Source organism: Uloborus diversus, chromosome 5 (assembly GCF_026930045.1).
Source record: "Uloborus diversus isolate 005 chromosome 5, Udiv.v.3.1, whole genome shotgun sequence".
NCBI classification, from domain to species: Eukaryota; Metazoa; Arthropoda; class Arachnida; order Araneae; family Uloboridae; genus Uloborus; species Uloborus diversus.
The window spans coordinates 119020783-119092871 of NC_072735.1; the positions used below are offsets into that span (position 1 = coordinate 119020783).

Genomic DNA, 72089 nt, shown 5'->3' on the forward strand with positions numbered 1-72089 from the left:
TTTTTTAAAAATCGCTTCGAGGTGCACACCCTCATGCTACAAACTTTGCTAAATTTCATGAAAATTGGCCCAAATGGTCTAGGTGCTATGCGAGTCACAGAGATCCAGACAGAGAGACTTTCAGCTTTATTATTAGTACAGATTTAATTTAAAATACTAACACATTCCTTTCTTTAAAAGGAAAGATAACATGGTCAGTCTCTTCGGATGGCCCTGCCCCTGCTTTCCTACCCTCTGTGCGGCCTTGGTCAGGCCCGGATCTACATACTCGCAGACCCTGCAGTGTATGTGGGAAGGGGGGCATGCCACTTAAAGTGCTCCTCAGCCCTTATATAGTTACATAGAAATTTAGTAGGCAGTTAGCCGCCGTGCTGATTTTTGACAGGGGGCCTCAAAATTGATAGATTCGGGCCCGGCCCTTGTCATACTGTGTTCTTTCATTGTTCGTACTGCAGTACACGTAGGTGTAATTAGTTTTATAATTTTGTATTTGAATAAAATTTCTTTTTTGAAGCTACACCTATTTCAGGGTAAAAAGAAATTAGTTTACATTTTACTGATGAAAAAACAACTGACTTCCCTTAATAACAAAGAAGATATACTGCAATCACACCTGTTTAAACGAAATCAAAGAGACCTATTATGATCTAGATGAACTAAAATAAGTAAAATACAGTAAAAATGTGTTTAGTTGAAGTAAAAAGAACTTATCTCTGCACAATGTGTATCAGCATTTCAAAACTAGATGTATCTTACCAATGTGATTATTTGTAACTATTCTAGAAATTGGCTCCAACTTTTGAATTTAAACTTGTACATAACCCAAACTATTAACAAAAACTCTCATTTTGCTTCATAAGTAAACATATTTTTACTTATTACTTGTGCAAATGTATTCAACGTAGGGAAAAAAAAAACATGTTCAAATCAAACAGATATTACAATAGGCAGTTTAAATTCAAAATTCTCTAAGTATTATTCAATTGTCGTTGTGAGAAAATTATTTGAAAATCTTTGATCCTCATTAGATTCATTCTCATCGGATGATTATCATCGTAATTTTCCTTTAAACATCATGCGTGTTATTCAAAACAAATACAATGTGCATGTGAAACATATAGAGCATTTCTTAAACGGCAACATTTTTTATCCAGTTTGCTTTCTTTTCCAACTGGTAGAACTGAAAGTTGAAAAAAAAAATAGCACGGAATATATCCATTACGCGAGCGAACATGAATTCAACATCAAAACAAATATTGCATCACGATTTTAACCATCTCAAACCCAGGGAGCTCAAAACTAATTCTCTCATTGGTTGACATCAGTTAATCGCTCCAAGTACATGCGATTATCATCGACCAGTAGCTCCTACCCTGACTTCTCACTTGCGATTGTCCAAATTGTTTCACTTGAATTCGACTGCCAACAGCGATTGCAAATCTCGTCGATTGCGATTGTCTTTTTTGCGATTGTGTAGTGTTTCACTTCAATCCGGCCCTAGGAGTTAGAAAAGGTAAATGTAATGGAGCGAAGAGCCCGTTTCTGCAGCTCTAACGCATAACCTGTCAAGTGTATCTCAAAAGAATCCTCATAACAACTCAACACAGTTCACAGAATTTTCAGCTTCTACTGAAGATTTTAATTTTGTATTGTCATGGCTCGAGGCAGTAGCGCTGGGTTTGATCGGCATATTACTATATTTTCTCCAGAAGGTCGATTATATCAAGTTGGTAAGTGTAAAAAAATCAGATTTAATTTCTTTTTCTTTTTGTTTCATTTGTTGTCTTGCCGAAGTTCTGAGGAATAGAACCATAACAAATTTCCTTGCATTGATTTCCTTTCTTATACCTAATATCGATTGAATCAAGTTCATTAAATCAAATTTTTGTTGTGTTGTCTGAACTTACTTCACAAAAAGTATGAACTGTGAAAAACAACAAACATTTGAGCTTGCCATTTAGTGTATAGTCAATTAAGCACAATTTAGACTAAACCTAAGTTTTGTACAAAGGAGAGAGAGAGAGAGGAGCACAAGACAGCTCAATTTACCCGAACGTGAAAAAGAAAAAAATGTCAAAGTATGAAAAAAAATATTCTTCAATGGCAGCTTTAAAATTCACTTCCCAAGAAATTTAAGCGATTGGCCGGAAAATTTCCGAATTATGTCAAATAATGCCGGTTTGAAATTTATGCTGGATTTGTTTGGATGCTAACCAATAGTTTTATGGTTTATTTGAAAACTTAATTTTATTGAAGTAAATAACTTTTTATTGAAAATTAGATTTATGATCAAGTTTATCAGAAAAACTTCTTCTAGGCTAGGTTTAATAAAATTTCAAACATTTAGCTATGTTGCAATTTCAGACATTGATAAAAATTTAATGTGGCTCAACAACAGCGGTACCTATTATCCTAAGACTACATTACATAAAATCTATAAAAGACTATCAAATCCTTGTACTTGATGAGTCTACAGGAATAGATAAAATGAAGGAGTGGACATTAAACAGAACAGATTGTGAGATGCTGAAAATGATCTTAATACTAAAAAATTAAGATCATTTTTTCAATCTTAAAATTGCAACTGAATGCAAAGAACTGTTATTCATATAGCTGAACTTATGAATCTGATTTGAAGGATTGTTGGGTTATGAAGTGAAATATTTGAAAAAAACTGAAAAAAGTAAGATATTTATAGATAATGGACCTGAATATTATTAATGCAGTATACTCCTACATTATTATGACTGTGTTGATACTATGGATCCATTTAATGTTTCAATAAATGACAACCAAGCTCGAAATCATTTTTAAAATCCTGTTATTAAAATTTTGATTTAATCACACACACACCTTTTCATCAATTATTTTCATTCTTATTATTAATCTTTTGGAAAAGGTACGTCCGTTACCACTGTTGGTACATCCGTTACCAATACAAAATATTTTTTTTTTCATTATAATAATAAAAAAAATTCTTTAAATGTTTTGATTGTTTTTTGCATCATAACACCCCCCAGACCCCCTAAAATTCTATATCCTACTTAAAAGAGAGCCTTGCTTCACTCTCTTGATACCAGTCACCTCTCTTAAGGTCAATTCAAAAAAGCATGAAAACGACACACACACAAAAAAAAGTAAAGCATAGCCTTATGCATCACAGGAAAACAGACCAAAACATGGGGGGGGGGGGGGGGGGGGGGGACAATTTAAAATGCTACTAAAAAAAAATCCTGCCCCCCCCCCCCCAGGAACTCAGTCTTAAATCCGCCTATGTTACTACATGAAGCTGCAAATTTGGCAGATTGCTGTGGTCAATTTAATAACTGAACATTTTTCTTTTTTAATCTTGATAAATAACTCTTAAAACATAGCTGCCAACTTGTAAGATTTAACCTTACTTACATTGTAAGTTTTTGGAGGTATTGTAAGTTTGTAAGATCTTATGGCATAATTATAAAATAATTCGGTTTTAAATCTCTGGTATTTTTTTTTAATGAGTTTCCTGTTATGTTGCTTCAGAAGAATAGAGAAACTGATGATGAAGAGCCTAAGATAAGCTCCAATTTCTCTGTGTACAAATAGATAATTTGCCCGGTGTTGTGCTAAAAAGGGAGAGGATCGATAAAAAATAGGCTGCTTTGAAGAAATTAGTTGATGTCGATGGTTCGTTGAAGTATGAAAGGCTCTCCTTCTCTATGCTTTCCATTCTAGCCATACTTCACAGCAATGCAGAGTGCAATAGAATATATTCAGTAGTGTCAGAAAGGGGAGGACAGAGCTGTGCAGTTTTGACTGATAATAACCTGGATAACATTTTAATCATTAAGAACTAACAAACCCCCCCCCCTATTGTTTTGAATAAGTTATTGAAATAAAAATTTTTAATATTGCTAAGTCGGCAACATAAAAAAGCTTAAGTTCCAGTGAAAGTAATTTCGGCAAAAGTAGCTGACTGCATTAATTTACGAAAGAAAAAGTAAGATAATACAGTAAGTTATTAGTTTCTTCCAAAAGAATATTTTTAAAGATTAATATTAAATGATGCATCTTACAAAAAAATATTAGACAATATTTTAAAAGTGCACACTTGTATTCTTAAATTTTTAAATGCACAGGCCTGCCTTTTTGAAACTAAGCAGGGTTGCCACGCACCGGGAAAACCGGGAAAACCTGGAATTGTCAGGGAAAATGAAAATGGCCGAAAATCAGGGAAATGTCAGGGAAAATGAAAAATTGCATATTTCCGATCGTTCTTAGCGCCGCCTGCGGTCTATGACGTCAAAAAAAAAACTTTCTGCCTTGTTTTTTTCGCCGCCATTCCCTTCCCATTCGTCGTTTTGTCATTCCCCTCTTTCTTCTTCCCCCTGCAGTTCTTTTTATCAACAACTCTGCCATTGGCACGTGCGCCATAGCAGTCGGCGTGCACCATAGCAGTCAGCGGCGGACATGCGCAGAAGGTACTTCTTTTCTTCCTCGTTTGAGCGGGCTCTGTTTAAGCGCTGCTTGTTTACGTCAGCAGTTCTGAAGTTGTTTTGTCTGGGAGTGCCGACTGAAGTTTTTAATGAGCTGCAATAATCTTTTAATATTTTATATTATCTCTTTAAATTAATTAATGAAATCGTATTATTCTAAACAATTTTGTTCTGTAAATTTAGTTCATGAGACAATTTTAAACTTAGAAAGTTTCTTTTTTACAGAAGTATCGCTAATCTTTTAGTATTTTGGTAGTGATCTTTTAGGACTTCCAATGCGCTTCTTTCTTTCAAAATAAAAGTATTCCGATTAAAAAAAAAATCTGCACATCAGAGAAGTTTCTGATCAATGCTCAAACTTTAACTTTATGACAGAGTGCCCACAGGAGTGATTATGGCGCAAGTTGCGCCATCAATTTTTTTTTTTTTTTTTTGGGGGGGGGGGTTTAATTATTTATTTTACTTTATTTTTATTCAATTTATTTACTCATATTATTTTACTTTATTATTTTCATCTGTGTGTGTGTATTTTATTGGGGAGCGAGCACACTTTTTTTTCAAAACAATAATTAAAAATAAATAAATAGGTAAAAAAAATAAAAGAGGCTTAAAAATAAAAAAGCGCTAAGGCGTTCAGAAATATTGGGGGGGGGGGGGTTGTGCTATTGAACTTGGGGGGGGGGGAGCACCCCTGTTTTATGAGCAACAAACAGGGGAAATATGTGAAGCTAAAAGGTGCATGATTTTTTTACAGGCCAAAGTCTAAAAGCGCTTTGAGTTCAATGGATTGGAGGTGTAGAAAGCAATAATTGAAAAAGTTTAGGTTTCATAAGTTTTAGTTCAGATTATTTTAGCAATTAACTTTATTTTTGTGATACAGATGTCACAATTGCTAATTCTGCAGTTCTTTCACTTGATGTAAGGCAGTGGCTCCTCGCTATTGAAAATTAGATATGCTACATTTACGTTAATTGTTTATTACAGTGATTTGCTTCACTTGTGTTAGTACATTAGGGTACTTCAAAAATACACTTAAAAAAAAAAGGTTTCTCCTAGAAAACAGGATACCACTCAATGTTTTTAGACTTGTAGATAGTAAAATACTGGAGGAATTTTAACTTCCTATTCCAACTGAAAGAGGATGCTCGACCCCCTCCCTCAAACTTCATAAGTATCAGGCGGGGGTTAAAAAAATTCATTGAACTGAAAAAACAATGTTACATACTATAATCTACACGAGTTATATGCATATTCATTGCAATAAAATAATTACTTACATAAAAAAAAACAGCTGGGGAAATTAAATGTTTCTAAATTTGACTTTTTCTATGCTACAGCTAATTTTAAATGGAGGCGTCATTGAGCACCCTCTTAAAATTTGAGCAAGAAGCTGAAACTTTTACAGCACAATACTATTAGTAAGTCTAAAAAAAAATAAGGGGTGTCTTGGACTCGAGCCGAGAGAGAAAAAAAAAATTGAACCACCCTTAGTACATATTTTTGATTATTTCAGCTTGAGTAAATTAAATTTGGTAGCCATTGTTTGTAAAGTTTGAAAATGAGGTAAGTTTTATCAAAATTTGAGATGTATATATTAATGTTGCAAAATGAAGGTGGAGATTGATAATCTGGAATTTTTCTCAAAACCACCTGGAAAACCTGGAAATGTCAGGGAATTTCATTCTTGAACTTCCGTGGCAACCCTGAACTAACTGCTTGTTGTAATCCTATGTTTCTCTTTTGTGAATCCAGGGTTTTTTTTTTGGTACAGATGTGATATACCCCCCATTTGGCGACATTCGATTTTTTTGCACAAAATTAAAAATATTTTTCTCGCCAATGAGGCGATAATTTTTTATGCATGGCATCCCTGGCCAAACTAACCTGTGTTTAGCAACCCGAAGGCAATCTTACAGATCTGTTCAAACTTGTTTACTTGGGTTGTTTGGGTTTCACGCAGGAGAGATACGTGGTGTTGTTTCGTGCAATATACCTCACAGGAATGCTTATTTTGTGTTAGTTTAAATTCAGTAGTTGTGTTTTGAAGTAAAAACATTAGAAAATGCCAGTTTCTTCAAACTTGAAGGTTAATTAAAAGTTAACTCCAACGTGGTGTGTATCTGTAACGTGCCATTGTCATATGATGTATTGTTTTAGACTGAGTGTGAATATTTATACCATATAAAAAGGTAAGTTCTTTATTTTAGAATTCAAAAAAAACCTCTCACTTCCAAAATTCTTTGTTTTTACAAATCCTTGAGGGGTTCTTGCAGTTTTTAATTTTATTTTTACTGTATGTAAATTAATTTTACAGAAATAGTACGGTTATTTTGTTCTAAAAGTTAATTCTTATCGATGCCACGAATTATTTAGACATTCTATTAACGTGCCTCCTTTAGGTACTGAATTTTATGTTAACAATTGAAAGTTCTTTCGGTTGTACTCTTAAAAATGCTGAATTTTATTAATAAATCTGCACAATAATGGTGCATATTTCACACTTAAAACTGTGTCATTATTGTACACTGAACGGAAGTAGCCACCCTTGGGTGTCTCCATGAAAATATACATAACTGTGACCATACTCCGACTGTAATGTATATTAACAGTCGGAGGGATAACGACCTGGCGAGCCAGAGGTCTCATAGTACTTTCGTAATGAGACCGAGGCAGGGCCGGCGAGCCGAGGTCTCATTACGAAAGTACTATGAGACCGAGGGCTCGTATCCCGGAGAAATGATGAAAAAAAAATTAATGCATTAATTTCGACTTGTAATTAATACAATAATTTATTTCATTGTATTTTAATATGTTTACAAAAAAACCCCGGCCCTGTACATTTTTGAAGCATATATTCGTGATGTTCTTTGTTGTGCTTTTATGTTGTTTTTATATATATTGTGTTCTGAAGTGCTTTGATCATGTTTTTTTATCTGATTTTTTCCTGTTGGCGCTAAAAAAGCATCGCTAAGAACGATGTATGACATATGTCGTCATACATCGTTTTCTTGGCGACGCTTTCTTGGCGCCAACTGGAAAAAGTCGCCAAGGGTGGGGTATATCACATCAGTTCCTTTTTTTTGTGCTGATTAATTACAAGTAAAGATTTAAAAATGTAATGTTTTTAGTTTTAACAGTTTGTTGTGTGTTGGTTAAAAAAGTGTACAAATACACCCACGGCATGCATTGTAAGATTTTTAAAGTTTATATGCTGGCAGCTATGCTTAAAATAATGAATAAAATTAGAAGTTTTAAGACAGCATAAGTTAAGCTAACTTAATTATTATTTCTTTTGTTGAGAAAGAAATTGTATTTCTAAACATGTAACGTACATCAGACTTTATTCATTCATTGATTCATTTGTACATTCAGTGATTAATTTGTAGTTACTGCAAAATAATCAATTTCACTTTTTTTTATTGTTGAAAGCTATAATTATGATGAAATTCATTTACAAGATTTTACTCTTGGCTATTTAAAATTATACTAATTCTGTACCTCAGAGCCAGTCTTGCACCCGGTAGCAGAAACTGCGAGACACGAGACGTGCGTCGCAGATCTTTCAGCGTCCTGCAGATAATTTTACCAAAAAACAAAAAGAAAGAAAAAATTAATAAAGAAAAGGAAAAGAAATAAAACTTGGCAAAAAGATCGTTCGGAGTTCGTATTTTCACCGGAAAAGCGATGGATGCTTCAGCATTTCAGTTAGAAACATAGTCGCCATATTTGGTCATTCATAAGATCGAAGTAGCCTAAAAGTGCCTACATTTTCCAAAACAAAGGAGAATTGGATGTTTCATTTAACTACAAACTAATAAAAATGACTTAAAATGTGCAACAAACCTTTTTTTTTGGAGGGGGGGGGGATTTTAAAATAGTTTTCTTGAGAAATGAAAAATTTTATATTTAAAATTTCACCTTATCCTCATTGCTTTGGACGCAAAAGCGCTAAAAACTTTTCAACTTAAGTGCAGTCTTATGAGGATTTTTATTTTAAAATTATTTTTAGCAACAAATTCAGAAATGAAGATTTTAATTTTTGGCATAGTCGCCATGTTTGGTCATTCCCAAGATGTTGGTACGCAAGACTCTTTTAAGTGTCTACGTTTTCATAATTGGAATGGGATGTTTACTGCAATTCATGCTGATGAAAATAGTGCAAAATGTGCCATTTTTTCGGATAATTCTTAATTATTGTCTTGAAAAATGTAAAACTTTATCTTTACAATATTATCCTATATTCATTGTTTTAGAGGCTAATGTGCTAAAAGCTGATTATTTCAAGGATTTTGAGTCTCTCTCTATTACTACTTTACAAATTAAAAAATCTATTTATAATCATTGAATTTTTCGCGTAGACGCCATGTTTGGTCGTTTGCAAGATGGAAATAGATGAGACTATTACTTGTCTAAGTTCCCAAAAAAAGAAATGGATCAAGTTTTGATCAGTGTACTTCAATACAAACTATTGAAGGTACCATAAAATGTACAATAAATCATGTTTTTTAAATTATTTTCATGAAAAATGAATTATTATCTACACAATTGTGTTTGACCCTCATTGCTTTTGAAGCTCTGCTATAAACTAAAACATTCATCTAAAATGCAGTTTCCAGCCAACTTCTCATTCACTAATTTATTTATTTATTCATTTTTTGAAGAAAAAATCAAAAACCTATTTTAACTTGAATTTTCCACATTTAAATAAATATGAATTGAATAATTGTTTTTCATAGTGTGCAGAGTTCTATTTATTTTTATGAATGTAGTGAGCCTTCCCACCCCCTTTTTATATTTTAAAACTCGGCGACGGTGGGGGCCACTAAGTTTTTCGGGTCTAGTGATCACTGGCCATTTGGAACATATCTGAATCTTGACCATTCAAGGGACTTGTGTATTTTATGAAAACTTAATGAAACTAATGATAATGTTGCAGATTATTTTCAACTGCCCAAAATAGTGTCGCAGACTAGCTAGAAAGTTTCTGCTACTGTGGTCTTGCATAATAATATAGATGAACGCGCGAACGGTGTTCGCAGAAAATTTTAGGCTCTGCAGAATTTTTTTTTCAAACTGCTAACGTTGATTAAAAAGAAAAAAAAATTTTTTTAATTTATTTTTCTTTAAAGGAATTTTTAAGAAAATCCCAGAGTTTATTTCTGTTGAAGCCTTTTAAAGCACATGTGTAAAAAAAATAATGGTTTTGGCAGTTTTCTTCAGCAAACTGTATGTTATTGTAAAAAAAATTAAAAGATTGAAAGAACTTTTTTTTGTCATATTTGAATATAAATTTAATTTTTTATTCAAGGGTGAGTTAGGCAAAATAATTATTTGCAGAAAATTTCCAGTTAGGATTTGTGTTCGCAGAAAGCGTTTCATTTTATCTAAGTCTGCTCAGAGCCAGAAGGAATTAAATCCGAAACTTGCGATTTTCCATTAAAAAATGCATTGTATGTAAAAGCCCATTCCGCATCGAATCATGTAAATGTAATTCTTTAAAAAAAAAAAAAATCTTTTCAATATTTTACCAGGGTTAAAAGAGTGCGCCTCCACATCCTTTGCATGCGCCGGAAAAAGTTTTTTCTCTCCCTTGAAAATTACCATAATGTGACTTACATCCTTCTGGGTCTGAGATACAGAATTATTTCTTATAATTATTACATTTGTGCCAAGGTCTATTTGTTAAATTTATGGTACTTTTTTATTAGTTCAAGATTTTAAAACAGTATTTCTCCCATAAAAAACTCTACTTATTAAGAAATGAAATTACAAGATTTTACTTTTCATTATGCGGTTTATCATCAAGTAATTAGGTATAGGTGTGAATATTAAACATTAATAAATAATTAATTCATTAAATTTTCATGCCTTTCCAAATATGAAATCGTTTTTCTTACAAATATTGTTTTAACCAAATAAACCTGGTTTAAATCAAAACACCAGTTCAAAAAGAAAAAAAAAGTTTTTTACTAAACTTGCTGGAATGTAAGTAATTTTTTGAATTTACTGAGAAACATAAGTTTGTCTCCATCTCTTTATCAATGAACATTTCAAAAATGAAAATCCTTTTAGTAAATGACAGGAGTTTTTTAAAGCCAGCATTTTCACTCATAAATCTCTTGTACTGAGTTTCATCAAATTTTGCATGGGTTTGTCTTGAAAAGTGTGTCATTATGACAGATTCTGCACTAGTTCTGTATTTATTAATCTGTATAATTACTGAGTGCTGATAAACATTTTAAAATCAAGCTTAGTATTTTATCGTTTAAGAATATAATGTTATTTTATTTTCCAGAATATGCCTTTAAAGCAATCAATCAAGGTGGTCTGACATCTATTGGTTTAAAAGGAAAAGATGTTGCAGTTTTAGTTACACAAAAGAAAGTTCCTGTGAGTAAACTTCCATTTTTGTTTCTTATTATTTCCAACATTTTGCTGTGTTTGACATCTAAAATGCTTGAAGTAATAATCCATACTAATATTATAAAGAGAGAGTATTATATTTTTGTGTGTTTATATGTTCGACGTAATCTCCGAAACCACTGCATCTATTTGAAAAATTCATTCACTACACGAAAGGTGCTTTTTTTCTGAGTGATATAGGCTATAATTCGAAAAAATCCGATCAATAGTTCTTGTTTTATTCCAATTTAGGCCCAAATTTCACAAATTCCTGAATATGGGAGTGAAAAATTACTTGAACATATTAATATTATATGTCGTAGAAAAGGATAAAATTTTCCATTTTCTAAACAATTTGTTTCAATGCTCTAACTTAATTATGGCGAGAGTAATTTGCATTTTTAACTCCAATTTCTTTTGGCTTAGCTAAAATTTAGGCACTACTTTCTCCATTAAATCTATCAATGAAAAGTGAAGGAATTGTCCCACAGTTTTCTTTCTGACACCATTGGAAAAAGCGACATTTTTTACTCCCTCTCTTGACCTATGGTTGGAAAACTTAGCTTCTATCTTCAAAGGAAAAAAAGTTACAAGCATTTTTAAATCAAGTTGGAAAAATATAATTTTGATTCAGGTTGTCAACCATTTTATTTTCGCATTTACATGGTTAAGCTTTTTGAATCTGTTGTTTCTTTCCTTATTTTGCATTTAATTTCTTAAACTTATTTTATTTGGTGTTTTCATGGTTACGCTTCTAAAATCCATCTTTCGCATTTTAATTTCTTAAAAGTATTTTAATGTCTGTCATCATTGTTTGGAAGGGTAACTTTGCATGGTGTTTTTTTTTCTTTCTTTTATTTAAGCCTGGTTGTTGAATGTATGTCACTTGACACAATTTTTATTCTCAAGGTAGACAGGGCAAAACCCCGCAACAAAGCTTTTAATATATAAAGATTTGAAAGCAACTGGTAATGTGATTTTATACTTTTCTGTTTGTTTGGCGAAACATTTTTTATTGCCAAAGAAAAAAACATCTGCATCACTCGCATAAGGGCTGGGTTCCGGTAGCGTATTTTGCTACCGAAACCCAGCTTGGTCGCTTGGCACGTTAGGTGCTGAGCAGTTCAGTCTAGGATTATTGTTTTAAGGCAACCGTTTATGTAATTCATTGTTTTGGCGATTTGTTTTGAAAGAAAAGAAACTTTTGATTTGTTTTTATCCGAGTGAAATGTACGAGATTTTCTTCTTTTTCTCTGACAATGATTTTTAAATGTTCCCGGGATGTTTTTTTTTCGTTAGACAGATGGATTATGATAGCGTGGTTGCTGGGCGAGTTTGGCGATAAAATGTTTACTTTTTGGTTATTTTTCCAAAATCTGCCGCAAAATTTTACTGATTTTTCAGCAAGGTTTGTATGCTTCTTCAAAACTCCTCCAATACTTCTTCATTTACGAAATTTTTTTAAAGGGCTCTTTAGACTCTTTCATTTTGGTTCAAACTCCTTCTTAGTTCAAGACTACATGGTCTTCCCTATGACAGTAACTTGAAATACTTCAATTGAGAACTTAACTTCATCACAAAGGCGAAGTTATAAGGGCAATTTTAATGTAGTAATTTCTCATATTTTCTTTATCATAAAGATGTGATTTACAAATTGATCATAGAATTTTTAAAAGTTGAAGGTAAAAATATTATTAGATGACTAAGACAATTCATAAATGAAGTAAACCATGCTTAAATGGTGCTTGGCCATTTTTTTAAGTTTTATGATCATTGTTTTCCTTCCACCCCACTCTCAGTCTAAGTCAGTTTGTCTAAGTATTATTTAAATATTTAACAGGGTTCGTACGCCCTTGAAAAACCTTGAAAAGTGCTTGAAAAAAGAAAGTTCATTTTCAAGTGCTTGAAAACCTTGAAAAAGTTTTAAAACCTTGAAAAAGTTTCTTAGTGCTTAAATTCTCTCAAAAATCAACGAATTGTGTTTAGAAGTTTTAAAAAAGTATTTCACCAATGCAATTTTCTGAACATGTGTTCTATGCAACATCGCGAAAAATTGCTTCCGTGTTTGGGATTTCAATCCTTTTGCATCTTGTAAATATTTTGATGTTTTTTACAACCGAAAGATATTTTGACATATGGTACCTTAGATTAGTTTATTTTTTGTTTAATTTCATTAATTAGCAAAGAAATTAATTTGGAAACCATGACAACATTGACCTTACTCGGGTTTCGCGGAAAATTGCTCTTGTGTTTGAAATTTCAATCTTTTTGCATCCTGAAAATATTTAAATATTTTGGCTAATCAAATGTTAGTTTCGCATATGCTACCTTAGATTAGTATATTTTTTGTTTAATTTTAATAAAAAAACAAATAAATTTATTTCATGGGAAACATGCCACGTCGAACGAACTCAGACTTTGCGAAAAATTGCTTCTCGTGTTTGAAATTTCAATCTTTTTGCATCTTGCAAATATTTAAATATATTCACTAATCGGATGTTATTTTCATATTTGCTACCATAGATTAGCATATTTTATGTTTAATTTCAGTAAAATATAAGTTTATTTTATGGGAAACATGACAACATTAAACTTAATTCGCGAAAATTTGCTTCCCTTGTTTGAGATTTCAATCCTTTTGCATTTTGTAAATATTTTTATATTTTTGGCAATTAGTAGTTATTTTGACACTGCTACATCAGATTAGCTTATTTTATTTTTTATTTTAATAACTAAAGAGTTAAAGAATTTATTACCTTGGTCTTGTTTAATTATTTGCTAATTTATTTTTGCAATTTTGAATGATTATCTTTACCTAATTTTTGGTCATAGCAGATTTTTTTTTTTTTTTAAATTTAAATTTCAGCAGTTGAGCACCTAACAAATTAACTTAAAGTTTGTATTTTAAATATAAAGTTGATGTATATAATTTTATTTATAAGTACATCATTTTTTTATGTCTGCTAAAATAAATAAGGTGTATAACAGGGGTGGTTGTGTTATGATTATTCTCTTGAAATCCAGTAGTGTTCGTTTTTATGCTTTTACCTCCCTATATCTCCAATTTTCCCCTTTTCCTCAAATGTTCAAATTACTACTTTATTAAGGTTGTGGGTACTTGGAGCTTACCGAAAGAGGCTTTAATCAGCAAAGGGGTAGATAGCTTAAGGAGGGTCATTCATCTTCATTTGGATCTAATAAATTGACCAGTACAAGCCTAGCTAGGCCCAGTGCCTGTTGCTGGTTATCAACAGGCACTGGGCATGGTATTTCTATGCAAAATATTTTGACTTAATAAACTATTTTATGAATTGTATGCATAGCAAAAGTTGTTGTTGTACATATGTATATTCAAGTAATAGGGGTCTTAGTTTTAAAAAATGTTCCCCCCCCTCGCCCCATTTTGCTCTTTGAAACTTTCAGGTAATTTTTTATGAACTCACAAATCACCTGAATATTATTGCCTTTCTAAATTTACATTCTAATTTCAACAATAACCCATTTTTTCCCAAAATAAAACTACTTTTGTCATAATATATGTCAACTTCTTGTGAATCTTTTCAATTTCGAAATATGGCTCTATAAATCTGAACTTGCACATTTATTGTCTATTGCAAGTTAATCAATGAAAGCTGAATAGGCTCAAGTTTGCATTCACAGTATTTATCACTGCTTAAGCTGCTTTTGTATATTTTGAGGTGTAGAGACTGGACTGTGGACTTTCATAAGCTTTTCTTACTTCCTAATTTTTAAATTTACTCGAGGACAGTTGAAGTACCTTATTGTCTGAACAGCTAATAAATACATACAAATAATTGATTTGCATACTTATAAATGATTTGCAAACCTAATATTTTTAGAACTTAATAGTGAAAACTGAAATAACTTTCTGGGTAGTGTTTTTGTCCTAACCGCCCTTATATTGTAATAAACCACTGTATAGATATTGGAAATAAATGTTGAAACCCGGGGGGGCAGGGGGGGAGTGACTTCAAAAACTCCTCTCTGGCAATGCCATCGAACTTGGGTATTTTAGTTTCTTCCCTTAAAAGTTAAAAGCACTTATGAAAGGTTTTTTTTTAAAGTATTAATTTGCTGATTCTAGAACATATACAAACCTCTGACTGCTGCAACCTTTGAAAAACCTCAAAATTAAACCTTTTGGTATCTGCTTCTCTTTATGACCAAACTTTTCAAACATTTTCAGAAAAACTTTGAACGCAGTAGATCTTTCATCAAAGCGTCTCTCGTTGTAGAAAAAGCAATTTTGCTTTCCTATACTTTTTTGTATTATTGCCTTATTTCTATGTGTTTGTAGTAAATGAAATCTGCATACAATATTTTTAGTACAAATTTATGATATTGCCTTGAAAACAAAATTTTTTACCTTGAAAAGTACTTGAAAAGTGCTTGAATTTTTTTCTGCCTAAAGGGTATGAACCCTGTTTAAAAATACATAAGCAGCTGTACAATATTAAGTGATTGTGTAAAAAACAATAGTTTAGCAAATCGCAGTTATGATATTGTAAAATGAGTCATCCACAAGTGATGTCATGCCTTGAGGGGGAGACGGGTTCATGAAATTGTGACAAGGGGAAGAGAGAGGGCAACAAAAAGTAACATCACACAGTTATTATAACAATATGTTTGTAAAAAATAGGACATGTGACAAGAGGAGTAAGATATAGTGACACTTTTTGACAAAGAGGAATGGGGTCAAACATGTTGAAAAAAAGTGACATAAGACAGCTCGTTAGTACTCCTTTGAAATCTCATTTTACACTTTCAAAACTTCTTCATTTTAATTTTGAAAATGAGTATGAATCTTGTTCAAGCGTGATTGTTGAACATCTGTCACTTGACATAACTTTTATTTTTGAGATGGACTGTGCAAAGCCGGGTAACATAGCTAGTATTAACTATAAAATGTGGTACTTAAATTAAATTTGGTCATCCATTCCAATTTAAGTGGTTCAATTTTCAAACTTCACCATCTGACCATAATTTGTTAGATGATTTTGTTCTTGGCTGCGATAGAAATTAAATAACCAAAGTAAAAGTTTTATTTAATTAGTGTATTTGAAATTGCCTTTAAATATTCAGGTTTTGAATCCCTCTCCCTCCCAACAATTTAGTGGCAAAATTAAGAATTGAAAACTTATTAAATTTTTTTATCCCTTTTGAAATTACATTATGTTTCTATATATTACCTTATTTTTTGTTCACTGCTTCATAATTATACAATAGGACAAGTTATTGGATCCATCCTCTGTTTCCCATGTTTATCCAATTACTGAAAGGATTGGAGCTGTCATGACTGGACTCGTAGGTAAGGATCCTCTTTTAATATAAATATATATGTACAGTAATAATTTTAAAAGATGAATTTGTATCATTTCTTCCATAATTTAAGTATTTAGTCATAAAATTTGATGCATATATCAATTTAAGTAAATTCCAAAATCTATCCCTGTCTCAGATCAAAAAAATTAAAAAAAAAAAAAAGCATAGTTGCTACCTTTAACATTACTAAGTACAAATTACTCTGTATGAGTATGCCAATATTGCTAACTTCAAATCAACTTATTTAAATATCAAACTGCTATTAGGTAGTTGGTTTTTCTCTATTAATACATCAGTGCCTAAAGTTCTTTAACACTAGAATCATGGCAGTCTTTGTACACCATTTTGAACCTCGCAAAAAGAATCCGCATTGTTGCCTAAATAAGGTTATATATTTAAAAATCAGTTAAAAAGTTTATTTTAAAGGATTCTGAGATTTTCAGTATATGTAATGAAATATTGAAAACAGTTTTAAAATGACACTTGCCTACACTTTTAGGTATAAATAACTCTATAGCTTAGGTAAAAAAAAAAATCTTAAAAACTTTATATTATAGCACAGCATGATTATTTAGGAGGAGTAAAGGAAGGATTAAGCTTTTTATGAACATTTAGAGGAGCAGTTAAAAAAAAGTTCACTTGGGGTTAAACTAACTCTTTCCATAATTCTAGTGTTATTGCTCATGAACTAGCATGTATCATAGTTCTCCTATTTTCCTATCAGGGTTCGTAAGCTCGTTTAAAACTTCTCCAATACATTTAGGAATTTTTTTGAAATCCCCTTCAACTCCTCTGCATTTTTGTGCTAACTCCTTTAAAACTCCTCTACTTTTAGTTTAAGACCAGGCCAAGATCTATAAATTTTGCCTCCCCCCCCCTGCAATAAAATCTGTAGGACCCCAGAGGCCAGCAGTAAATATATGCAATGTTAATATGTCTTAGTGCTAGTTTTTTTTAATTTTCTTTTCAATTTCTTATACTGTTGGGCTCTTTAAGGACGTGGGCCCCACCTCACTGTGGGTGTGCAGACCCGGGTCTGTTTAAGACTACAGCATACTTGCCAACTCTACTGTTTTTAACGGGATACTCCCGTTTTTTGCTTCCATCTCCCGATTTCCCGTTTTTTACGATTTTCTCCCATTTTTGCAGTTTTTTCAGTCAATCACCAAAAGGTTTCACTTTTTTCTCAATATATGGCATCCTTTTCTAGTCCACCAATGTCAGGGAATAAGAATTTTTCCAATTAATAACTCATTTAGTAAAAATTAATTTTTTAGAAGCTTTCCCCATTGCATGTTCAACAAAGCAAGTGTTTTGCTGAAAATTGCAGCAGATTTCAATCTTTTTGCATCTTAAAAATATTTCAATTGTTTTGAAAGTTTGAAGTTGTTTTAACATGTACTATGCTATACCTACTTATTTTATACATATATATATATATATGTATACAGGGTTCGCGTTTACACGCTATAGCGGGTTTTTTGCGCAAATTCGCGGAAAGGGAACGCAACTTCCGCGAAAATTCGGGTCCTGGGGACCCAGAAAACCCAAAAGATAAGAAACAAAAAAAACAAAAAAAAATGTGGAAAATGCTGAAGATCCATTTAGTAATTGCTTTTAAGCTTCAATAACCAGGAGAATCAGCAGAAAGGAATTAAAATGACCCTATCTCTTTATCAGCTATTCAAACACACCCCTATTGTTGACCAGTCAATGGAGTTTTATTAGTGATAAGACTGGAACTTACAGTGATCTCCTGGGTTGAGCTCAGGGAGCAAAATATTGCAGGTTCATAAATAGTCCATTGTACTGTAAACTGAACAAGCTCTCCCTCAACTTTTATCTTTCCTGAAAACAGTGATCAAGACTAAAAGTAAGAGTGTGGTTTCAGTGTAATCTTCAGGATTAATAAAAGACAACTGTACAGTAAAAGCATATCTATTTGCACTCATGTAACCAGAATTATTTTTGGAAATCATGAATCCCCTATAACAGGATAGGAAAAAAAAAAGGTGAACATTTTCCCGATCGCGCTGAACACAAAATTCTGAACTTCACCACTCATTTTTCTTCTTAAATTGCTTATGAATACTTGAACTTTATACAAAAGCACTTTAAGCTTGTCCTGTTTCTAGTAATTCATCTCTTTCTGATGTTTTTTTTTTATTTGGACTTGCAAAAGTCAGGTATTAATCGACCGCGCCATTTTGAAAATGGCGTGATTTTAAAAATACCATGGAAGCCAAAACAGATATTTTGAGAGTCAAAATTAAGTCAAATGTACTGATTTAAGATTGCAAATGAGCAGTTTTCACACATGTGAGAGAATGGTTCGGTTTTTGCGATCGCGATTTTTGCGTTGGGTTCATTTGCTTGCGATTTTTTTCTTCTATTTCTGTGTAATTCTCAATGATAATTGATGATAGTTCATGCTGGATAGGGGGGAGGGGGCTTTTTGGTATTTTCATTTAGAAAAAAATCCAGGAAAATAAAGGTAAAGGGAGTGCTTTCTGCTTGATCAATCAGAGGCACTTGTTTAGTATTTTATGGTAAAATTCAATTTTTTTTAAAAGTAAATTTTGAGTGTGATTATCTCATTGTAACTGACCTAATAGTTTCTCACACAACTAAGTCTTGCAAGTGTATTATTTGAAAATTAATTTTACAATGATAATCAGAAAAAATAAAACCAATTTAGTTTATTTCATAACTTTTTTAAATCACTATGTGAATAGTTTTTTTCCCAAGTATTAACCTTTTTATATTATTCATTTATATGGTAAGATTTTCTGTTTTAAATTTAAGGGACTCATTTTTTCCACCAAAGGACCCAAATCTGTTTCATTAATGGGTCCCTGGGACTCAGGTTACGGATAGTTGAGCGCGAACACTGATATATATATATATATATATATATATATATATATATATATATATATAATTTTTTTTTTTTTCGGATTTTAGTAATTAAATTTTTGTAGCTATTTTTTGGTAGAGGCTCGGAGTGTACGAAACTTAAGCAAATTCTCCCATTCATTCGTTCTCTCAAATTTCTTTTTAAATTTAATATTCATGTTATTTAACCCATTCCATGACCAGCCCAAAACCCCTTAACGGGCATGCCACAGATAATGAAACGGGAGTTGCTTTTTGCTACGTTGTAAAAGCACTTTTCTCCCCATTTTGCTATTGGGATTTTAATGTTGTTTTTGCTGTTGAGCTTGCATTCGAAAATCGCACCACTTTATTAATTTTTAGGTACTAGATTAAGTATTGCAATAAAATACGAGGATGCTAATATGTGCTAAAATATTCATTAAATTTACATAGTAAATAGCTGGAAAATAATAAACAATAGAGGATAGGATGAAAAGCAATTATTTTTATAACACTAAATATTTTATTGATTTATTTTTCTTTTTGCTTTTATCTCAGTATATCATTTTTTTTTCTTTTCATACACTTAAGAAATCAAAACTGTTAAATGTAAGAAGATCTATCTTTCAAAAGGGCTCAACAAAACATTCTTCAAACAATTGACTGATCGATCCAACCTGTGAGCTTGGGAATTGAATGGACAAAAACGCTTTAACTGTGGGAATGATTTTCTAAGAGGATAAAAAGTATTCTTTGGTTCCTTTTGATATATTGTGACCCTTCAAAACGACCAATAAACACAGAGCCGGTCGGTTCTTTTATCGTAACTCTGACTTTTAAATCCCTTCTGAGTGTCCAGATGTCGGTTGCTCAAGCGTCGGAAGTATTTTAAAGATAAATGATTCCAAAAGATCAAAACCATAGGCAAATTTAAGACTGAGTTCCTGGGGGGGGGGGGGGGGGCAGGATTTTTTTTTGGGGGGGGGCAGCATTTTTAATTGCCCCCCACCTCTCCCATGTTTTTGTCTATTTACTGTGATGCATAAGACCATTCTTTACTTTTTATGTGTCGTTTTCATTACTGTGTGTAATCATGCTGTCCTTTTTAAATTGACCTTAAAAGAGAGGGGGCTGGTGTTAAGAGAGTGACCCAGTGCTCCTTTTTAAGTAGGATATAGAAAATCTCCAGTTTTAGGGAGCCGGGGGTTACTTCCCCCGGAGGAAATTTTCTAAAATGGATATAAAATTCTGCATTTTGAAGTCTTATAAGGGTTAATTGGAAATAATAGGCAAATATTTTTTTTTTAAGTTTTATGCTTTAAAAGTGCTTTGTGATGCAAGTCAATACTTTAAAAGGAATGGTGCACAGATTTAGAGAATAGGTATCAAGAGAGTAACATAGTACCCATTTGAACAATTCTTAATTTATACACTTGATAAGAAATAAAATTGAAGCACACTTTGCTTAGGAGTTTCAAAGACTTGTCTAATTATTTTCAAGGTTTGGTTAGTTAGATTGGGTTTTTGACTCAAGAGCCCTGGTAGGTTATACTGCACTAATTCTTTTCAGGGATTTTAGAACCTATCAATAATTCGCACTTACCAATCTCTGAAATTGAGTAGTAGATTATACAGTCGTACAGTATTGTTCAAATGTTGTAAGAAACAGCTATTTTAAGTTTAAAAGAAAAAATAAACTTTTAGTTTCCTATTCAAAAAAGAAAAAATCATGATTTTTTTTTTGTTATAAGATTTTGGAAGATAAGTTGTTACTATATAAACTCCTCCCAAAACTGGGGGGCATTGTCTCCTTTGCCTCCCCCCCCTATAAATCCACCTATGCTCTTCTAAACTATTAAAAAACAAAAAAATAATGATATTTTTTTTAATTTTGGAAGATGTGTTGTTAATACACAAAGTTCTCCCAAAACTGGGGGGGGGCATTGCCCCCTCTGCCCCCTCCATAAATCCGCCCATGATCAAAACTTGCGGCTAATCCCCTAGTTCCCTAAAGGATACTTTTGTGCATACAACTAAAAGCCCCCAGCTGCGAGAGGAATAACAGAGACAGCCTGGGAGAGGTCGAATCCCTAAGAAGGTGTCCCCCTTGGTGTCTTGTGGTCAACCCTTCCACATTATTTTCTTACAACAAAACAGTTTGAATCAGAAAGGAATTTCAAAGCAAGCTTTACTGCTTGTATTTGGGAACATGTCTTCAGAAGAAAAAAAAAAGAAAATCTTGCTTAAAATCTAGTCGGATTGTTTTTCTTTTTTTAAACATACTTGGATAAATTTTAGCTCGTTTCATAGGATTATTTACTAATTAAGGCAATTTGATTATTGAAAAGAAACCAAATATTTTATTTCTATTTTTAATATATCATAAAAGAAGGTGCAATTAAAACATTGGAGCTATTTTAAAACAAAAAATAAAATCTGAAAAAGAAAGGGAGGAAAGGAATGTTTTGTTTCGTATGACCAGGGTTCGTACGCTCTTTCAAAACTCCTCCAATACTCCTTCATTTATGAAAATTTTTTGAAGGGCCCTTCAAACTCCTTCATTTTGGTTTTAACTCCTTCAAAACTCCTTTTTTAGAGTTCAAGACTACATAATCTTCCTCTATAACAGAAACTTAAAATACTTCGATTGAGAACTAACTTCGTCACAAAGGCAATTTTAATGTAGTAATTTCGTGCATTTATTTTTTGGATTTACAAACTGCTCATAGTTAATTCATTTAAGTTGGAGGTGAAAATTTTATTAGAAGACTAAGGCATTTCATAAGTGAAGTAAAACATGCTTGAATGGTGCTTGGCTATTTTTTCAAGTTTTAAGATTATTGTTTTTTTCCCCACCACACTCTCAGCAGCAAAAGGCAAGTTGTCTAATTATTATTTGAATATTTAAAACTACATAAGTAAATGTACTACACTAAGTGATTGCGTTAAAAAAAAGCAATTGTTTAGTTAATTGCAGTTATGATATTGTAAAAAGGGTCATCCACAAGTGATGTCATGCTTTTGAGGAGGAGACGGGCCCATGAAATTGTGACAAGGGAAAGAGAGAGGGTGACAAAAAGTGACACAGTTATTGTAACAATATAACGTGACAAGAGAAGTTTGGAGTGAAGTGACACTTTGTGATAAAGGGTGCAGATGGTCAAATATATTGGAAAAAAGTGTGACATCATTTAATGACACTCCATTAGTACTCCTTCAAAATCTCATTTTACTCCTTCAAAACTCCTCTAAAACTCCTTCACTTTATTTCTGAAATTGAGTACGAACCCTGATAACTAAAGCGAAAAGAACTCAAGATATTATCATTTCATTTGTACTGTAGTATATATATATATTTTTTTTCATGGCCAACTATTTCGTATAGTCAATGTGGTCGTCATAATGTTTATTTGTGAAATTAAAAATATTCAAAACCGTATCACTAAAAATCCATTAAAGGGTGCCACGAATATAAAAAGTTATAATTTAAGTTTGAAAATATCATCATTTAAAAATAAATAAACAAAAAAAAAAAAAAAATAATAATAATAAAAAATAATAATAGTATACAAATAAATAAACAGCGTAGTAAACACATTATAATTTGAAAAAAAAAACATACTCGTACAAAATTAAGATATGTAAGAGAATTTTAAAAAATATTATTGCGTAAAATAAATTATAATATTTGAGGATTATGAAACATTTAGTTAAGGATGCTTGTGTAAGACGTGGATCTTTGATAACAAGAAAAAAATATTTCTGTTTCTTTGCTTTATTCAAGCATAGAAATATTGGTAAAATGAGTAAGGAAACATTTTCACACTTGTTCATTATGAGCTCAAATGCCAGAATGCTAAGAAACAAAGCTTCCACGAAAAGATAAAAATGTATTGCCTGAATATTTAAAGCATTATACGTATCCCATCCAAGAGTACTTGAAAGGTTAATATCTTAGTAAAATAAAATAAATTACAGCAACAGTTTCTTGAAATACTATAAATTATATCCCTTTCGACTAAGGAAAAGAGCTTGATTACCGCTCCCCTTAAAGCACCAGAATCCAACAGAGAAGCGCAATAACAGGGTTCTGCCCCTGGAAGGATCGCAGACACATATTCGGCCGAAGCAAAAACTGCTAGAAACGCTGTGACGACACAGGTTCGACGAAGGCAGTTAGGAACCATTTTCTTGCGACGAGCCTGAATCGGCCGGGGCAGTTTTAACATAAACTGCGCGGCCGATCCTGTATCGGCCGGGGCAAGGAATGGGTTAAAAGCATAATTTAATAATTCTGTTGCGAAGATATGTCGCCGGTGAATCATCTATATAGCTCTAGTGTTATCTCCTTTTTTTTTATTCCTCGAAGGTTGGCAAGTATGCATGTGCATTGTTGTGTGTGTGTGTGTAAACCTGTGAGTATGCACGTAGGCGTATGTGTATGAGCGTGCGTTTGTGTGCGGACATGGACACCACCGACCAGAAGAAGCAGATTCTTTGGGACAGTGCTCGACCAGAGGAGCAGCTCCTGCAGCGGACGGTGGGCAGGAGTGCTGCAAAGGGAGGTGGGGGGAAAATAAAATCAGCGTAACATCAAGGTCAAATGAGAACAATAAGCAATCGTGATTGCTCAAAAAAAAAGTCCAAGAACACGTAGAGTAGGCATAAAATTGAGCTTATACCTGCACACTTTTTGCATCCCTGATAGACGATGCAGTCAGAGTAAGAAAAGAAAATGTACAAAATTATGAAAACAAGAAACATTCATGTGAAATTCTCTGCTTTTATATATAAAAAAATTAATGCCAAATTTTCACCTTTCAAAAGTCTCATGTATGAATGTTGGAAAAATCAATAAACATTAATTTTTATGACAGTCTTCATTATTAAAATATGTTAAAAGGGTATTTTCATTAAGGTTTGTACTGAGTCTTTTAATTAAAATGACTTTTTTTTCTTTGACAAAAATTTTGTATTGTTAAATGCATTAAACCAGGAGAAATAATGTCTATAATGGAAAACATAATGATTTTCTTAAAACCTATTTGTCCTGTTTCTATTGTTGTCACTGATCATTAGGTAAATAAATCACATGATTTGTAACTTTTTAAAATGTGAGCAAAATATGCGTTGATCTTTTGCTTTTTAAAGTTGTATAATGTACATCAGATTCATTTGTACAGTAAACCCCTCCTAACGGACACCCCTCAAAGGCAACACCCCTCTTATGCGGACAATTTTTAATTCCTCAGTTCCAATGCAAATAACATTATTAAACCCCTATCCTGCGGACACCTCTCCATTGCGGACAAAATTTTTTGTCCTGTTAGTGTCCGTATTAGAAGGATTTTGCTGTAGATACTGCAGAATACTTTTCATGTTTAAGAATAATTTTATTTATTTTTTTTATTAACAGTTAATAGCTATGATTATGAGGAAATTAGTTTTCAAAAATTTATTTTTGGTTATTTGTAATTAATAATGTCGGAACTATCACAGTAAATTATTGCTTTGACTACTTATACCAAGACCCATTTACATGTTGTATTTTTTATAAGTGTTAGATTTTCAAACAATATTCTCCAATAGAAATCTTTAAGTATGAGGAAATGAAATTACAAGATTTTACTCTTAATTATTTAATTAATTATGAAGAAATTAGGTACAAATATAAATATTAAACATTCCTTAACAAACAATTAACTCATAAAATCTTCATGATTTTACCAAAATAAAATAGTTTTTTTTTTTTTTTACAAATAGTAATAAAAACCAAATAAACTCGGTTTAAACCAAAAAAACCTGGTTTAAAAAAAAACGATATTATACCAACCCTGATGAGTGGTATGATTCATTTAAGCCACATCTTGCATTGAAGAGCAAAAAAGTTATGCTATTAAATATTTGCCAAAATGCACTATAATATTTCTGGAGAATGAGAAATTATTGTGCATAATAATTTTGATGATTAAAATTTTTAAAAATAAGGTGAAAGAAATGGCAGTAAATTTTCTATGTATATTATCTCCTATAATATTGTTTACTTATTTGCTTTTAAAGAAAAGGAAAGGGTGTGGCTGAATTGTTTAAAAAAATACAGGTTGATCGCTTATGGGCCATTTCATAGCCTTTTGTCCAAACATGGATTCCGCAACATGACACTATTTTGTTATAACTATTTAATTTACTTTTTGATTAGCACATTGTTTATTTTGAGTTTGTGTGTTTGTAACACTAACTCAAAATAAAATTTTATGCTAATCGAACAGTAATTTAAATCAGTATGGCAAAAAAAAGTCATGTTGCAAACTCTTCATTTATGCAAAATACTGTGAAAGGACCCTTAAGCTATTATTCTCGGATCTAAAAACAAAGCACTAAAATAAATAAAAATTTCATTGTATTGAAATTGAAACAAAGTGTAAAAAGGAGTTTCTTTTAACGTTATTCGATAATTCAGTTAGATTTCCCGAGGTAATTATTATTCATTGTTATTTGTAGCTGATGGGCAATCTCAAGTTCAAAGAGCCAGATATGAAGCTGCTAACTGGCAATATCGTTATGGTTATACTATACCTGTGGATATGCTGTGCAAAAGAATTGCAGATATTTCACAAATCTACACTCAGAATGCTGAAATGAGGCCATTAGGATGTAGTAAGTTGTTTTATTCATGTGTCTTATCTTATAACAACATAGGAACGAAGAATATTTCATTCGAAGACTGGGTTGGTGCGCCCTTGAAAAAAAAAAAGTCTATTTTCAAGTGCTTGAAAACCTTATAAAAGTTTTTGTATCCTGAAAAAGTTTCTTAGTGCTTGAATTCTTCTAAAAATCAGTGGGTTGTGCTTAAAATTTTTCAAAAATGTTTCATCAATATAATTTTCTGAACAAGCAGTCAATTTGCTGCATTGTGAAAAATTACTTCCTGTGTTTGAGATTTCAATCCTTTTACATCTTGCAAATATGTTGATGTTTTTGGCAGTTGGAAGTTACTTTGATATATGTTACTTTCGATTAACTTATTTTGTGTTTAATTTTAATACCGTAATTTCGGGTAGATAAGCCGCGGCTTATACCTGTTGCAAAGTTGAAATTTAACAGCTGCGGCGTATCTGAAGAAATTTTCCTCCCATCCTTCTTTCTTAGTGTTTCTCATGTTCGACCAATCGAGCAGCAGTGTTAAAATTCATTAAAAACGCTAGTAGAGCTCTGAAATTGCACCATGAAACAGATTTCTCATTAAATTAATTTCCCACTCCCTTAAACCTGCGTTAGTTTGCCGATTTTACCTCTGTTCTCTGTTGTTGTTCTTTCCAGTGTTGCCAGATTCGTGATGGTACCATACGTTTCACAAGGCTGAAAAATGGAGAAGTCGCTAGCTTGTCTGATAGTCCCTATAGTCTGAGTAATGTTTTAAAATGTCTCAATGATAAATTTAAAAAAAAAAATCAATTGATAAAAGTTAAAAATTTTTTCGTGAACTGCTAAGTATAACACGATGATTTGAAAACTTCTCACCCAACCAAAATTAGATGTCGTCTGGAAACACTAGTTTTTGCGTAACCAAAGCGTTTTCCTATCTTTTTTTTTTTTTTTTTTTGCAGGAAGTTTTCTCCATTTCTATCTATCAACAAGTGTAGTCACTTGTTACAGTTTCGTTCTAACTATAATAAATGATCACATCAATGTATATATAGAGAGAGATATATATATAGAGGGGGTGGGGTGCCATGTTTTGATACGCTCTTCTGCGGCCTACACGATTAGGCGACTTATCCGATGAACTTTTGTTTTTAGTTGGTAAGTTATTGCACGTGCGGCTGATACGATAGGGAGGCTTAGCTACCCAAAACTACGGTAAGTAATGAGGTTTAGTGTTCTTGCTCATCATTTCAAATTTTGAGGCCTTGCTTCTCAGAAAAGATATTTGAATAAAAAAAGATTTATGTCTATGATGTCCATGGGAATCGGCCACTTGAGTCTGATATCGGGGGGCACGGAAGTGCCCCCGCCAAGTCGAGCGCGATGCAAACACTGTTGCACCATCCTTTACTGGAACCATTTCATCGAATTTTCAGGCCCCTATTTGAGAACCTTCTGATGAGACCAAAACGCAGAAATTTTTTATCATCCAGTAAGCTATAATCGCATATTTAAAATCCGAAATTTCAAGTCTGTAGCTCTTTAGTTCTGAAGTTAAACGAAAGCAAAGTGCAGCATTTATGCATTTATGACACTCACTCATGATCATCAAAATAGAACTAGTACTTCCCATAAATTCAGAGAGGTGAAATTTGGTACAGAGTTAGGGTTTAATGGCCACATAAAGGGAAAACTATAAAAACTAGGCTAATCGAAAATCTGGAGTGACCCTGATTACAAAACACAAGAGCCCAACCAAACTATTAGAGATCGACATACCGCCTTTAAAAAAAATATTCAACTTGGTGGGCCGCTTCATTTGATGTCAAAAATCGAAAGTCTGAAGTATCTAATGAAGAACCCTCAGCTGGTCTCAGCTGTATTAGAGATATTTTAATGCCCCCTTTTACTATTGGTACATAAAAAAATCGACTGTCATTGCAAAAGTCCAGTGTAGTGGGACACATCTTCTAATTTAATCTATCCTAACTTTAGTCTACTCGAACATTACACAAATTAAATGTTTCTACAAAAAGAAGTGAAATCCCACCAAAAACACTCTGTAAAAAACTAGTCAAGTCTCGATGGAGCTGCTTGTTTATCGCTAAAAAGTAATGAAATCTAGACAAAGTCATGACAAGTCTAAGGTTTCTTACTGCGATTTCTTTATCATTATAGTTAATGTTGTGTGACTTGGCCATTAAAAGGTACACAAGGGTACAAAACCAGGTGCTCCATGACACCATTGCATCAATCTTTTGCCTGAACCGCTACCCATTGACGATGGAAAATTGCCACTTTGAAAACGTGTAAACAAAATTGACTTGTACCGAGGCCTTCGAGATAGGAAGGCCATCCAACTTGCATATGACGTCATCGTTAGTCGATCCAAAATGATTTTCGGAGAGCGCGCTCCTATTATTTTGCTCTTATTGAAAAATTTGGTTATTGAATCATCTTCTATTATTTTGGTCGCATTAAAAGTTCTGATTTGCCATTTGAAAACAAAAAGGAACTAATCATGAAGCATTCAAAAATACACTGAATTTTATTCATAATATTTTACATTAAAACATTCAAATCTCAAAAAGTATTTAAACAAGTAAACAAGTTTTTATTTTACAATTATGTTAAAACGAAGTCGTGAATGAAAAACATTTCATCTTTCATTTGAAAACATATTAAAAAGTAATTACATTCTAAAGTATACCGTGAATTTTATTTGTAGTATATTGCACTAAAACAGTAAATCTTAAAAATTATTTAAATAAGTAAATGAGCTTCTATTTAATAACAATATTGAAACAAAAAATGTATTAATAAACTGAAAATAAAATGTTTAAAATAAAACTAAATTTTTGAAATGAAATAAACGGAAACATGACTGCAACGTGTTTCATAAGATATTAATCTATAATATAAGAGATACATCAAATTTACGTAACACTAGATTGTTGCTTGCATAAAATTTATGAGCAAATAAATGCTTTCAAAAAACATAATTGGACGCCCATTCCCCAAAAGAGATGAGCACCCCCTCCCCCCCCCCTTGCTAACTGCTAAAACTCTCCAGGAAGAGAAAAATACCGCTGAAAGCATCTTCCACCTACCTCTAAAAATTTCAATAGCATAGTTATGTTATGAGATCGTGACCCCCCCCCCCCCCCCCCCCCCGCCTCCTCCTCCTCCTCGGTGGGTACTCTTAAAAACAGAAGATCTTAAAGTGATCTTTTATTTTTTTGGGCCTTTAATATTTCATCATTTTTGACTTTGGTGAAATTGTTTAAAAGGGCGTTAGTTGATGACCAAATCACCTTTTTCAAAAATAACTCCATTGAATGGCCATTCTGACAACTTTCTTCATTACCTAATAAATTGTGCTCCATTAAGCAATCTTGTGTTAAAGTTACAGCAACGTTCCGTTGACTAAACTCTTTTAGGAATTCCGACTCGTAATCTTGGCATAACTTTTCAAGAACAATATAGTTATAAATAACCGAATTTACCACATGCTTTTTTGGAAATAATAACCCTCCTCGATCTAGATTTTTTGTAAACTGATATGCTTCAGCATCAGCATCAGCCAAAACTAGTTCTTTTTCCTGCAAATGTAAATATTTGCAATCATTACAATTATTATTTTGCTTTATTACCCTTGAGGCACAATAACCTGCTAAATATACTATTATAGGTAGAAGGGGCTCTATTTTTGAAACATCATCGGGCATAACTTGCACATCAAAATTTGCAGAAAGATTTTCCGGATCTCTGATATTTTTTTCTTTGCAATCCCTTTCTAAATCCAAATTTATTATTGATATTGTCCCAAAAGCTTTACTTGGGATTTTCAGTTGCATTATTGATTTCATTCTTAATTTTTTTTCACATTCAAACAGCCGTCTGGTAGAAATATGGTACTGACCCCCAGCCAGTTGCCTATAGCAACCAAATCTACTCTCTAAATCATCGGTTTGTAATTTTCCTGGAAGAATACATTTAAAACCCAAATTTGTGGTACAGTAATTTACAATTTCAATAATTTTCTTAGTGGTTAATTTAAAAGCAGCATGTGTTTCCTTGGTAAACATCCATGTGTCACAGTTCATGGATTCCCAAGCTTCAAGCCAACTTAAAAACTCTTTCAAATATTCCATACTTTTGCCATTTTGAGTTAATGGCAATTGATATTCATTTCTTAAATGAAATCCTATGCTAGTTGTTTTTGCATTTACTATCTGCCACCAAGTACTAATAATTTTGATGAACTCTGCCGTGTCTTGATGATGTAAAATGTTATGTAAAGGCCCCAGTTCAATTAAGCCATGCGAAACAAATTCATTAAAAATCTGCAGTACTAACTTGACATTTTGCTTCTCCATGCTAGTTGGAGCAAGTGCTTTCAAGCTTAGTCGAAATCCATATTTTAGAAGATTATTGCATTCAAGCTCGTGCAACCTTTTTAAAGCATCAAAAGATGCTGTTTTAAATTCAAAATCGTCAATAGACGATAAACCAAATTTTGGATAAAAAAAAAAACATTTTCCGCAATTTTTCTGGTTCAACCAGTTGTTTCTTGCACCTTTTAATAAGTGAACAGTATCGACTAAAAAAAGTAATGGTCTAGTGGGATCAACTGGATGTGGATATTTGTGTACAATTGAAGGGGGGTTTGAGAAGAATGAAACCGCTTTTCGATTGATAGCATTATTATCGGTACTTAAACATATGACAAAAAAACCTATATTTTCTAAACCAATAATGATTTTTTTAAGGATTTCATGAAGTGTTTCTCCGTCTATGCTGCTGACTGGAAGAACATGGACAACATCTTTATACTTCGATAAAAGACTTTTTATCATGAAAACATGTGCACTTGATGCAACATTTGCATCATAGGACATTCCCACAATATTACCACCTTTGTAATCAAAATATTCCTGGACATGAACTTCATCAAGCATTACTAAAACTGTTTTATCCTTTTCTTCTAAAAATTTAAACTTATTTTTAACATAGTGCAAAAAATTAGTATTTAATTGCTCAACTTGTGGAGTAACATTGTACTTTAAACAAATATTTCTAATTGTATTAGGATGCGGTAAAACAATATTTCCACTTTGTCGCAAAAATTTATATGCACTTGGAGATATTGTGTACAATAAAGAAGAAAATACAATCATGTCTGAGGAGAACCTATGTCCAAGTTTGTCATGATTAAGGTAGGACAGCTGATCAATAAGAAAGGAAATCATTTCGCCATTAACATCTGGAAGCCCAACAAATGTTTTCATTAAATCATTTATTATATTAATTTTTAATTTATTATTTTGGCAAGAAGGTGAATCTAAAACTTTTAATTCATTTAAAATATCAATAATGCAATTAACATTATTAAAGATTTGCGGGAAAGAATATGTTTTTAACGACTTTAGCTCCGTATCTTTGAGAAAAATTTTCACCATGCAGTTTTCGTGCATGACAACAGAGCATTTTACTACGGGAGTAGCCTGCAAAGAAATAATTAAAAATGCAACAGAATCTTCTTTTTCTAAAACAGTCCAATCATTGTCTGTAAACATATGCAATTTGTTTTTAAATTCAACAATGTCTGAGAACTGTCTCTCTAAATCATAGTCTTGTTTAGATTTTACGCTCTCCTCCATGGCAAGTTCAATATGTTCCATCTCTTTTCTTTTGGATCTGCTTTCCGAAAATTCTCTCGAAACGGAAGGTAGTGAAGAAAAGTACTGTGGTAAATTAGGAAGCAACGAAGGCACAGCAGTGGGAAATAACCTATGTTTGAAGAAATGAATAAACTGAGATTCAATTTTGAACGCAGTTTATATCACTTTCTATAACAATAATAATCTTAAATTTATTTATGAGTTGCATCACAAAAAACAGCTTAATAAGCGAAAATTCTTTTAAAATTGTATACACGTTTTGATTCGTAAGAAATAACAGCAATTTATTTTATTGCTTCATTTCTACGCACCCTTTATCAAAAAGAAAAAAAAATGCATTTGAAATTTTCATTTCAACATGTGTTTTTCACTTTAGGGGCTGTCCATAAATGATAGAACACTTTGAGGGGAGGGGGTTCATAAAATTGTGCCAGTTTGTGACAAAGAGGAGAGAAGGCATAACAAGGAATATGACATCACGCATTCTTATAGCAATATGCTCATGTAAAACAGCGTTACAGGTGGCAAACGATGAGGGGTAAATTTGTTTAAAACAAGTGTGACATCGTTCATGGACAGCCCCTTATGAAGATCTAGTTTATGTTACAGTTGCAGGCTTAAAAAGAAAAAATCCAAGGAATTCAAAAAAAAAAAAAAAAAATCTAAAAAAATCCAAGACGTTTTTGGCGCTTTTAAGCATAGCAAACAAGCATAAAGCATGTGCCAAAGAATTGTTGTGTATCGGCTACTCAAGAGGCCCCTTTTGTAAGTCCAGAAGTTATGAATGCATTTAACTAAACAGCAACTTATATTAACATATTATAAAATTTAAAGACAACATTTGTCTAAAGTAAAAAACAAATTCATAGTTTTTTTTTAAAAAAATTTACATACACAACCAGCTTTTATGAATAATCTTACTTGCAGTGCTGTAGTTGGGAAAAAATGTCTGGAGGAACTCACCTGAAGAAAGGGTGCAATTTGCATAATATTAGCATTATTTTTAGTTTAAAAAAAACATGTTTCGAAGACAGCATCTCCCCCCCCCCACTTCCTCTTTTCAAACTTTTGCACTGCTTGAGACAGAATAGGAAAATTTCCTTCAAACAATGACAAAATTGCGCAATATTCACAATGTACTGATTAATTGTTTTTATTAAAAAAACACCAAATCAAGAAATAATCTATGAACCGGCACGTGATCATACTAAGTAAATACCCAAATGCTAGATAATACTTGTATCATACACTCCTCTAAGAAGAAGAGGGGATCTTATTCGGGTTTATAAAAAGAAGGAAGAAAAACAAATTTTGGCAGGAATAAAAGCTGTTTTTCTGTTCCATTTATTAAGCAGAATAGATACGAGTATGCTGTATCAGAAGGTTTATCAAAGAATGCCGAGTCGCTAATTTTCTTGTCTTAGCTACAACACTGAGATCTATTTTTCCTACTTAAATGGGTATTATCTGGGATGGGTGAATTAGAAAAACATGTCCTTCCTGATTCTTTTAGTAAATCGAGTTTTCAACTAAACATGCAGAACTTAGAAACAGGGTTCGTTGATTTAAATCAGCTTGATTTAAATCGTGATTAAAATCAAGATTTAAATCAAGGGATTAAAAAAAATCATTGGTCCAAATCAATTGATTTGAATTAAGTGATTTTTTTAAACAAAATCCTTAATTAAAATCAGTTGATTTTAATTTATAAATTAATTTTGCATTTTTAAAATGTATTGCTCTAAATTTAACTACACTGCATTATACCATCTTAACTTCAACAGGTAAAACAATATAGATCCCTCTTTCTGTGTGTGTAACAGATTTTCACTCTATATTGCTTTTACTCAAGAATTAGTTTAGAACAAAATAAAAATTTGGAGTTTTTTTTTTTTTTTTTAACACCATGACTAATGCACCATGACTATGTTTGGATAAACTTGTTTCATAATAGCAGAATATCAATACTATAGCTTTTAATAGCAACATGTATATTTGCAGTGCAGAAAATGTTGACTTGTTTATTGTTTTCCTGGAATATTCAGTTCGGATAAATGCATTTACATAATAAAAAGACAAATATAAAGTCATAAATTATTTGTTTCAAATATGAAAAGTAACATGCTGAAGTTACATATTAGCATAAAACATATTAGAAACGAAACCTGTGTTTGTAATGACAATGATTATTTTCAAAAACAACCCTTGAAAATTGTTTTTGTAGTTAGGGAATAAATGTGTTTAGGGAAAGCCTCTAAATAGTATGAGAAAAGTATTTACCTGTGAACTTTTAAATTCACTTCAATAAGACGCCCAGTTTTTTCATCGTATGCTGACGAGGTTTTCTGAAATCACTTTGCAGAAAGTGTTGTTCACAAACCTGAGTAATGAAAGAATAAACAAAATTCCTTAATACACAGCAGTATTTAAATTATTAAAAAATAGTATTAAATCAGCGTTTTGAATTGTTCATAAAATGAAAAGTTAAATTAATGTACGTACCTTGCTATGTTTCGTGGCTTCGAAATTATCCCTTCTAATAGCTCTAATCCATTTTCTCTTCATTTCTTCATCTTTGGGGAAACTGAAGACACTTACTGGAATTCCATCTTTTTTATAGTTGCCTCGGCATCCAGGAACACAGCAAGGATGAGGCATTTTCGAAAATAGTATATCCAAAATGTGTATCCGAAATTTCGAACAGCTAATTTCACATAGCACTCAACAAGCGAAACTGCTTACTGATCTACTTTCAAATTCCGCGCTCTAAGATCGACAACTGCTGACGCAACAAAGCGGGGGGAAAGGAGTTGTTTGGCCTTTTATCACGTTGGTCTCGCTTGTACCCACTAACGTATAAAGAATGTTTAACGGCCAAGTCACACAACATTAACTATAATAATAAAGAAATCGCAGTAAGGTATCTTAGACTTATCATGACTTTGTCTAGATTTCATTACTTTTTAGAGATAAACAAGCAGCTCCATTGAGACTTGGCTAGTTTTTTACAGAATGTTTTTGGTGGGATTACATTTTGCTCTGGGAAGAAAAAAGGAAAAAAAATTACAAAACAAAGCACCCTAGTGTATACCCTGTTGTGAGTATAATCGAAAAAGCAGCATTCATTTCCTAGTCATCATCATGATTGGGGTTCTGTAATTATTGTTTATAAGCTTTTTCAAATAATATTATTTAATTTCTTAGGCATGATGTTGATTGCTTATGATGATGAACGTGGTCCTTTGCTATATAAAGCAGATCCAGCTGGATATTACTGTGGTTATCGAGCAACTAGTGTTGGTGTTAAACAAACTGAGGCTAACAGTTACTTAGAGAAAAAGTTTAAGAAGAAATCTGTCTATGAGCATGATGAAGCAGTTCAGGTGATTGCTAGTTGATTATAGTCAATCCATTTTATGTTTGTTAAAGTTGTCTGTTTAATTTTTAAAAATCTTTTTTTTAATTTGATTTTGTAATTAGATATTTGATTCTTCATAGTATCTTCCTTTGCATTTAAAAGTTATTCTTGCTTTTAAATGATTGAAATTTTCAAAAAAAGAAAGAAGAAATCTTTGTTGAAAATATATACAGTAAACTCCCGATTATCCGCGGAATTGGGTGGCACAAGTGCCGCGGATAATAAAAATCGCGGATAACCGCAAAAAGACTAAAATGGGGGACAAATCAGGTAAAAATTGTCCTATCTCAAATTCTTAACTGTATTGATGCATATCACTTTCTGCAAACAGTGAAAATATATATAGAGTACAGTACAAATGTTTTGTATTTTTGCACAACCGCACTTAACATCAATAACAAACAAGTGTATGTACGATGAAGAACGCACAATAATAATAATAATAATAATAAAATTAAATCAAATCAATCAATCAAGCAAAAACAACTGAGTGTAAATGTACAATTTTTCAAAAAAAAAAAAAAACAGCCACTGGTATTCGCTTTTTACTGCGAAAATACATGCTCGTGATTGTTGATTGATTCGCGGATAATCCGCCCCGCGGATAAACCGCTCACGGATAATCGGGAGTCTACTGTAACTAAGTAATTTTGACAGCATTTGCATAGAGCTTAATTTAAATACTGTAGTTTTTGTTCTAAAGCTCTAATTTTGTTACGTGATTCCAACTTCTTTCAGAATTTATAGTTCAAAGTCTACTATCTAGACTTGATTACCTAGAGCAAAGGTGGAGAACCCTTTTACGACTAGAGGCCGCATTTGAATGAAGTGGTAATAAATGAGGCTGTAAAAGTTGATGTACCTGTAAATGTAACTATTATGCAGTTGTGATAGTTTTATCCATTTACTACATTGCATAAAAAGAGTAATAGCAAAAACTACCAAGTTATTTATTATTTAACGTAAGAAATCTCAATAAAATATTTTTGCATTTACACAAGGAAAGATATTAACTAGAAAATTGTAATAGTAAGTTTTCAAATGTTAACAGATAGCAATAAGTATATGAATTTTAAAAATCTGATGCAAAATTGAGTGGAATATTCTTATGTTTCTTACTTGAAAGTAATTGAATATTGTAATAAGTCAACACTCTATAGAACGACTTCCTATTACTCCGACCCTTCCGTTATAGTGACCAATGCATGGAGTCCCATTTCCTATTCCATAAATGCAATGTTATTTTACTGCCTATTAGAGTGTCCAAACGTAACCATTTGTTCCCATATAACGTCCAAAAATAAGTTTAAATTTTTGTATTATCCTCAAGACTAACTATTTGAAAATTAATATTTGAACATTTTATGTTTCTTAAGATAAAAAAATACCTTTGAAAACAATTATTTGTTGGTATAAGGTAAAAGAAATAATGAAAACTGCGCACAAATGGTAGACACATTGCAAATTATATTTTTTGAAAAAGTCAAAAAAAAGCGGAACACTTTTAAAATTGTAGCATAAAATGTTTAAAAAGAGAAAGAAACTAATAAAATGTTTTAAAAATCATTTTGTTAGTTTCTTTATTCTCTTTTAAAAGAAAGCATAACAGAAATTATTCATGCATTTTAAGAAAGGGCTTAATAACATGCAATACATTATAACGATCACTCGTTATAGCGACCGATCTTGTTCGAACGCCAGGGATCGTTGTAACAAGCATCAAACTGTATTGGTAACTGAACTTGAAGTTGACTGCTGACATTAGTGCGGCATGGACATGTTTTGAACAACCTGATTATCTTGTACTAGCAGTACCCGCACAGCGATGCCCGTGTTAAAAATTTAATGGAAGTCTGTTGAATAAAAAAATTGAGGCCCCCTCCTCCTCTGATGTGAAATGATTGTTTTTCTTTGTATAAAATACGTATACGAGGTGCGGCTAGAAAAAAACCGAACTAGCACAGGTGAAACAATAAAACGAATGCAATAAGGCTGAAAGTCGCCTGACCTGTCACGTGGCTCTTGCTCCGCCTACTGCTCGAGTTTCATCTGCCTCCTGCACTCAGTCTGCCCGTGGCGTCTGTTCTAAGTAGTTGACGTTTTGTCTGTACGTCGGAAAAATGTTGAGCGTACAGAAAGAACAGCGTGTTAACACCAAATTTCTTTTCAAACTTGGAAAATGTGCAAGTGAAATGTTTGTAATGTTGCAACAAGTTTACGGCGATGATTGTTTATCGCGAACACAAGTGTTTGAGTGGTTTAAACGATTTAAAGATGGCCGCGAAGGCACAAGTGATGACACTCGCACTGGCAGACCATTGTCAGCAAAAACTGATGCAAACATTGAAAAAATCGGTAAACTTGTTCGAGAAGATCGCCGTTTAACAATCAGAGCAATGTCTGAGTTGACAGGAATTGACAAGGAAAGTGTTAGGCAGATTCTTCATGAAAGTTTGAATCACATGAAATGCCGCAGCTCACAATGCGTTGTCAGTGAAGACGTTTTTAGCCAATCACAACATTCCCATCTTAGACCATCCACCCTACTCACCTGATTTGGGCCCCTGTGATTTTTTTCTTTTCCCTAAAGTCAAGTCAGCTTTGAAAGGAACTAGATTTGAGAGTGTTGAAGCAGTAAAAGAAAAAGCGACGGAAGTAATGTATGGACTTACCGAAAATGATCTGCAGCATTGCTATCAACAGTGGAAAATTCGTATGGAGCGGTGTATAGACCGAGGAGGAGAGTACATTGAAGGAGATAATATCAAATTGTAAATAATGGAAAATAAAAAATTTTTATAGCATCAGTTCGGTTTTTTTCTAGCCACACCTCGTACACCTTTTCAAAAAAAAAAAAAAAACCTCTAAGTTTCTTTGGAATTTAAAACTCTTCGTCAAATTATTAAATTAAATTTACAGTTGCTTTAAAACTCTATTTAGCGAGTGAAGCGGTTTTTTCTGCAATTTAAAATATTTCGCCAAATAAACAAAAAAAGACATCAAATAATATTGTTCAAATGTAAAAATAATTCCGCAGCTCTATTGTTTATCTCCAAACTTGCCCAGCAACCACGCTATCGTAATCCATCCGTCTAACAAAAAGCAAAAAAACATCCCGTTGAACATTCAAAAATCATTGTCAGAAAAAAAAAGAAAATATCGTACATTTCACTCGGATAAAAACAAATCAAAAGTTTCTTTTCTTTCTAAACAAATCGCCAAAACAATGAATTACATTAAACGGTTGCCTTAAAACAATAATCCTAGACTGAACTGCTCAGCGCCTAACGTGCCAAGCGACCACGCTACTGAAACCCAGCCCTTTTGCGAGTGAAGCGGATGTTTTTTCTTTGGAATAATAAATGTTTCGCCAAACAAACAAAAAGGCATAAAATCACAGTAACAGTAGCTTTCAATTCTTCATATATTAAGAGCTGGGTTGCCCAGCTTTGCCTTGAGAACAAAAATTGTGTCCAGTGACATATATTCAACAATTAATTAAAAGAATAACTTAATAATTTAAAGAATAACTTAAATAAAAGAAACAAAACACCATGCAAAATTACCATACCCGAACAATGACGACAGATATTAAAATACTTTTAAGAAATTAAAATGCGAAAGATGGATTTTAAAAGCGTAACCATGGAAACATGAAGTAAAATAAGTTTTAGGAAATGCAAAATAAGGAAATAAACAATGGATTCAAAAAGCGTAACCATGGAAACGCGAAAATAAAATAATTGACAACCTGAATCAAGATGGCATATTTTGAAATTGATTTAAAAACGCTTGTAACTTTTTTTCCTTTGAAGATAGAAGCTAATTTTTTCGACCAAAGGTCGAGAGAGATCTGGAGTTAAAAAATTTCGCTTTTTCCAATGCTGTCAAAAAGGAAACTGGGACAATTCCTTCACTTTTTATTGATAGATTTAATGAAGAAAGTATTGCCTAAATTTCAGCATATAATATTAATATGTGCAAGTAATTTTTCACCCCTTTAATAGCCTATAATAGGCAATTTACGTGAAATTTGGACCTAAATTTGAATAAAAAATGAACTATTTATCGGATTTTTTTCGAATTATAGCCTATGTTACTCAGTAAGAAAGCACCTTTCATGTAGTGAAAGAATTTTTCAAATAGGTGCAGTGGTTCCGGAGATTACCTCGAACATATAAACACACAAAAATCCGCCCTCTCTCTTTATAATATTAGTAAAGATGAACCTCAAAATTGATTTTTAAAACACACTCATAGTGAACATAGACTTTCTTTTGCGCTGGTGAGGATATTTCTCATTTCCAATGACACATGACAGACAAGCCAGATCTCCGGCCTCTACATTTAATATCCAATCTTGGGCCACCAGAGATATTTCTCCTACTTTTAAAGGAAAAAGATATTTGAACTTTGATTATCAAGGGTTCAGTGTAACCTCTAGGACTATCAAGAACTCATGGTCGGCTTAGTTTAAATTCTGCTTGTTAAGGCAAGTCAACAAAATATTTCTTATAACATCCCAATTATATTCCTAGAACAAACAGAGAGGCTTCCACTGTTGAAGAAATGATTTCATTCTCTATGCTCTTATATTGTTTTGTTCTTTGTTTAGGAGTCAATTTCTTCATTCTTTTGAATATGCCTTCTGGAAATTATGCTTGTGACATCATTCACTGCATGATAGCAGGTTAAAAAAAAAAGAGGGTTTTGCAAACCAGTTTCCTTGGTAGCACTATTCCTTCTCATGATTTGAGGCGAAGTGAATTCACTGCACCCTGCATCTAAATATAATTTGCTTTTTTTTTTAAACTGTTTGTATGTGATGCTAATAAATCTTTGTGATATTTTCAAAGAAAGATTGCTGAAATTCCAACACTCTAACAACAAATGGCACAGATTTTATTGTTGGTAATGTCAAACAGCATTTGGTCATAAATCTGAGCTGTTATGTTCCGTTTTTCGTATGAATGTAACAGTGGTTCATCATATAGTAAAAATGCTGATGACTCCTATTTCATTTCAAGTAAAAAATGAATTTTTAATGTATACCTTTTGTAAAATTTAAAATTACTATGGCTGCCTTTTTTAAAAACTTGTTTATAATTAAAAAAAAATAATCCTTAAATTTTTGCATTACAGCTGGCCATATCTGCCTTATCCACAGTGCTATCAGCTGATTTTAAGCCGTCAGAAATTGAAGTTGGTATTGTTTCAAAAAGTGAACCCAAATTCAGGTATTATATTATTAATAAGGTTTAAAGTTTCAATTAAGTGTTTGAAATATTAATTTTTTTCTCCCATTTTTAATGCATTACTCATGTTTGTGTAAGACTATCAACAAGTTTCAAGAGTTGAAAGCAAAGGAGATTTACTCTTGTGCTAATGGGAAAAAGTGCTTAAAAATAGCAGGCTTAATACAAATGCTTTAACCATATAGCAAGTAGAGTGCGAGCTTAATTGAGGAAACTTATAGCAATGTAAACTACTCCTCAGACATCCAGTGCATGTATAGTGATAGCATTATCCACCTTCCCAACAGAGAGGTAAGTTTTGAAAATGGGAGATGATTTGCAATATCAATTAAGCCTTCCTCTCCACTAAAGCTTAAGCTATTTACTTTTCCTTCTCCACTAACTAATAACATGTCTTTTTTTGTTTATTATTTTTTTACCCTAGAAAGTCATGGATTTTCAACAATAAAAATGTAACTGAGCACTGGATAAATACAAAATCAACTTTATTTTATGCTGCTAAGCAGCGCCACCTAATCCAAATTTATTTATATTTTGCAACAATAGCTAAGTTGAAGGGAGCAATAAATTTTTTTATAAAAAAATTTAATAATACGCGTAAAAAGAAAAGGGAAATTGAAGCTGTTATCAGGGGTCTGGCCAGAGGATATTTGGGTCCGTTAACGGACCCCTCACAAAAATCCGTTCAACCAAAACGGACCTTTCACAAAATCCCAATCAAACAAAACGGACCCTTCACAAAATTCTGATAAACAAGATCGGATCTGTCACAAATTGTTTATTGAAAGAGCAAATCTGAAAGTAAAATAACGCATATTTCTGTGTATAAACCGATAATTTTTGGAACCTTTTTTTAAGTCAAATTGGAGGAATCAGCTTATACAAAATCGGCTAATTTTGAAAAAAAAAAAAAAAAATCGGCACTTCTTGCGATGCTCCTGCAAGCGATAAATAATTGCTACTGCCAAATAAATATAATGGTTGTTTGTTTTATCACAGCTAATTAGCAGCGGTGTTGTAAACTTTTCCGAAAAGGCATTGGTAAGCACTTTTCTCCGCTCATGATTTAATAAACAATAATAATATATATCTGTGAAATGAACTTAGAACTGCAAAGGAATAAATAGTAAGAATGAGGAAAAAATATGATCGCTTCAGATAGGGTTACCAATTTCAAAATTATCACCACTTAGCCTCTGGCGTTGAACCTTTATAATAACTTGATTAGAAAATATTCTCGTCATTTTGCCAGCTTGTTAATATTTGCGTTTTTACGGTGTAGTGCGATGTTTAATTGTTATTTTGGGAGAAAATTATATGGGTTTTGATTTTTCGATGCTAACACACAAGGATGATTAACTTTAAATAAACTCTTTTAATTACCGTTTTTTTTTCTTTTGATGTCTACACTTTGAAAAATGCAATCTTTTAACATCCGATATGAGAATCATATTTTGTTCTTTTTTCAAGCTAACTTCGCTTTATTAGGATTCAAATAAATGAAAAGTCTCTTTATTTCTGTTAGAACTCTCATTTCAAGTTTTTAAAGCAAAATTCCATTTTCTGTTATGAGTCAAAAATTAAAATGCTGAATAGATGGTTTATTTTATTTTTTGGATCAACTGTGTCCACAGATATTAATGGTATGTTTATCATAGGACTCTAAAATGCAATTTTAAAATAATTTTATCAAAAACATTTCTATTTCAAGCCGTTTTTATACTTTTGATGCCTTCACTTTGAGAATTGCGATCTCTTTGCATCCGCTATGGGAATCCGATTTTACGAAATTTTGATGATTATTACGCTTTGTTAAGAGGTAAACAATTGAAATATCTTTTTATTTTTGTTGAAATCACGGAATTATAAGTTTTAAACGAAATTCTGTGCGTTTTAAGAGTGTCTTGGGTCAAAAAGTTGAATGCTGAACCCTATTCTGAATTTTATTTTATTTATTTATATTTTTGTTACAATTATTTTAAGTACTGTACAGAAATATATCTAGTATAATTTAACATAATGTAGAATGGTAGATAAATATTGATACTTGAAAGAGCGATGCCCCCCCCCCCCCCCGCCAAATATCAGAAAAAAAATCCAGAATGAATTTCTCGACGTAGAAGAGAAAAACACTCAACTTTAAGTTTAATTGATGCCGTTTGTGCCATCTCTAAATTCTAAAATTTTGTTTTGACAAAAAAAAAAAAAAATTTTTTATTATTTACAAAATTTTATTTTTCACAAAATTATTTGATTTTTCACAAAAAACGGATCCTGTGGAAAAATCCTGGACAGACCCCTGGTTATGTTATAGCTATAAATTTGGGTGTGACTGTAATTGGTTTTAAAAAGTACAGTATAACCCTGATTTAACGATTGTCAAGGGATTAGAAAAAGTTATTGTTAAATCGAAAAAAAATAAAAATTAAGAAAATATAGGCTGGAGTACAGTGGCTACTAATAAAAACGTAGCGACTAACTTAAAAGTGTCTAAAAATTTAAATCTTTAGGTTGAAGATTAAGGAGACAGATTTTGAATAAATGCTCAAGTAAGAATAAACCCTAGGGGCAAAAACAATATAAGGAAGAAAGGTTTATCGACAAAAAAACCTCCCATCAGATGTAGTGAAATTTAGAATTAGTAATAGGATAGGGTTTCTAAGGTTTAAACAAAAAATCGTTCACTCTCTGCTTCTGTGTAACAGTATTATGTTTTGATGTGTTTAAAAAGAAAAAAATCTGATGCTGACCTTAATGTTTTTTTTCTTACAGAAAATTGACCGAAGCTGAAATTGAAGTGCATTTGACTACTATAGCTGAAAAAGATTAAGTCAAAATGAACTGTTCATAATTTCATTCAGATGGAATATTTGTCATCTATTAAAATAAAAAAAAAATTCTTTTTTTAAAACTCTGAAAATTATCTTTTTTATGCGTGTTTTACTTAATTTCTTGATTTGCTTCTTTAATTTAAACTCTTATCCTCCTAGAAGCAACCTGAATATGCTTCGGCTGGCCTTCTGTGAACTTTGTTGAGTGGATCTGGTCTTGCCGTCACGACATAAACATAATTTATATTTCTTTGAAAAATTATATTATTTATCGTAACCATACTAACAAAAAAACTGTAAGTTAAGTTTTAAAAGCTAAATGTATGTTCAAGTTGAATAAATGGGTTACTTTTTACATACGTTTCATTTTTTAGTGTTAAGAAGAAAAGTGCATGAATTTGTGTAGAATTTGACTTAAACCTTTCATTTATCATAACAGTGAGCTAAGTAAATTATCACATTAACATTAAGACAGTACAGTCAACTCCTGCTACAACGCGATTCGACTTATCCGGAATGGCTATAACGCGAGTTTTTCAAGAGCAATGAATTTTAGAGCTAAAGCGAATTGTTTGCTCGCAACATGAAAATATTTGGAAAGAAATAGTGATTCTAAGTTTCGGTTTTGTTATTGGCTACTAAATATTGACTTCGTAAATGTACTTTCATCCTTTCAGCATCACTGACTGCGCAAGCTCCCACACACAACACCATAAACATAGCTTTCCTAGTTTTATGTATCACCACTCCTCATATTTTTCCTTTATTTATTCTAAATATGAAAGGTGATGAAATATAGGGGCACCAAGGCACGCTGTTTAATCTAAAGTTTGAAGATGGATGCAAAAAAGCGAAAGTTTGCGACAATTTAAGAAAAGGTAAAGATTTTTGATGTTCTGTAACAACTAGAAAGTGGGTCGAAGGTAGCACGACAATTAGGTATGGGGGGGGGGGAGTGAATCGTTCATATGTACAATTAAAAGTCAAAGAGGGGAAAGGCAATTCAGTCCAGAACTTAGTTTTAATATGAAGCTCGCAGAGTATATTTAAGCAAAATGCGAACAATATGAAACTGGAATCTGCTCTTGTATTCTACATTATAGAGACAGTGAAAGAGGGGTGTTACCATAGTTGTAAACGTCATAAAAGTAAATGCAAAGCTACTGTACTTAAAAATATATTAGAATGACGATCAGATTAAGCAGCATAAATCATAATCTTCTATTTTTAAGTTATAAATGTAACTTATAGTAGCTACTGTATAGTGCAGTGCTTTATTATTATAACATGCTGTACGTATCGTACTGTTTTATTTTTATGTCTCTCTTTCCCATTGATTTTGTGCATTGTTACAATATTTGTTAAAAAATACAGTAAAAATTCAACTCTTTATATAAGAAACGGTTGGTAGTTAAAAAATGGCCTAAAACAGTTTAAAAGGTATTGTCTAAACTGATTGGGTATGTTAATAAAAAGATCATATACGCAACACTTTTCCACAACATGAAATTTCAACTAATGTGAGCAGTCTTGGAATGCATTCTTCGTATAAGTCGGGATCCGACTGTAAATTATTGCCATCATTTCAGGATTTTTAGTTTTTGATTACATGAACTGAAATGAATAGTAAAATAGGAAGTTGTGCATTCTTTTTTACCAAATACTCCTGCAGTTCTCTAGTCTGGAAACAAAAATGTTACGAATTGATACATTAACATTCTTACCTAACAAATTAAACTTTATTGGAACAAAATCACTTGTTATTTTATAAATAATGTCACACCTTGAGAAAGGGAGAAGACGTGTTCCTGAAATTGTGAAAAGATTTTAAGGGAATTCAAATTAAGTCCGCTCTGAAAATATCTCAAAGATTCGTAATTTTGATTGCGCACATATCATCATGCCGTCAAAAATATTACTTAACATTCACTCGCTTAGTTTTAGGGAATAACCTAATATTTTCAAAAAGGCATCTCAATGACATTGACTTAGCTGTTATAGTTGCAAAGGGATTTCCAACCTAATATATAAATGACCAGGAATTCAGTAAAAGATAAAATTTGTTGGCAGAAACGGTTTCTCAAAAGTAAGGTAGATGTGTTTGCAAAAATGTTTGAGTTCTGCGAGTGGTGATGGTTTCTTTTATTAATAAAAATGTATTATGATGAAAAGACAGATGGGACAACTTTCCAGGGTTCGTACGGGTCATGGAAATCCTGGAAAGTCATGGAAAAAAAATACCAGAATTTCAGACCTGGAAAAGTCATGGAAAATTGACATTTTCATCGAAAGTCATGGAAAAATTTCCTGAACAAAGAGAAAGGAACAGTAATGAAAGGAGCATTAGAAATCTTGAGTGATTTAACAGTATAGCACATAAAAGCTATTAAAAGTAAAAAATTCAACGATCCAAAAATCAAATCTGAATTTTGAAATCTCATTGCATCCACTTCTGTTGCAGCCGCTTCCCATTTTTTGCGATGTGATTTTACTGTCTGGACATCACTTATTTTGAATTTTCTGTTATTTTCAATACTTCTTATGTTTCATATTCTGTAGTAGCAAAATTTCACGTTCTTAGTTTTGCCACGAACACTCAAAAAAAAAAAAAAGCAATTCAATTGCATGCGAGTTCGATTCCATCACTCGTAAGGACTTTATTTTTAAATTTATCAGAGTTTATTTTTTTTGTTGAATATTTTATAAAATAAAGATCTTAAGTCAGGCGATAGAATACAGAAAAAGAGGAATTCTAATGCTCTAAAACAGTAGTGCCCAACATACTACACGCAAAACTAATCCATACGACACACTGCTACGTTCAATGTCCGGGAATTAAATGTGTTCTTGAATTTCTGAACCTATTAATTTATATGCATTTGAAAATATGCAAATTTATAAACAAAACAAATATACTTTTGAATCAGATGATTGATTCATTACTGCATGGTTTTTTTTCAAAAAAAGATCTGGTTTAGAAACATAAAGAACTAAACTATGTGGCTTTACTTCAAAGAACCAAAATACTGTCAAGTTACCTGGATGATTAAAGGCACTGTTGACACTAAAAGGTAACTTTTGAAGCAAATTTATTGAAACTTAGTGATGACTCATTCAACCTTTGTTCCATTCAATATCATTCTGCCTGTTTAAAAAAAAAAAAATCAGACATTTAAGCATTATCATATTTGCTTCACTGCATTTTTACTTTACTTAAATTTATATGATGAAGACAAATAAGAATAGTTTAGTTTTTTAAGTGTGCACTTATATTTTTAACATTACGAGTAAGTGCTTCAATGAGGCTGTGGCATTCATATAGACGTTTTGCTAATGCTCATTTCCAAATATTACCAAGTTTAAGATTAAATAGTGCTATTCTCTTCGTATAACGAGGTCATGAAAATTTTCATTGAAGTCATGAAAAAGTCATGGAATTTTTTTATGCAAATAGAGTATGAACCCTGACTTTCCTTCCAGAGAATAATGCTAATATTTTAATGCAGAATGCTAAATGCCATTATATTGTCAGAAGTAATTACTTAATGAAAAAAACTAATCATTAACTCAAATTATCTTTACCAACCTAACCTAATTATAAATTCTGTGTTTTTGAACTTTCAAAATAAATTTGAGGCCATTTCTTTATCAAAAGTATCCATTGGGGGGCCAAAAGAAAAAAAAAAGCCTCTTCTGCTTTTGAAGTAATGTTTATTTTTTCCTTCATTATATTTTCAGTGATTTTACTGTTTGAAATCATGTTTTTTGTGAGAAAAGGTATTATTTTAATGTTAAAAAAAATTCACTAATTTCTCTAAATATAGTACAATGCTTTGATTTCTTAGAAAAGAGGGGTTATGTGCCATTTCATAAAATTTTAAGTGTGGTTCAGAAAGTTCCATTACCAGCCGCTAACAACCCCAGATTGGCACTAAAAACTGATCTTTGAGTTTCTCTCTGCACAGTCATTAAATATTAACAGTTGCCTAACTAACTACTAATACAGTCATATTAGCCGTTATTCGTAAATAAGTGATGCCATGAAAATTACCTATGTTTAAAAAAAACATTATTACTAATACACATGTTGTAATCTAACTATTAGTACTTTCAGAAGAAAAAAAAACACTTATTTCTTATAACGAATGTTTTTGGGAAATACTGATAAAGATTACAATCACAATCGCGGAATAGGTTGTAATCCACAATGGAAGATGAACACACAGTTTTATCTCCAAGCAGTGGCGGTTTGTGGGAGGGGCCCGGGCCCCCTCACTTTTTTTCAGACCCTTAATTTAAAACATTTTATTTATTTTCCTTTTTTTTTGTGCATACGTGCTTGAAAAAAAAAACTGTACCGTATTTTCCTGGGTATATCCATAGATTATCTGTTAAAACAGTGTAAAATTAATGAGGAGCGGATTATTTGTATGCATGTGTGTTTTCCCCCTTGCATTGAACCTCAATATTTACACCATGTTTCGCCATTATTACAGCATGAGACCGTTTTCCTATCTGTATGTTGTTTACTTTACAAAGCTGGAATGTTTTTACACGGTTCAGGCTATGTAAAATTTAACATACAGTAAAGGAAGAAACCTTTATTTGCAGACAGTTTGCTCCTTTCTTGACTCTGTCTTCAAGTAATTAGCGTACTATAATGACAATTTAGGGAGGAAATAATTATTTTTAAGATTATTTTTTATATTAGCTTTGAATATGCTTTAAAAGTTATTACTTCTTTGGGTTTTTAATTTAGTTGCTAAAATTGTATATAAAAATCAAAATTTAATTTTTTTTTTTGCATCGTATTATTTGCGGATCGTACAGAGATTTTTTTTGTTCTAGCCGATTTTAAGACTTCAATTTAGAAAAATATTTCAGGAGAGAGTTCCAGTACCTCTTTCCATAAAAATCTTCAAGCTTTGTCTACAGTTGCGTTTTTTGGAACTGCAATGCGGAAAAATTGGAGGGGGGAGGACTTATTGATTTGATCGTTGAGAGTCTCGAAGCTCCATTCCTTTTCTCAAACGTCAATAAATATGGCCTATAACCACGTTATAAGGCTACAATTTCCAAATTCTACTTCCCCCCTTCTAGTGTTCTTTCCCCTAACATCACCAAAGACCGTCTAAAATTGCGTTTTAGTAACTACAAGTACCGCCTGCCTTATCTAATGGTCGGAGAAGTCTGACTGCGAGAGGAATGTCCCGGGTTCGAATCCCGGCTCGGGCATGGACGTACTTTCTCTCTCCTGTCCTTGTCCTTTCTTTGCGTGAATGGTTGTTTACCCTATAAACGGGTCCTTATGGCATGTGTGTACTACAAAAGTTGGACTTCACACCAAATTACAGTATAATTGGAAAAGAAGCAGCGCACCCCAAATTGCTAGCCTAGCTGGCACACGTCAACGACAACAAAAACTACAAGTTTCAAAATTGAGAGATTTGATGAGCAAATTAAATCAATCAAATTCATATTTTTTTCCTATTATGCCCCTCCCTTAAAAATATTTTCTAGTTGTACCACTGTTGTGTGTTGTATGTACGTGTGTGAATATATCGTTGCAAGATTATTTTTTTTATTCAAAAAATGTCTTCCCACTATCACACAGAAATTATTGCATGTTATAAATTACTGCTCATGTAGTTTTTAAAAAAGTGTCCCAAATTATCAATAATTTGAAGAAAATAAAAGATTTCAATGTTTTTTTCTTTGTCTGCGTAAAAATTCCGAATCTGGCCCATGGGCACCGGTATAGTGCCTAGAAAGACTAGTGTGCCGACCGGCGCTTTTTTTCCCCCTCGATTCTTGAAGACAATTTGTATGAAAACCGCTAGATGGCAGTGTGGACGAGGTGCACGCTCAATTTCGCGGTGTTTACATTAGTAGAAGCGGGATTTCGTTACAATTTAGTTCCGTGTTTCTCTTTTTTACCTTTATTTCGTGAATATTTCATGAAACAGCATTTAAGGCTTTTAATGGAGGCATCAAAGTTGAATAGTAGGAGAAATAAAGCTTTATCTTGTTTCGTACCAGGGTGCAAAAGTGGATACAAAACATTCAAGGAAAAAGTTATGCTTTTTAAAGCTCCAGCAGATGAAGAAAAACTAAAGTGGAATTCGTTAGTTCCCAGGTTAGATAAAGTTTTTGATAAACATTGCTCAATTTGTGCTCTGCATTTCAATAAACATTTTATTGAAACGCATTTTAAGCATATTATAAATGGTGAGGAAGTTTTGATTCCTCGGGGAAAACCTTTTTTTTAAAGATGAGGCAATTCGGACAATTTTCCCAAATCTGCCAACATACTTTACTAAAAAATTACTAAAGAAAAGGTCCATCAGGAATTATGCAGTTAAAAAAAATGTTCCTTGTTTGAAAAAAATAAAACTTGATCTTTCCGCAGATGAAACTGAAATAACCACGTATAAATCTAATATAAATGAAATTGTTCATATTAATTTGCCTAACAAATATTGGGTTTGTATGAAATTTAAAAACTCTCCAAATATTGTAGTTTTTGTATATAATGATAAATTATGTGGAAAATAATATTAACGATAAAAAGATCATTATTGAAGTAGACACAAAGACAAGGATGTTTTCAAAACAAAATTTTACACAATTGACCCTGAAAATTTGCTACTTATATTTTAAGGCAAATGTATTATCAATCAAGATGGCTTAGGGTGCAGTTTGTTGTTGTTTTTAATGCCACTTGGGAGACTCAAGCCCCATTCCTGTAGCCAGCATGAGTTGAAAGCAGAAAGGAGCGACTCCTGAGTCAATGAGACCCCTAAATGAGAAAGAGCCCGACTTGGGCACGGTATACGGTAGCACCACCTTTGCAGTTTATAGGTCTGAAGAATAGGTTGGAAATCTCCAGCAACGCTACGCCTGGTAACTGTTAGCGACCGACCATAAGACTTTCGGACAAACGGAATCAACGAGCACATAAGTTATTTAAAAAAAGTTTTTTTTCTTGAATTTCAGCCTTTTAAAATCCTGTACAAAATTAATAATTATTATTGTTATCGTCCCTCATTATCGAGATAAAAGGTATTTAAGTCTCCCGAAATTTTAAGAAAAGTGGCAAATTTAAACACTTGGCGAGGGGTTGAAGGTACCAATTTCTCACAGACGATTCCCTAGTCTGCATGTGGCAGGACATCCATACCTACAGAGCGTGAGAAAGCAGTCTGTCCCCATCGAATTTGGAAAAACAAGACTCTCTTTTCTTAAAATTCCTATAGGCTTTAAAATCTCATATATCGACAATGGGAAAATATTTTGTGCATCCAAAAACATGTATCACAATGTTCTTCTGATCGCTACTTATTAAGACTTTTTAATTGTAACATTGTCATGTTGTTTCCTGATTAAGGGTAGGGAGAATCCGCTTCCTTTTAAAAGAACATTTTAAAGCTATCATAAGCAATGTTAGACAAAGGAGAGGGACGAGGAGGTTCCCCATTTGTTTTTAGTTTTTAAGGATACATTTCTTTCGCTATTTTACATATGAGATAAAAATACATAAATACTTTTTTTTTGACAGTGATAACGTCAGATTCAAGAACTACTTCTATTTCGATAATTATCGACAACAAAACCGTTTGCTGATAGGTTCTAAAGAACGTTATAAAAATAAGCAAACTAGCAGTTTGAGGTTGATAAGTATTACCGAAAATTCAACAAATAATCAAGCCAGCTGTTTGCCAATTGCAGTTATTTGCAAATTAATATGTAGTTATATATGTGATCGGAGCAAAAGTGACCCTATTATTTTTTTTAATGTAAGGAAAGTCCTTGAAAATTAAAAAAAAAAACAGGTCGGAGTCGGTAGGTTTTCAAGCGACTCCGACTCTTTGACTCAGCCTGAGAAGCCCTGATAATTTTAATTAGCGTCAAGAATTTAGAAGCAGTTTTATTTTGAAACTACCTGCAAGATTTTGCCTGGAGGAGAAAATTAAAAGTCATTTGATTAGCCTGTATATTTACAAATAATGGATGATGAATTTCTCTCCAGTTGGCTATGTTCATTCGCTCTTCCCATATTACGATTCCACATCATGATAATTTCGTAATTTACTCGTCCATCTAATGATAATTTTGCTTCGGAAACTGTTCTTAAAATTGAAATAAAAAAAGAACATAATCGAATTTTTGAAAAATCGCTTCGAGGTGCACACCCCCATGCTACAATCTAACTTTGTACAAAATTTCCTGAAAATCGGCCAAACAGTCTACGCGCTGTGCGCATCACAGAGATGCAGACAGAAATCCAGACAGGGAGACTTTCAGCTTTATTATTAGTAAAGAAATAAGAGGCACAGTTATTGAATACTTAGGGGCCATTCATTAATTACGTAAGAATGATTTCTGCAATTTTTGACACCCCTCCCCCATGTAAAAATACGCAAGATTTTTCACCCCGCCCCCTATTTTTACGTAAGATTTCATTTCATTTTTCAAAATGATAAAAGAAATCTTGGAATCGTTACATCACTGGAATCGTTATTAAATTCACATTATTAAATTAAACCTTTTGCGTAAAGAAATAATTACTGAAAAGTTAGAACTAAACTGAATGTTTTTTCGACATTTTTTTTTGTTGTTGTTGTTTTGACGTAATATTAATTACAAATAAAACATGCCATACACAATGCGACTCTTTTATTATATTTTACTTTTTTTTGTAAAACATATAAAAAAACATCTTATCCTAACACGTTTCTTACCTTCCAGACGCAAATGGAACATAATCTCTGCCAAATCACTTGACCGTACAATTTCTAATGTGAAATACCGACTTGGAAAATATTACGTAAGAATGAGTTTGACCCCCCCCCCCCCCCCAAGTAAGGATACGTAGAGGCTTTTCCAACCCCCTCCCCCTCGGGACCCTTACGTATTTAATGAATGGCCCCTTATAGTCTACAATTTTCATTGAAGATAAATTAGCATAAGGTAATTTTATATACTTCAAAAAATAAATGAACACACATGTAACAATTAGCACTTATTACAGAATTTGTCTTTTGCGCAGAAATAAGTTCAATCCGAAAAACGGGGCTTTTAAACTACGAAATCAGCATGCAATCGCTGATTTAAAACGAGTCTGATTGAGGAGCATAACGTACTCTTCGAGCGCAGCGCCATCTGGATTTTCCTCAGATCTGACCTCACTTTTTCCCCGTCGATCGGCACACTACTCTTTCTAGGCACTATAGCACCGGCAAATTCATATGCAGAAGGGTACACCAGCATGTAAGCGGCTAATGTTTTAAAACAAGTTTTTGAATTAATTGATTAAATTTGTTCATTTAGTTTATTTTTGTTTTATTTATTTTAAAGCTAATACTGAGATGCATTTTCACCTTTGTTAAAATTTATTAATTCATTCAAAATAATTGGTTATTAAAAGATTAAAAATAATCTTTAAATAATATTACTATTAAAATATTAGATTAAAATTGCTTTTTAAAATTTATTTATTCATTTTGAAAAGCTAGGGGGTGAGAGTGCCTCCCTTGCAGCACCGGAATGGAGCTGCAAGGGAGGGGTAATGCAGTGCTGGAAAGCATACTGGATATAAAAGTGAGATTTATAATTTTCGTGATGTATTTTGTAGCTTTTCCCTATCTGCTTATTTAAATCTTATTTTTGAAAATCAGGGTTAAAGTGCACCACCCTGCCGGCAATCATGGACATAACATATTAATATCTTTCGTGATTTACTTAGTAGTTTAAGCAATTTGTAGCTTGTCCTGCGTTTAAAATGAATTAAATTTTATTTATTTAACAAAAATAAAAATATTGAAAAAAAAAAAAAAAAATTTTTTTTTCAAAAAACTGGGGGGGGGGGGGGAGTGCGAATGCACCCTTGATCTGGCCCCCTCACTTTTCAAGGCACAAGCCACCACTGTCTCCAAGTAATTTGAAATGTCTACAGGTAAACATACGTACATGCTTTATTTTCTACGCAAAATACTTTTTTCTCGATACACAATGAGACTTCTAATACCTAACAAATAATGAATAATTTCTAAAAAAGAAAAAAGTACTCAACCACAAACATTGAAAGTAAAGAGGTCCGAGATTTTTGTTCGTCTTAACCGAGAATTTCAGTTTAATGAAAGTATTATGCGTGAAATTTTTAATCTTTATAGATAGCAAACCAAACTTAATGAACAAAACAAAATGCTCTTTTTAGTTTTGATTTTGTATTAAATGTGATCATATTAAGAGAGTACAGCTGTATATTCAAAGATTATAAATATTTATAGTGACTTGAAATTAATACTGAGTATAGCTATAAAGTACAGTAATTGATTTTTAATCAACTGCCTATTTAGAGTGGTGGGCAATATTTTAGGTTTATACACCTTTGAGGTAAACTACTATCAGAAATAAAACTCATGTTTAATATTTGGGGAAAACTTGACAAACACTTGCTAGGGTATTCATTAGTCATGCTGTGATAACAGCAGAACCATTTTTTAAAACTTGATGCATGTTTCATGTAATCATATCATATTGAAGAAATAAACTGAAAGTTCATTAACACAATTTTTAATTACATTCATATGATGCATAACAACAAAAAATAAGATTACTATGAAAATCACTTTAAAATTTACATAAAGTTTTATCTAAAAAAATCTTAGTAAAGAAATGTTTGGTTCCAAAATGCTATTCAAACATAAAAGCACAGTAGAAGTGAGAAAGGTTATTTTTATTCCTAGCAAAAGATGCAAATCATATGAAAATTAAGGTTAATATAAATTGAATGCCAGTACATACAGAAATAACAGTAAATTAGTTGAATGGTTTACTTTTCTACAACAGTAAAAGTATCAAATTCCTTGAAAGAAATCTTCAATTTATTTTCTTGGAAAAAGATTGTAAAACCACTTTTAAAATCATGCTTCTACTTTTTGGAAGCAGGTAATAGAAAACTTTCTGATAAAAAAATACTTGTACAACGTACATTAATTTTTAACAAAAAGTTTTAAAACCTGCATAAACATTATGAATGGAATTTGTTTAAAAATTATGGATATGATGCAAAAGAAATATACAAACATTTTTTGTGGTACAAATAAATAATTAATTTATTAAAAAAAAGTTATATATTTTAAATGTAAATAAATAAATATATATATATATATATATCAAGTTGCATATAATTTGAAGAACAAAACAAATTAAAGTACAAGATGAAACTTCCAATGTTTTTGTCCATAAATCACAAAATTATTACTGTTGCAGTAATTCAAAGAAAATCATATAGAGCAGTATCCAGTACAAGAGCTTTGTGAGTTAGCACTTAAATCTGTGAGGGAAAAACCTTGAGGATTTTCACTTTCCCAAAGGCCAGGCGTTTGTAAGATCTGTTGGAAAAATAAATACAATAAACAATGTTTATTAAAAATCTTTAACTTTTGGGCAAAAAGGCCAAGCTTTTTCGAAAGAGTGCCACTTTTAGTTTTTCAACATTTGTAATTTTTTTTAATAAATGCTATTTATTTTTTTAAAGACTGCACTACAGGGTCAGTAATACAGTGAAATCCTGTTACAAGAAACTTCAAGGGGTCACAATTTCTGCTTGTTGAACCGGAAGTTTTGTTGTAAAGGAATTCAAGCACTCTAATAGAAATTAAAGCAGGACTATGCAGGAAATTAAAGTATATCTCATTGAAACGAATATTTCACTATTTTGTATTTTAGACGATTTGTGAGCCAATCTCCTTGCAACCACCCATTTATGTGTTGCGATCAGGACCGGATTTAGACTTAACAGGGCCCTAAGCTATTTCAGGTATGGGGGTCCCTTTTGTAGTTCGAACGTTTCTCTTGGTGGTGTAAGAGGCAATTATCCCCCCTTTTACTATGTTTGTCTCCTTCCTCTGATGCATACAGCAATACTTTTACTTCTTTAATTGTTTTTTAACGTGTGCTTTTATGATGAAATGCCATTAGCATAGAGTCCAATATTTAATTTGCAGAGTGATTGCTGACCGGATAAAATGTTTACACCACAGCAAAGGGCGTCCACATCCCAGGTGAAACGGAAAATATCAGGGATTTTGAAGATTTCAGTCAAAATGGGAATTTTGAAAATAATCGTGAAAATTTCAAGCTGGTTTGAAACACCAATGGGCAACTGTTCCTGCATTTTTGACATATTTCTGGTAAAATATTCTAAAACTTGAGGAATCACTAAATTCTACTGTCTTTCAATCTAACACTCGCTAGAGTAGAAATATGGGGGAGGGGGGGGGGAGGCACGAAGGAGAACGAAGGAAATAATTGTAGTATGAGTTAGCGAAAAAAACGCTGCTCTTGCAATGAGTAAGGGTAAGTCAGCAAATTAACCCGCGATACTGTGGTCTTAAAACGTTTATATCTTGGACAATCTAAAAGGGGGGGGGGGGGCTGAGTTACTTAAGGCTCTAGAATAAAATATCGATAAACTGAATTGAAAGCCATTTTTGAAGCTAGCAGTGGTTCGGTATTTCTCCTCTGCAAACTATTAAAAATTACGTCAAAAAATGATTAGGCTATTTTAATGATGTAAAAGTGGGGAGGAGGAGGTTTAAAAAAAACAATCGGAAACTGGATTCTTAAACACACTAATTTAGGCAATCATTGGTGAATTTATGAGGGATGGTTTTGGTGTTCTAATCTGAAAATATTTTGTAGCTGATGTATTAAAAACTATTTGAAGCTATACTTAAATGACATAATGGAGTTCTGAGGGAGGGGGGGGCATGGAAAATTTCTCCATGCTGAAGTAGTGCAATGCTATTTTGGCTATTTTTGAGTGAGTTAAGACTTAGGGAATTCGGGGGTCTTTCTCGAAACATTTTCGAAATTGAAGTCTTAAAATTTTTTGTTGTCTTTGGCGATGTGGGGAGGGGAGTTGCTTTTTCAATAGAAAAATAAATCTTAAACCCAAACTTAAACTGCTTTCAGTAAACACAAGGGGGGGGGGGGGAGAATCCGCTGCCCAGCCCGAAATATTTTGGTTTCTGAAATTTTAAGAGCTCTGTTTTGGGCTATCTTTGGAGGACTTAAGAAGAGAGTAGGAAGCTTGTTTCAAAAAGTTTCAGAAATTACAGTTTTAAAACTCTTGGATGGTCATAAGTCATGAATATAGGTAAGGGGGCTACTGTTCCCAGGAAAAAATTTAGAAACTGAAGTCTTAAAAACTAAAATTTGGGATATTTGGTGAACTCAGAGGAAGGGGTTTGGGAGTTCTCTTCCGAAATTTTTTCGAAACTGATATATATTTAAGTTCCTTAAGAGGGATGTGATTCCGGGGCCCTCCCTGGGGTGAGGATTCAGTTTCCCTATTGCTTTTTTTCAAATTAATGAATGTTGGATAGTGTACCTCATTTAAAAAATATATCTACTTCACTGAAGCATTTTTGTATTACTAATTTCACCACCTGCTATCTTATAAAAGAATTCTTTTTCAAATAAAGACTGGAGGGGGGGGGGGGAATGGTGCCAGTTCATTATCATTAGTCGCCCATACCCTTCCCCCTAAATTTTCTTCTTTGATGGCGCTACCATGGGTAGACGATCAGAACTGATTTACGTTGCAAAAGTGAAAATCTTATGTCCAAAGCGATTTTATTGCTGCAATAAAAATGTTTACGATCGTAAAAAAACTAATGGCGGTAAGCGCCGAATGCTTTTAGCCCTAACATTATTCAACATTCTCAAAAATTGCGTTTTTGTAACTTTAATTTCGAAATATTGCCGGAGAAGAGTTCCTGAACTTCATCCCTTCGATAATGCATTCAAAAAGCGTATAACATGTTGTGAAAGATGGAGTACAATTTCGTTTTTAAAGCTTCAATTTCGGGGAGAACCCACAGCGCCTCCCCGCTCTTTCTCTAATATTTTTGAAGTTTGCTCAATAATGTGATTTTGGGACTATCAGTTTAAAAAAAAAATGATGTAAGAGAGTCGCTGAACCTCTCCTTTTCCTGAACTTTACCAAAATGACCTACTATTGCGTTTTTTGGACTTCAATTAAGAAAAAATTTCTTGGGGAAAGCTCCCAGAACCCCCATTATTGGTGACTGTTAGGTTTTCGGAGTTACGATATCAAAACACTTAAATATTACCATTTAAATTAGGTTCATGTTGTTAGAAAAGTAAAAATCTTAAAATATAAATCAAACCAAGATTCCAAAACTGGCACAGTTAAAATCTACAACATTTATACATAATTTTTTTTTTCTTAAGTACGCATGCTTGGGGGGGGGGGGGGGAGGAGCTGAAAATATTTTCCGTCTTGGTCACATCACCAAACTTGCACCCATGGTTGTTTCCTCTGGATAGAAGTTGAGTTTTTAATTTGAGAAAGTTTCAAAAAACTACATTTATTCCCTTATTTTTTAAAAGTTTTTTTTTATTAAGTCTTTGTGTGCCACTCTTAATATTCCATGTGGCATGCGTGCCGCGGGTAGGCCACCCCTGCTACACAAAACAAACTTAATGATTAAAATAGTAATATTTGAAAGTACTTAAATAATTTTAGACCCTCCCTCTATCTTAAAAAAAAAAAAGGTATAAATACGAGAAGGAGAAACAAAAGAGCAAATAGCCATTCCAATATAAGTCATAAGTTATTATTTTGTGCTCTAAGGAGTATTAGTACTCCATGAAGCCATTTCAAATTTTCTTAGAGAAAATTGAAAACCTTTCCAAAAGCAAACAAAACAATTTTAACAGGGTCATTTCACAAAAGGAAAATGATGCAACAAGAATTTCATACTTCCATATTCACAGAATCTGCAATTTACATAAGTGAAAGTGACAGTAATCTTGTAAAAACCAACTTCAACATCAACAGGGGGAAATATACACATTCCTAAACTAGAAAGTACTTAGTGCATTAGTTCAAAAATTTCAATTATGGATTCCCTAGAGAACTTTAAATAGAAAGTATTGAAGATTGAAGTGTCATTTCAATATTTAAGGAGTAACAAAAATACCTTTTCCACTAATTCTTCAAATGCACACTGTACACCATCACATGTTTTTGCACTGGCTTCAATAAAAAGCATTGAATGTTTTCTTGCATATTTCATCCCTTCCTCTCGAGAAACAGCTCGGCTATCCTAAATAAATAACGGGATGTTAAAAACATAAAACTTGTATTATACAAAGGATTGAAAAGATTTGTTTCAGATTTTAAATTTGACATTTTCAAATTTCATGAGTCAAAATACACAATAAAAACTGAAATATATATATTTTTTAATTTAGGCATTTGAAAGCCGTATACAGTAACACCTCCTCTTTGGCACATCTTTAAACAAGTAGTTTTAGTGATTTTAATATTGTAATACCTGTATTTGCTAAGGTAAAATACCAGTATTTTTGGTATTAGCTGAAAATAATTTTTAATTAAAGAATTTTCAATTTAACTCAGTTATCTACTGTTATTTTGAATATACATTTCTTATTCAATGCAACAGTACCAAAATCATTCTATTGATCTAAAAATTTTACTTCAAAAGCACAAATTAATAGAAAAGCCAGAAATAAAAGTAGCAGAAATATAAAAGGATATTTTCATCACTAGATGGCAGGCTCTTTGATTTAAATCATGATCAGAATCAAGTGATTTATGTTTAAAAAAAAAAAAAAATCATTGATTTAAATCAATTGATTTTTTTTAAAATAAAACCATTGATTAAAATCCGTTGATTTTATTTCTAAGCACTCTTATTATACTTGGCCTATTTGTCACGGAGTAACCTGAGGCCTGGTTTTGCTTACATTTCAGCAACTAGATCACTTAGAGACTTGATTTCACTAAATGATTTACTTAATCTTAAGGTACAACTTAACACTGAAAAATTAAAATTCTGAAATAAAATAATTATTTTGGTTAGGATGGAAAATATCAAATTTCATGTAATTTCCCCATTAAATGTTTAAATATAAAATCCATTGTTACAAATGTCGTTGCCTTGCTACATTAATGTTAACAACCAATCAGAATGAAAATTTTGAATCAAGGCTTCTCTGAAGCAAGCATGAAATTAGTAAGCATAAATCCTAGATAGGAACAAGGATTAAATTTTAGTGCCAGTTGCTTAAAGTTTTAGACACATATATAGGTTGTTCCCCTTTTAGTAGTGAAAATTTGTATGAAAAAATAAGGTGAAGTTTTGTGATGGTAAAATTATTCTATTTCTGAAATACATTTTCGCTAAAAAGAATAAATAACAGATTTTTTTAAAAAATACTAAGCACTTTTCAAAATGCACTCAAAAGGACAAAATAACTTTTCAGGATCAAAAAGAACGATTTAAGTATTCCTTTAGTTTTCGAAAATTCTAAGAAAATAACACCACAAACAAAGAAAATTGTGGTTTTAGTCATTTGAAACCAAACGTGCTCAATAAGAAAAATATGCATGTTTCAACACTCAAAGTTATGATTGGAAGCAAAATAATGATAAGAAGTTCTCTTCCTGACTTGAGCTGCACTTTTATTCGTTTGTGGTGTCATTTTCTTGGAATTTTCAAAAACTAAAGAAATACTTAAATTGTCCTTTTTGATCATGAAAAGTTATTTTGTCCTTTTGAGTGCATTTTGAAAAGTGCTTAGTATTTTTAAAAAAAATGTTATTAATTAATTTGGCATTTTTAGAATGTGTTGCTCTAAATTTAAAACTAGATCACATTATACAATCCTAAGACGTCAACAGACAAAACTACATAGATCCCTCTTTCTGTGTAACAGATTTTCAGACTCTTGCAGTATTGCTTTTACTCCAAATTTACAGTTCAGAACAAAATAAAAATTTGCAGTTTTTCTTATCCAGCATCAGTGGCGCAGCCACAGGACGGGTTTTGGGGTTAAAACTCCTCCCAGAACACAAGCACATTCATTTCCTCCGTTAAAATCAAGGGAAAAAAGCAGAGTATTTGAGTTTTTCCTAGCAGAATAGGTTTCAACAAAATACCTTACTGCTTTTAATGATCGGGAAGCAGTCAGAAATTACTTTTCAATTCTTAAATATAAAAGTTGTATTTCATGATGAGCAAACCACGTCCACCCTGGTATAAGATAGCTAAAATGGTGTCAATAAAGCTCTAAAGGGTATCATGGTCCCTCAGCACTTCCATCACTGCACAAATCCTTTTTAGGGACATCTAGAGAGAGGAAACTGTGGCGTGTTGGAAGTATGTGTGGCATGCTGAGTGGAAAGCAAGTAGTTACCAGGGGTAAACGTAACATTTTTTATTTACACAGCTATTTACAAGATTCAGAAATACGCAATTGATCCGTAGTTAGATAGATTTCTGGAGAGTCAGAAAACATGACAGACCTCTCCAAAGTTTTTGATCGTTCTCCTCGTTTCCAAGTCAGCCGCACCCCAGCCCCGCAAAATTCATCTCCCCTTTTTCTTGGAAAATAAACGGGGATTCTCTCTCTCCTTTCCCAAGGATGCAGCTGGTCCATGAATGCAGGTGGCCATCCTGGGAACGGAATGTTAAACTTGAGCCAAAACGGCCAAAGGTCAGCTTGGGGGTGGAACATAGTATTTTATGGATTTGAAAGAATTCGATGCAGCTGGCTTCGAACCGTGGGAATGAGTAAAAAGTGTGGGAAACAGTGGCATCCGTTGACAGAAAGCGTACTATGCCACAAAACCTTCCGCACCGGATTTTCTGAGGCTCTTAACCAATTCTCATCGAAAGATTGAAACCATCATTAGCTAGCATTTGACATTCATAAAGACATGGATGTATTTGAGGAGGAGGTTTTAAATAATCTCGCAAAAACACACACACACAAAAAAGGGATATAAGATTAAAGTAAAACTAATGGTAAATATTATGTGCGTTTTTCCATTTTCTTCGTTTCATAGTGATAATACGAATTATTAATTGTTTTTAAGCAGTTACTTTGAATGAATAATTATGCATTGTCAATAAATGGGAAAGAAAGCAACAATTTTCGATTTTGAAAACCCCTCCCAGAAAAATTTTCTGGCTGCGCCACTGTCCAGCATAACAAATATAATTAAAAAAAGTAAACCTTTTACTTTACACTAAAAATGTCCAGTAGATTCTTGTTTTACGCGGGTTAAGAACTAACACCTTTATTTTACTTTATGCGGATGAGTTTTGGTTTTACTCTAATGCGGCAATGCAAACAGATAAAATTTTCCCATCTTCCAAAGTGTCAACTTCTGAGATTGCAGATTACACGTTATACACTGCATTTTGGCATGCTTATAATCGAGCTTGGGCCACTGAGGACATTTTATGTGATAGGTTACAGAGCTCTTTCCAGAAGTAAAATTGTTAAATGCACACAATTTGCAACTCAGTGGAAGAAGAGTTTTTAGAAATAACAAAGAAGAATGAAACCAACGCGGATACAGACATCAATGACACAAAACCAAAAACTTTCACATTGAAAATTTTGCGACTTTCCTTGACAATATCATGTTGGCATAAGCCTATATAATTTTAATGTTCTTGGAGCAATTTAAAAAAAAAGCTAGAAAGTTTTTAGAATGTTTAAACTTACTTGTTAATTCAAACTATCCTAGAAATAGATTCCCGTTTTAAATGTCATAGAAAACCGGCGAGCGAATATCCAGTGTAAGTGGAAATCCCCAATGTCTAAACACCCAACAGATTTGCCCATCAGCGGACATGACGTCAGACCTCACAAGATGGGGATCTTTCTGCTGATAGCATTGCAGAAAGTAAATTTAAAAATAACAACAGTTAAAAGATTAACTGAGTTGAGTTGCTATGAGATGCAACATATGCAAATTTTGACGATGTCACGTCGCTGCTCAGGATGTAACTGAGACTGCTTAAATAGCAAGTCAATCAATCGATCTCTTATCATTTGGTTCTGTTCTGCAGACGGTGTGTGTTTTTGATTTAAGCATGTGGGCTCATAGGTTGATTTATCCACGCAGAGGACGTGGAAGTTTATCTTGAGAAATGTGATAACAGGATTCAATAGCCTGCTAAAAGTGCAGGATGTTCTAAAACAGCACCCTAAAAGTAATGAAGGAGTTTTGTTTTAGGAATTTAAATTTGACGAGTTGATGTTTTAAGAATTAGGCCTAACAGGGCCGGAAGGTTTGCCTGGCATATACCCGATTACAGAGTCGGTCAGGCTGGACTGAATCTAGTATACAATGAGGAATCTTCCACTACTAGATGGTTCCTGTTTTGCCTAAAACAGGGTAAATAATTTCCTGTGCTGCCTCTTCTGTTTCATGGGTGTGCCTGGGATTGAACAACCATGGATTTGGTTTGCTGTCCACAAGTGGACGTTTTCAACTCGTCTGAACATCTGACAGATGGATGTTGCCGTCGTAATTTTGCATGCCAAGTTTTAAGTATGGACTGCCAGTGGTATGAACTTTTCAAAATAGTTTTCTGGACAGTTACCATTGTTGTGGCATTGTGTAACTGAATCTTGTGATATTTCTCTGTGATGTTTGTTTGTTGGGGGGCTTGGAGAAGGGGTATTATTTTATTTGAATTGTTAATAGAGGATGTGATTTTCATTAATGTTTAATTGTATTTTTCCCATTTACATTTTTACACTAGTTTTGAATAAATTGTTATTTAAATTAAAATTGAGTTTCTATTGTTCATTTCTCCTGGGCCAACCATTCCATATCAGTTGGTCTTCTTGGCCAATATAGCAAATGATCTTTTTGATTTGTTAGTGAAGGAAGATTCGATCATGGAAATGACGTAAGTGATCATGGATGCATTCATGCTCCGCAAAGAACTACAGAAAAAAATTCTTAATGACTGCCAAAATATTATCATAGCCAGCACCTTTCTATAAGCACTAAATTAAGTTATGTTTTCTTTATGCATGCTGTGCATATATATTGATATAAGTACACATTAAACTTATTACAAAATTAGTCATGACTATGAAACTTAATCCCTATTTTTACACTACTAAACAGTTTTAATTTACGTGGCATTTCAGTGGAACATAACTCTGGCATAAAATAATGGTCTATTGTATGTGATGATGGAAATCCATCAAGCAAAGCATAAAACAAAATTACATCTTATCTAAACATTATAACGTATTTAGAAATCTTAAAAATAGAATACTGAGAGAACTTGTCCTAATTTTAAGAGTAAGCTGAATGGATTCGTTCAGATTGTTTGATTATCAAGCTTTAACAATTGCCTTCTTCACTCCGATTGAATCCATTTCAGAACTTTTGTCGATTCTATGCTGATAAACATAGAACACTACCAAATTTTAAGAATTTTAAATCTAATAAGTATGAAAATTAAAATTCGATAATTCTAGGAAATGGGGGGGGGGGCTTACAGCAATCCTTACAGGTGTATAAATGACATACTAGGATTGGCAATTTGATTTAAAATTAATGCTTGTGAGGGGTTCCTCCCCCCCCCCCCCGGTAAACTTGTAGAAGCATTCAAACCCCTCCCTTTGTGAAAATTAACAGGCCTAGCTTCATGCTTGGTGAGATACTTTTTAGCAATTATATAGTGTCTTGAAAAATTACATACTTGAAATGCATACTGTGTACACATTTAAAGGAAAATTATAGTTTTTCAAACCAACTTATTGAACAATGATATAGGTCCACATATATCTTAGAAAAAAACTATAATAAATAACTCATGATAATACTTGGGGAAAACTTTAGAAATGCTCAATATTCTTTTTAACAGAGCACTGGAAAAAAAAAAAAAGAGTGTTGACTATTTTGCACAATAAGTTTACTTCTATAGATAATTAACAATAGAAAACTTTTTCCAGTATGGTAGATCTTGCAATAGCTAATTAATAATAAAGTTTTAATCATGACTGTAAATAATATTTTTTAGGATATATTTGTTCAAATATAAAACATTGATGCAAAAAAAAAAAAAATGGATGCAAAACATCAATGGTAAAATCTTTTTACAAAAACATTGATGTCACACCAACACAAAGTAAAAACCATTGTTTAACTCTAGCAGACTCAAGATAATTGTTTTGTGCTACCTTATATTCAATCACATAATTTTGAAAATGAAAACAAGTGAATTATAAGAGCTCATACAAGTTAAGTGATTTAAGTAGTATAAATTTGTATTTCGCATGTGATCTTCAATGCTAATGTTACATAAGGTTTGATTAAGAGAATAAATAAGTAAATGAAACATTAAAAAAAATGTACAACAAAATGAAAAAAAAAACCATGACTGCAAAGAAACAATTACCTTATCAATTTTATTTCCAACAAGCATTTTTATTATATTACTTCTTGTGGAATAAGTCTCCAATTCATATAACCATTGGTCTAGCTTTTGAAAACTTTGTCGATTTGTCACATCATATACTAAAAAACAAAATAAGCATTTTAATGAGAAATATCAAATTTGTATGGATGAAGAAAGAAAAAAAAAAAAAGAAAAAAAAAAAAACTTCACAAGTACTTAATACCTATTTGATTATGATTATTCAGTAAATTGTAATCTATCTCCAAACCTAGTTACTATGGAATTTCACGTAAAAACATTTCTTTAAACCAAGCGAATAAGGAAGGTTACAAATTTTGCGTCATCTCTATGGAAACCATAAGACAGATAACAGCTCCACTCTTGTTTTTATGCACTGCTATCATAGCATTCCATTTCTTTCTTACCTTTATTCAGTTAAGCCAATGGGTTTCGTTTCTGTTCTCACATCTCAGTTATTTCCTTAATATTGTCTCACAAATCTAGAGCTAAATTTTTCGTTTTAGCAACACCTGTCACCAAAAGTAGACGTGATATTAGAAGAAAATCTAAAAAGGCGTCTACAATTCTTATTATCACTTCAAGGAATTAGTGCATCATCAAAGCTGGATGCTAATATAAAAGTTTTCTATGAAGCAGAATGTAACTGCCAATGATGCAGTGTTTCTTACAGAACAGTGTAATGATTTTGCAATTTTCATTTGAACATTTGTTTTTACTATGCTGCAAAAGTCATGTGGGGAAAGAACTAATAGAGGTTGAAACCATGAAAATGAGAAGGGGAAAGAGATGGAGAATGGGAAACTTATTTGGCCTTGATGTGCCTATTCTTATTATTCATTGATTACAGACAGAGATCATCACATTTTATTGTTTTTTTATAGCATTTTTATAGTTTGAAAAGACATTAGACTGCTAAAAAATACAAACCTAAAATAGCTCCTTGAGCTCCTCTGTAATAACTAGGAGTTAAGGTTCGAAATCTTTCAGAGCCAGCAGTATCCTAAAATTTTCAAATATATTTTTAAATTTTATAATGCTGGAAAATAATAATATATAGTTTTTCTCATTTAATAGATCGTTTACTAAGAAAAAATAACACTCAAACTACATGATGCAGGTTGAAACTCAAAAATGCAAGCATCCAAAATACAGAAATCTATAAAATCTGGACATTATAGTTTTAGGTTAATTAAATTTTAAAATACTAGGGGGCTCTGCCCCCTGCTCACTAACGCTCACCAACCCCCGAAGATTGCTTTGAAATCTTATTTGATTCCCAAAGAATTAAATCGTCAATTAGAATGAAATGGAGTAAAAATACATTATGAGCTCCCTTTGGAACAAAAAGCACCTCTTCCCCGGGTTTCAAAATAACTTGTGTACCAATTTGCAGAGCCGTAACGGCTAAGGGGCTCCTAAGCATTCTAAAACTGTAGTTTTGTATGTTTGAAAAGTCTCTTTCATATTCATGGTCTCTAGCAATATATTTTGCTCATTAGCTCAGGGCTTGAATTGAGTTGAGTCTAAGATTTTCCTTTAAAATCGAAACACTTCAAGTTTGAATAAGAAAGAAGAAGAAAGCGAATTGAAAAGACGTAACTATGGCAACGCTAAATAAAACATCAATAATTTTAATGGAGATGAGATTATTCGAACTGGATTTTTAATGAATTGTAACTTTTTTTCCTTTGGAGATAGAAGCTTAGTTTTTCGACCATAGGTCGAGTTATATCTGGAGTAAAAAAAAGCTGCTCTATCCAGTGGTGTCAAAAGGAAAACAGTGGGTAAAAAACTCCCGCCATATTTAAGTTAGAGCATGGAAACAAATTGCGTAGAAAGCAGAAAATTCTACTCTTTCCAACAATATACAGTCGTCCCTCGCTATTTCGCGCTTCGACTTTCGCAGTTTCACTACATCGCGTTTTTTTCTTTTTTCAATTGTAGCAATGAGCCTTTTTTATGTTCTCGTGTAAACTTTTTCTTACAAGAGAATTACAAATTATGTCTTTTAAGAAAGGGGTGTCAGTTCAACCACACCCCAATACCCACCATCTCAGATTTCAATGAAACTTTGTATACTTCTACTTTTCATAGTCCTAAGTAACCTCCTAAAGTATTTTTTCTCTATTAAAAATAGTTTTTATTTTTTGACCCTTCAAAGTTTTGCAATTTTGCGTTAATTGTCATTATATATTAAGATTTCAAGTATTTCAGAAAAAAATGTTTCAAAAATCTAAATTTATAATGTCACCCGGGGTAAAATGGGTATAAAAAACAGCATTTTTGATTTCAATGACACATAGCAGAAATATCATGAAATATAATTGTGTTTCTGTTCAATATTCTATACATTGTGTATCTTAGGTCTAATTTCGACAGTGTTTGTGTTAACTTTTTACTTTAAATTTAGTGTAAAGGGGTATACCTATTTTTACCCCTGTGTATACCCATTTTACCCCGTGCTTCGGGGTAAAATGGGTATACACCGGGGTAAAATGGGTATATGCTGTTTAAAGTTGAACTACACTAACTAATGGAGAAATTTTTTTAAAATTGAGTATAATTGCATCGGAGGATAAAAACTTTAATCCAAAAAAACCACAAAAAATGTTTACAGAACCTAATTTATGAACAAAAGGCGCATTGGCAAAGACTTGCGTTTTGGCTGAGGTAGTATTTTTACAACTTTGTGATGCCTGCACAACATCAATGTTGTCTCTCTTGGGGAACACATAGGATAGATAATTCGGCAGATGATTTTGTAGCAAACTTCTCAGTATATTCACCTTCAGCTGAGATTTCAGTGATTAAACCTTTGAATTCCACAAATTTAACAACAACCCTGTCACTAATTGCTGGATGAACAACTAGGAGAACCACTAATTTTCACCCCCACTTCATTAGTTATTTTATCAATTACTGTTAATGTCTTTTTTTAATTTATTTAATTTATGTGTATTTATTTATTTTTTTCTGCTTTTGCCTGTTTGTGTACAATCTTGCAGCCACCTGCTCTGTAATTAAAACTTCTCCCACCTTTGTTTGAACTCTTACTTTTTTTTGTAAATTTTTCATTTCCTTACCAGTGCTAAAAAAATGGCTTTGAACCAAGAGGTATAGCAGGAGGATTTAGTTATTCAGTACAACTTTGCAATGAGACATAAGGATTCTGTTGTGATTGTACTTAGACTATGTTCTGAGCATGGGAGGTTGGTAGTTTTTAAAAGGAAATTAAAAAGACAGCGTATTAGCTATCAATACTTACTATGTTTTCTAATATGTAGCAATGAACCATATACATAATAAACTTACAGTAAATTACTAACGTACAGTAATCATGAACTATATCGATAAAAATCGAAAAATGTAATACCTTTAAGTACTAATTGGCGTAAGTCATAGTAATTAAAATAAAACAAATAAATACAGAGCAATTATTTATAATAAATTTTAAAAACATACTTTTAGTTTAAAAGATGAATAATATATCTAACATTTGTCTTGCAAAGATAATTTAAGTTTTTTAATCTTCATACATTCAATGTCTTTAACTTGAAAATGTTGGCTATACCCATTTTACCCCCGTACAACTAAAGGTGCTATAAAATTTTTGTAAATATTAAAATTTACTTATTTTTTGAGTTTTCTGTTAGAAAAATTCTTTTTCTATCAAATCCAAATAAAAAACTTCCGAAAATCTTCCTGCAAATTTTTTTAGAAAGAAGTTTATCACTCACTATAAATGCATTGTTTTGTGTTCTGAAAATTAAAACTGTTGCTAAGCCTGGTAAATGAGTTGCTAGATTTTTTTTCCTCAACTCAAAATGTTCCCTGATATGTAAACATTTTCATCATATTTTTTTATTTTCAAAAAATGTTGTCCAGTAGAATATCGTGTGCTAACATATAAAATGAAAATCTTTAGGGGGACTTTGAGGGATTCTGTCCCCCTGCCCCCTTTTTTGATAAATGAAAAAAAAAGTTGATCACAATATTACAAACTAAGTTAATAATCGCATTAAAGAAAATTTAAATATTGAAATACATTGGTGATTGAACTTAAATGTAAACTTTTAAATACTCAAGGTTTTTTGAATTGAAAATAATTAAATTAATTAATTAATAAACAATAGAAATAAGATATCGCAAAATTCGAAATTTTCCTACAACAGTTTATGCATACTAAAAGTTATTGTCAAACTTAGGGCAACATAGAAATTAAACTTTTTATTTAATTCTGATTTATAATTAGGCAATTTACACAAAGTATTAAAAATCCTATAAATACCAGCTCAGAGCTTTTAACTTGTTTCATTAATCTAATGCAATATCTAACTGAAACTTGGACTTGTTTATCTCTGATCCAATGGAACAACCCAGAAAAGTTTTGGTTTAACATAGCAATTTATTGGGTATGAGTTTAAAATGGTTACCATTCGTCAAAATGTTTACAATTAAGGCTTTGCAATAATCTCATTTGACCATAAAAGTGTGTTCTGCTATCTTGAGTGTTTTCTACGATCATAAATGGATCCTAATAACCTGGCATTTGTACAAATGACAGGTATTTTTATTTTACACTTCACTAGTAATTTTTTTAGATGTTTTGTTTTCTTTTTAATATACTTGCCTGTCACCTCCCTAACTTTATGGTTGCTTTACTAGCTCCCAAAAAGGAACAGCTGGTATTAGATGACAGCTGATTAGCAAGTTGTATGGTTTACATTTATAGTTAGTTGCTTAGATTATGACTGTGAGATTGTTAACTACTTTTTACTTAAAAGACCCTTTCTTTTTCTTGATTCCTCTTTCAACTGCTGCATTAGTTTTATCAAAAGGCCAATATGTTCTTTCAAGCCACTTAGCCACTTTTTTTTGTACGAATGCTTTATAAACCTTATATATATATTCCAGTTTAAATACCGTGAAACTTCAGTAACTGGACACACTGATAGTCCAGGTAACTCGACATTTATTTTTCTTAGGGTTGGCCTAATGCTAACTTCAATGGCCGAAAATCTTTCTAACTTGACACACATTTTGCTAGAACTCCTATAAGTCAACATCCAATTGCTATTCTAGTTCAATTCATTTTTTCATATTGACTTTTTCTCAAAATTTTAGAAAAGCTCTTTTAGAGAATTCTATCTTTTATCCAGGGGAGTCAGCAATCACTCTATGCTGTTAGTGCAATTCTGGTAGGGTAGGATGAAATGTACCCCATGGAGGGGTGTAGAGAAAGAAGGTACCATTACTTGTATTCTAAATAAGTGTGAGCAGGACTTATCTTTAGCAGACCTGACTAACAAAAAGCTTTTATCTCTTCTCTACAATTATGTATTTATTCTTCACACAAGATATTCAAATCTATTATTGATTTTATTATGTTTTTCCAAAGAAAGAAAACCAAAAAGAATTGAAAATTCATTAACTGGAATTAATTTTCATAATGTGAATGTTAAGCATTAATAAGTATAAGTGATACAGACAGAAAATTTTTAGGAATTAAAATTTTAGAACCCCAGTAACTTAAGGAAAAGTTGCGAGTTATGTCATTAAGCTGGGGGGGGCGGGGGGGGGAGAGTCTGGACAAAAAAAAAAAATTCCATGCAAATAATAATGTTTTACAATTGTCATTAAAAAAAATATCAAAATCCATTGAATACAAGGTTGCATAAATACTAATTTATTTCTTCATTTGCTATGAAGGGAGGGAGAAAGGTACTTGACTTTATTTAGAACATATTATTACTAAACAATCAGGCCATTGATTTTTAAGGGGTGGTAAATGTAATTTCAAGAAGTTAAAAGGATGAATTTGCTGTTGTACAGCAGTAAAACTGTAATGGAAAAACAGTACCACAATAGCAATTTTTCTCAAACGTAAGGGGGAGGGGGATCCTGAAAGTACTAGAAACTGCATAATTATGAATTGGTGTTAAGACTTTATTTTTGTTTTAATTTGTCTGGACTAAAATGCAGTAATCTGTATGCAGATATTGTTGTCTGCAACTTTTGAATTTCATGATATCTTATTTTCAGAATGTCTATATTTTAAACAATTTTAACTATTTCAAATGAAAAAAAACTTGAATATTAAATTAATATATTTGAGTTCAATATTTAGCACACTTTATATTTAAATTTCTTAAATAATTGCTGGGAACTCTTGTTTCAAAGACATGGAAGAACTTTCCTCTATGATGCTTTCTTTGTTTCTAGGGGGGAAGGGACAGAATCCCTAAAAGTCCCATAACTTTTTTCATAGAAAAAGTTAGGGCACATACTCATGATAATTTTTTCTTTAAATCATGATTTTTAAAACTGACCCTGATGTTGAAAATTTTAAATTTCAACAATGGTTTTTTTGACAAAAAAAAAAGTTTAACTTTCTGATTTTTTAAAAAATTTCAGAATAAATTAAGATTATTATAATATTTTTATAAAAATATTTAAAGTCTTAAAATTTTTTATGACAATTTTCAAGAAGGTAATATTATTAGTTGCTGCGAAACATTTTTTCCCATTAACAACAGTTCAGTTAGTGTCTTTGAAAATGACAGAAAAATGCAAAATCAAAAAATTTCCAGAGTCTTTAAAATTAAAATACATTGAAATTGAAACAAAAGAAACTAAGGGGTTGTTTTTAACCACAAAATGAAGAAATATACCAAGTTTCATCAAAATCCGAGATGGTAGGTATTAAAATCCCCGTTTTTGTGGTTGATTTGGCATATTTTAAAACTATTTCAAATAAAATAGAAGCTTATTTTTTTTTTTTTTTTTACATTTGAGTTCCATATTCAACACCCTGAATATTTGAATTTTTGTCATAACTGTTGACAATTCTCGTTTTAAGAATATGGAAGAGATTGTATGATGTTTTACGTTTTTTTCCCAGAATGTGGGCAGAAGAGGGGGTGGGGGACAGAATCCCTTAAAGTCCCCTAATATTTTTCATTGAATAAGCTAGAGTACATATTCATGATTATTTTTTTAAAAAATCATGATTTTTAAAGCTGATGTTCTTGTTGCAATTCAAATTTTTGCAAACACCTTTTTGGAAATTTTTTTTTAAAAATTTCAATTTTCTAATTTTTTTAAAAAAATTTGTGCAAACTAAGATTTTTAAGATATTTTTTATCAACATGTTCAAAGTCTTTCTGTTTTGTGTAAAAATTTTCAAAAAGATTATAGCATTAGTTACCAAGAAATAATTTTTTTTCATAAACAATAACATCTCAGTTTGAGTGTCTCAAAAATAACAAAAAACGCAAAATCGTCAAATTTCAAAAGGCTATAAAATCAAAACGCATTGATACTGAAAGAAAAAAAATTAGGGGGTTGCTTGTAACCATAAAAAGATGAAGTATACCAAGTTTGATCAAATTCCGCGACGGTGGGTGTTAAAATCCCATTTTTGTGGTTGATTTGACGTGGAATGACCCTAAGGTAAGCTCTTCTTAGGGACTGTAGTTGTACTAGTTGAGGGAGTGGAGGTTTAAAATCGCAGAAGAAAGTTATCTCAATTTAACCTTAAACGCTAATTGCAAAGTTTAAATCACTGTATTATTACTAGGGGATAAATACATCTCTAGTGGTGTTCAACAACGTACTAGCTTTTTAAGCTGTATGCGTAATACCTTTGATGAGGATTAATGTAGAGGAAGAAAAGGGGGGCACATACGGTCACTAACTGAAAATTAATTCATCATTGAACAAGTTGAAGTTGAGCTATTAGTGAGCTAGTAGTTGAGTGTGTAGGAACTGCATGTGTATGTGTGTGTACTTTGTTTCCCAATAATTAATGTGATATCGATTCCGTCTAATATATCTCATTTTCTCACATTTTGTGCA

The 72089-nt window shown here is 32.2% G+C and overlaps 3 protein-coding genes across 3 annotated transcripts in view; 2 read left to right on the forward strand and 1 right to left on the reverse strand.

Annotated features, from left to right (window-relative positions):
• The first annotated feature begins 1584 nt into the window (after nt 1-1584).
• Nucleotides 1585-43010, forward strand: LOC129222131 (proteasome subunit alpha type-6-like). Its single transcript, XM_054856582.1, has 7 exons — nt 1585-1730; nt 10771-10865; nt 16125-16206; nt 25599-25754; nt 34631-34809; nt 39987-40081; nt 42872-43010. The coding sequence occupies exons 1-7, from the start codon at nt 1655-1657 to the stop codon at nt 42927-42929; spliced, it is 741 nt and encodes a 246-aa protein (XP_054712557.1). The 5' UTR covers nt 1585-1654; the 3' UTR covers nt 42930-43010.
• A 10478-nt stretch (nt 43011-53488) lies between these two features.
• LOC129223098 (ras-related protein Rab-18-like) lies at nt 53489-67527 on the reverse strand. The gene is made up of 5 exons (XM_054857665.1): nt 67498-67527; nt 65160-65232; nt 64212-64330; nt 57948-58073; nt 53489-54326 (listed from the first exon to the last, which is right to left on the reverse strand). Exons 1-5 carry the CDS (start codon nt 67525-67527, stop codon nt 54219-54221), a joined length of 456 nt encoding a protein of 151 aa, XP_054713640.1. The 3' UTR covers nt 53489-54218.
• A 2517-nt stretch (nt 67528-70044) lies between these two features.
• Nucleotides 70045-72089, forward strand: part of LOC129223099 (XK-related protein 6-like) — a 15919-nt gene continuing 13874 nt past the window's right edge. Inside the window, 1 exon segment of the mRNA XM_054857666.1 lies at nt 70045-70115. Within this exon segment, the coding sequence (XP_054713641.1) occupies nt 70045-70115 (71 nt within the window).

Excerpts from the sequence above, each read along its gene's own strand:
- LOC129222131 (XM_054856582.1), top strand. The coding sequence starts at position 1,655 with ATGGCTCGAGGCAGTAGCGCTGGGTTTGATCGGCATATTACTATATTT. Across the intron at positions 1,731-10,770 it reads AGGTCGATTATATCAAGTTG|AATATGCCTTTAAAGCAATC; the intron begins GTAAGTGTAAAA and ends TTTATTTTCCAG. Across the intron at positions 34,810-39,986 it reads AGCATGATGAAGCAGTTCAG|CTGGCCATATCTGCCTTATC; the intron begins GTGATTGCTAGT and ends TTTGCATTACAG.
- LOC129223098 (XM_054857665.1), bottom strand. The coding sequence starts at position 67,527 with ATGGTTCATTGCTACATATTAGAAAACATA. Across the intron at positions 64,331-65,159 it reads AGCTCAAGGAGCTATTTTAG|TATATGATGTGACAAATCGA; the intron begins GTTTGTATTTTT and ends TTTGTTTTTTAG. Across the intron at positions 58,074-64,211 it reads TTGGAAATAAAATTGATAAG|GATAGCCGAGCTGTTTCTCG; the intron begins GTAATTGTTTCT and ends TTATTTATTTAG.